The 72,089-nt window shown below is 46.7% G+C and overlaps 1 protein-coding gene across 1 annotated transcript; it reads left to right on the top strand.

The window, feature by feature from the left end:
• The first annotated feature begins 24,961 nt into the window (after positions 1 to 24,961).
• On the top strand, positions 24,962 to 50,624 carry LOC134984620 (zinc finger protein 260-like). The gene is made up of 2 exons (XM_063950165.1): positions 24,962 to 25,119; positions 47,981 to 50,624. The coding sequence occupies exons 1-2, from the start codon at positions 24,963 to 24,965 to the stop codon at positions 49,879 to 49,881; spliced, it is 2,058 nt and encodes a 685-aa protein (XP_063806235.1). The 5' UTR covers position 24,962; the 3' UTR covers positions 49,882 to 50,624.
• The last annotated feature ends 21,465 nt before the right edge of the window (positions 50,625 to 72,089 follow it).

The raw sequence follows: 72,089 nt of genomic DNA, 5'->3' as shown, positions 1-72,089 counted from the left end.
CAGAATCATCCCTAGGAACAGTAGACGTGTTGTTGGAATCAGCTGCGATTTTAGAATATTTAGAATCCACCCGTGCTGACGTAGCACTACCTGAGATAGTGCTACTCCGACCTCTAACTGTTCCCTGGACCTTGCCCTTATCAGGAGATCGTCCAAGTAAGGGATAATTAAGACGCCTTTTCTTCGAAGAAGAATCATCATTTCGGCCATTACCTTGGTAAAGACCCGTGGTGCCGTGGACAATCCAAACGGCAGCGTCTGAAACTGATAATGACAGTTTTGTACCACAAACCTGAGGTACCCTTGGTGAGAAGGGTAGATTGGAACATGGAGATAAGCATATTTGATGTCCAGAGACACCATATAGTCCCCTTCTTCCAGGTTCGCTATCACTGCTCTGAGTGACTCCATCTTGAATTTGAACCTTTTTATGTAAGTGTTCAAGGATTTCAGATTTAAAATCGGTCTCACCGAGCCGTCCGGCTTCGGTACCACAAACAGCGTGGAATAATACCCCTTTCCCTGTTGTAGGAGGGGTAACTTGATTATCACCTGCTGGGAATACAGCTTGTGAATAGCTTCCAATACCGCCTCCCTGTCGGAGGGAGACGTTGGTAGAGCAGACTTCAGGAACCGGCGAGGGGGAGATGTCTCGAATTCCAATTTGTACCCCTGTGATACTACCTGCAGGATCCAGGGGTCCACTTGCGAGTGAGCCCACTGCGCGTTGAAATTTTTGAGACGGGCCCCCACCGTGCCAGAGTCCGCTTGTAAGGCCCCAGCGTCATGCTGAAGACTTGGCAGAAGCGGGGGAGGGCTTCTGCTCCTGGGAAGAGGCTGCCTGCTGCAGTCTTTTTCCCCTTCCTCTGCCCCGGGGCAGAAATGAGTGGCCTTTTGCCCGCTTGCCCTTATGGGGACGAAAGGACTGAGTCTGAAAAGACGGTGTCTTTTTCTGCTGAGAGGTGACCTGGGGTAAAAAGTTGGATTTCCCAGCCGTTGCCGTGGCCACCAGGTCCGATAGACCGACCCCAAATAACTCCTCCCCTTTATACGGCAATACTTCCATATGCCGTTTGGAATCCGCATCACCTGACCACTGTCGTGTCCATAAACTTCTTCTGGCAGAAATGGACAGCGCACTTACTCTTGATGCCAGGGTGCAAATATCCCTCTGTGCATCTCGCATGTATAGTAATGCATCCTTTAAATGCTCTATAGTCAATAATATACTGTCCCTATCCAGGGCATCAATATTTTCAGTCAGGGAATCCGACCAAGCCAGTCCAGCGCTGCACATCCAGGCTGAGGCGATTGCTGGTCGCAGTATTACACCAGTATGTGTGTATATACCTTTCAGGATATTTACCAGCTTTCTATCAGCTGGTTCCTTGAGGGCGGCCGTATCAGGAGACGGTAAAGCCACTTGTTTTGATAAGCGTGTGAGCGCCTTATCTACCCTAGGGGGTGTTTCCCAACGCGCCCTAACCTCTGGCGGGAAAGGGTATAAAGCCAATAATTTATTAGAAATCAGCAGTTTTTTATCGGGGGAAACCCACGCTTTATCACACACCTCATTTAATTCATCTGATTCAGGAAAAACTATGGGTAGTTTTTTCACACCCCACATAATACCCTTTTTTGTGGTACTTGTAGTATCAGAAATGTTCATAGCCTCCTTCATTGCCGTGATCATGTAACGTGTGGCCCTACTGGACATTACGTTTGTCTCCTCACCGTCGACACTGGAGTCAGTATCCGTGTCTGGGTCTGTGTCGACCATCTGAGGTAACGGGCGCTTTAGAGCCCCTGACGGTGTTTGAGACGCCTGGACAGGCACTAACTGATTTGCCGGCTGTCTCATGTCGTCAACAGTTTTTTGCAAAGTGCTGACACTGTCACGTAATTCCTTCCATACGACCATCCAGTCAGGTGTCGACTCCCTAGGGGGTGACATCACTATTACAGGCAATTGCTCCGCCTCCACATAATTTTCCTCCTCATACATGTCGACACAATCGTACCGACACACAGCACACACACAGGGAATGCTCTGATAGAGGACAGGACCCCACGAGCCCTTTGGGGAGACAGAGGGAGAGTTTGCCAGCACACACCAGAGCGCTATATATATACAGGGATAACCTTATATAAGTGTTTCTCCCTTCTATAGCTGCTGTATTTGTATTATCTGCCAAATAGTGCCCCCCCCTCTCTTGTTTTATCCTGTTTCTGTAGTGCAGGACTGCAGAGGAGAGTCAGGGAGCCGTCCTTCCAGCGGAGCTGTGAGGGAAAATGGCGCTTGTGTGCTGATGAGATAGGCTCCGCCCCCTTCTCGGCGGCCTTTTCTTCCGCTTTTTTTAGGAAAACTGGCAGGGGTTAAATGCATCCATATAGCCCAGGAGCTATATGTGATGCATTTCTTTTGCCATATAAGGTTTAAAACATGTTTTATTGCGTCTCAGGGCGCTCCCCCCCAGCGCCCTGCACCCTCAGTGACCGGAGTGTGAAGTGTGCTGAGAGCAATGGCGCACAGCTGCGGTGCTGTGCGCTACCTTATTGAAGACAGGAACGTCTTCTGCCGCCAATTTTTCCGGACCTCTTCACTCTTCTGGCTCTGTAAGGGGGCCGGCGGCGCGGCTCCGGGACCCATCCAAGCTGGGCCTGTGATCGTCCCTTTGGAGCTAATGTCCAGTAGCCAAGAAGCCCAATCCACTCTGCACGCAGGTGAGTTTGCTTCTTCTCCCCATAGTCCCACGATGCAGTGAGCCTGTTGCCAGCAGTACTCACTGAAAATAAAAAAAAATATTTAAACTTTTACTCTAAGCAGCTCAGGAGAGCTACCTAGCATGCACCCTTCTCGTTCGGGCACAAAAATGTAACTGGGGCTTGGAGGAGGGTCATAGGGGGAGGAGCCAGTGCACACCAGCTAGTCATAAAGCTTTTACTTTTGTGCCCAGTCTCCTGCGGAGCCGCTATTCCCCATGGTCCTTACGGAGTTCCCAGCATCCACTAGGACGTCAGAGAAAAACTATTGCATGTGGGAGAGGTGATTGAACTCACCGTATAAGCACCGGTAGATGTGTCTCTGACTAAAATGCTGTTGGTCGCAACAACAAACTAACAAAACAACTAACAACAACAGTTAGCAACAACTAACGAAAATGTCAGTTGGTATGATATTCTATTTATATGGTACCAATATAATCTACTTCCTCTCAGTCTACATGCAGAGCCCAGTATCAAGTATCGTCTGAGTACAGCTCATTACACTCTGATTACAACCTCACAGTATATTATTTTGTGGATTTATTCACTGAATATATTTCTCCATTTGTATCTTTCTGTGCTGAGTACTTCACGTCTGTGATCAAGTCGACCTCTAGTGGAATTTCTCGGTCATTACTGTGTTATTTAAGTTGCATTACATCATGTTTACTTGAAATTTTGGCTCAGATACCCCTGTCACCCCGACTAAGAATGTGAGGGGAGAGCAGGAGTATAATATGGGCTGATGGCTCCTGATGTATGAGATACACCAGAGAGTGTGGGGAGGAGACTGGTCAGATCTCTGGGCTGGGAACACACAGTGACATGATGTGAGGGGGAGAGCAGGAGTATAAATGGGGCTGATGGCTGCTAATGTATGAGATACACCAGAGGTGTGGGGAGGAGACTGGTCAGATCTCTGGGCTGGGAACACACAGTGACATGATGTGAGTGGGAGAGCAGGAGTATAAATGGGGCTGATGGCTGCTAATGTATGAGATACACCAGAGAGTGTGGGGAGGAGACTGGTCAGATCTCTGGGCTGGTAACACCCAGTGACATGATGTGAGGAGGAGAGCAGGAGTATAATAGGGGCTGATGGCTCCTGATGTATGAGATACACCAGAGAGTGTGGGGAGGAGACTGGTCAGATCTCTGGGCTGGTAACACACAGTGACATGATGTGAGGGGGAGAGCAGGAGTATAATAGGGGCTGATGGCTCCTGATGTATGAGATACACCAGAGAGTGTGTGGAGGAGACTGGTCAGATCTCTGGGCTGGTAACACAGTGACATGATGTGAGGGGGAGAGCAGGAGTATAATAGGGGCTGATGGCTCCTCATGTATGAGATACACCAGAGAGTGTGGGGAGGAGACTGGTCATATCTCTGGGCTGGTAACACACAGTAACAGGATGTGAGGAGGAGAGCAGGAGTATAATAGGGGCTGATGGTTCCTGATGTATGAGATACACCAGAGAGTGTGGGGAGAAGACTGGTCAGATCTCTGGGCTGGTAACACACGGTGACATGATGTGAGGGGGAGAGCAGGAGTATAATAGGAGCTGATGTCTCCTGATGTATGAGATACACCAGAGAGTGTGGGGAGGAGACTGGTCAGATCTCTGGGCTGGTAACACACAGTGACATGATGTGAGGGGAGAGCAGGAGTATAATAGGGGCTGATGGCTCCTGACTCCCCTACTATGCAAATACAGTTCCCTAATTTCTACTGACAGAGGAGGGTGTAGGATAAGAGATTGCTGTAGGGACTGAGAAAGGAGAATATGTGAATCTTTTCTGTAATAATTGTTTACTACTCACCTGTGCTGATATCTGTAGGAATCTCCTCCTCCTTACACTGCTGATCACCCCTCACATACGTCTCTTCTTCTCCCTCTATATCTTCTGCCTTCATATCAGTCACATACGTCTCTTCTTCTCCCTCTATATCTTCTGCCTTCATATCAATCACATATGTCTCTTCTTCTCCCTCTATATCTTCTGCCTTTATATCAGTCACATACGTCTCTTCTTCTCCATCTATATCTTCTGCCTTTATATCAGTCACATACGTCTCTTCTTCTCCATCTATATCTTCTGCCTTTATATCAGTCACATACGTCTCTTCTTCTACCTCTATATCTTCTGCCTTTATATCACTCACATACGTCTCTTCTTCTCCCTCTGTATCTTTGACTTTAATATTATTTAATTGTGCTTCACCCTATGTAAACCATTAATAAAATATTGTAAAATTGTTGATTTCAGTAATAGATTAAACAATACAAATATAATGTCCCATTCCCAGCAGTCACCTCTCCAGTCATCACCCAGACACATCCCCTGGTGTTACTGTATAATGTCCCATTCCCAGCAGTCACCTCTCCAGTCATCACCCAGACACATCCCCTGGTGTTACTGTATAACGTCCCATTCCCGGCAGTTACCTCTCCAGTCATCACCCAGCCACATCCCCTGGTGTTACTGTATAATGTCCCATTCCCAGCAGTCACCTCTCCAGTCTTCACCCAGACATGTCCCCCCGGTGTTACTGTATAATGTCCAATTCCCAGCAGTTACCTCTCCAGTCATCACCCAGACACATCCCCCGGTGTACTGTATAATGCCCCATTCCCAGCAGTCACCTCTCCAGTCATCACCCAGACACATCCCCTGGTGTTACTGTATAATGCCCCATTCCCAGCAGTCACCTCTCCAGTCATCACCCAGACACGTCCCCCGGTGTTACTGTATAATGCCCCATTCCCAGCAGTCACTTCTCCAGTCATCAACCAGACATATTCCTTGGTGTTACTGTATAATGCCCCATTCCCAGCAGTCACCTCTCCAGTCATCACCCAGACACATCCCCTGGTGTTACTGTATAATGTCCCATTCTCAGCAGTCACCTCTCCAGTCATCACCCAGACACGTCCCCTGGTGTTACTGTACACTGTCCCAATCCCAGCAGTCACTTCTCCAGTCATCATCCAGATACATCCCCTGGTGTTACTGTATAATGTCCCATTCCAAGCAGTCACCTCTGCAGTCATCACCCAGACACATCCCCTGGTGTTACTGTATAATGCTCCATTACCGGCAGTCACCTCTCCAGTCATCACCCAGACACGTGCCACAGTGTTACTGTATAATGCCCCATTCCCAGCAGTCACTCTCCAGTCATCACCCACACACGTCCCCCGATGTTACTGTATATATCACATTCCCAGCAGTCACCTCTCCAGTCATCACCCAGACACGTCTCCCGGAATTACCGTATAATGCCCAATTCCCTGCATTCACCTCTTCAGTCATCACCCAGACACGTTCCCCCGGTGTTACTCTATAATTACCATTCCCAGCAGTCTCCTCTTCAGTTATCCCCCAAACACGTTCCCTGGTGTTACTGTATAATGTCCCATTCCCAGCAGTCACCTCTCCAGTCATCACCCAGACACGTCCCCTGGTGTTACTGTATAATGCCCCATTCCCAGCAGTCACCTCTCCAGTCATCACCCAGACACGCCCCCGATGTTACTGTATAATGCCCCATTCCAAGCAGTCACCTCTCCAGTCATCACCCACACACGTCCCCCGGTGTTACTGTATACATCCCAATCCCAGCAGTCACCTCTCCAGTCATCACCCAGACACATCCCCTGGTGTTACTGTATAATGTACCATTCCCAGCAGTCACCTCTCCAGTCATCATCCAGACACAGCCTCCGTTTTTTCTGTATATAGCCAGTTCCCAGCAGTCACCTCTTCAGTCATCACCCAGACACATTCCCCGGTGTTACTGTGCAATGCTCCATTCCCGGAAGTCATCTCTCCAGTCGTCACCCAGACACATCCCCCGGTGTTACTGTATAATGCCCCATTCCCAGCAGTCACCTATCCAGTCATCACCCAGACACATCCCCCGGTGTTACTGTATAATGCCCCATTCCCAGCAGTCACCTCTCCAGTCATCACCCAGACATGTGCCTCGGTGTTACTGTATAATGCCCCATTCCCAGCAGTCACTCTCCAGTCATCACCCACACACGTCCCCCGGTGTTACTGTATACTGTCCCAATCCCAGCAGTCACTTCTCCAGTCACCACCCAGATACATCCCCTGGTGTTACTGTATAATGCCCCATTCCCAGCAGTCACTTTCCAGTCATCACCCAGACACGTTTCCCTGGTGTTACTCTATATATCCCATTCCCAGCAGTCACCTCTCCAGTCATCACCCAGACACGTCCCCTGGTGTTACTGTATAATGCCCCATTCCCAGCAGTCACCTCTCCAGTCATCACCCTGACATGTCCCGTGGTGTTACTGTATAATGTCCCGTTCCCAGTAGTCACCTCTCCAGTCATCGTCCAGACACGTCCCCTGTTGCTACTGTATAATGTCCCATTCCCAGCATCACCTCTCCAGTTATCACCCAGACACATTCCCTGGTGTTACTGTATAATGTCCCATTCCCAGCAGTCACCTCTCCAGTCATCACCCAGACACATCCCCCGGTGTTACTGTATAATGTCCCATTCCCAGCAGTCACCTCTCCAGTCATCACCTAGACACATCCCCCGGTGTTACTGTATAATGCCCCATTCCCAGCAGTCACCTCTCCAGTCATCACCCAGACACGTCCCCTGGTGTTACTGTATAATGTCCCATTCACAGCAGTCACCTCGCCAGTCATCACCCAGACACATCCCCCGGTGTTACTGTATAATGCCCCATTCCCAGCAGTCACCTCTCCAGTCGTCACCCAGACACATCCCCCGGTGTTACTGTATAATGCCCCATTCCCAGCAGTCACCTATCCAGTCATCACCCAGACACACCCCCTGGTGTTACTGTATAATGTCCCATTCCCAGCAGTCACCTCTCCAGTCATCACCCAGACATGTGCCTCGGTGTTACTGTATAATGCCCCATTCCCAGCAGTCACTCTCCAGTCATCACCCACACACGTCCCCCGGTGTTACTGTATACTGTCCCAATCCCAGCAGTCACTTCTCCAGTCACCACCCAGATACATCCCCTGGTGTTACTGTATAATGCCCCATTCCCAGCAGTCACTTTCCAGTCATCACCCAGACACGTTTCCCTGGTGTTACTCTATATATCCCATTCCCAGCAGTCACCTCTCCAGTCATCACCCAGACACGTCCCCTGGTGTTACTGTATAATGCCCCATTCCCAGCAGTCACCTCTCCAGTCATCACCCTGACATGTCCCGTGGTGTTACTGTATAATGTCCCGTTCCCAGTAGTCACCTCTCCAGTCATCGTCCAGACACGTCCCCTGTTGCTACTGTATAATGTCCCATTCCCAGCATCACCTCTCCAGTTATCACCCAGACACATTCCCTGGTGTTACTGTATAATGTCCCATTCCCAGCAGTCACCTCTCCAGTCATCACCCAGACACATCCCCTGGTGTTACTGTATAATGTCCCATTCCCAGCAGTCACCTCTCCAGTTATCACCCAGACACATTCCCTGGTGTTACTGTATAATGCTCCATTCCCAGCAGTCACCTCTCCAGTCATCACCCAGACACATCCCCCGGTGTTACTGTATAATGTCCCATTCCCAGCAGTCACCTCTCCAGTCATCACCTAGACACATCCCCCGGTGTTACTGTATAATGCCCCATTCCCAGCAGTCACCTCTCCAGTCATCACCCAGACACGTCCCCTGGTGTTACTGTATAATGTCCCATTCACAGCAGTCACCTCGCCAGTCATCACCCAGACACATCCCCCGGTGTTACTGTATAATGCCCCATTCCCAGCAGTCACCTCTCCAGTCAGCAACTGAATGATCTTGTTGGCGAGTTCCAGGATCTTCTTGTCATGGTGTCTCTCATGTATCAGTGAGTGAGGTGGAGGCACCGTGATTGGACTCTGGGTTCTACTCAGTCCTCCTGATACACGGGGATGGCTGCTGGGTGTCACATACTCATTGGATGTCTTCTTCACTATTGTGTAATCCTGTGTAATGGTGGAGACATAATATATCAATATATACACTCCCAGATCCCCTCACCTCCCCAATCATATCCCTGTATTATTACTATAGATTTAAGTGATGTCACTGTGACACTCCCAGATCCCCTCACCTCCCCAGTCATGTCCCGGAATTATTACTATAGATATAAGTGATGTCACTGTGACGCACCCAGATCGCCTCACCTCCCCAGTCATGTCCCTGAATTATTACTATAGATATATGTGATGTCACTGTGACACTCCCAGATTCCCTCACATCCCCAGTCATGTCCCTGTATTATTACTATAGACAAAAGTGACATCTCTGTGACGCTCCCAAATCCCCTCACCTCCCCAGTCATGTCCCTGTATTATTGCTATAGATATATGTGACGTCAAAGTGATGCTCCCAGATCCCTTCACCTCCCCAGTCATAACCTTGTATTGTTTCTATAGATATAAGCAATGCCACTGTGACACTCCCAGATCCCTTCACTTCCCCAGTTATGTCCCTGTATTATTACTACAGATATAAGTGACATCACTGTTCCGCTCCCAGATCCCCATACCTCCCCAGTCACGTCCCTGTATTATTGCTATAGAAATAAGTGATCTCACTGTGACGCTCCCAGACCTCCTCACCTCTCCAGTCATGTCCCTGTGTTATTACTATAGATATGTGACATCACTGCGCCGCACCCAGATCCCCTTACCTTTCCAGTCATGTCCCTGTATTATTCCTATAGATATAAGTGACATCACTCTGACGCTCCCAGATCCTCTCACCTTCCCAGTCATGTCCCTGTATTATAACTATAGATATAAGTTACTTATCAGTAACGCTTCAAAATCCTCTTAACTCCCCAGTCATGTCCCTGTATTATTACTATAGATATAAGTGATGTCACTGTGATGCTCTAAGACCTCTCACCTCCCCAGTGACATCCCTGTGATGGTGTAGGGGCTTTCTTAGTATAGCAAATATATATTGATTCAAGCTTTTTCGCATTAACTAAGATATTTACTCCTGCTCACAAATATAGGTTCATGTTTCCTTAAAAGCTTCACAGATATTTCATAAGCTCAAAATTATATTCAAAGCATGAATTGGTCAATGTCACAACACCAGATGTATCCAAGGCCAGTCAAGCATATCGCCAAAAGTTCTGAACATCGAGGAGGATTTTGACCTGTCCTGACCTCCAGAGAGGATGTTCCGGGAAAACTGATAATCGCAAAGCAATAAATATATTCTAATTGCTAATTATAATCCTGTTTGACAATTGATGTGTTTCAGTTTTCAAGACATACATGGTGTATTCTGATTGGCTAAATGTATTGGCACACATGAATCCTTTGTTCTTTTACTATAAAATAAACCTTATATGGCCCCTAAGACAGATCAACTATGAACTGCTTAGGTTACACAATGATCCTGTGTCACCTTTTCATTCACTGATCTCCAACCGGTTGCTAAGGGAAACAGAATTCTGACTGATGACTGCAGAGAGTTTATAGACCAGACCTGAATAGGTTAACATACCCTATCATTTTGGGGGCTCGTCCGGGATATTCCAGCATCTCCCCCACTGGCAACAAATCCTCTGATCTTTCAGGAACCGCTGATAAAAAAAACGATAAGTGAGATTTATTGTGTAGATTTCTACCTGCTCACTTGAACTCAGCGTTTCTTGAAATCTGCGGAAGTCCAGTCGGGAAGGTCAGAGAATATCTTAAAGAACCCAGTGTCAGTCAGAAGAAATTTTTTAAGGTACCATACATGTATGTTATATTGTTGAATTGTGGGTAAATAATTTCAGATAATTAGCCACAAGTGCACAGGGGGAATTAATCAAATATGCAGAAAACTTTTAAATTGTGAAAGTACTAATACATGTTTATTAAGAAAATAGAGCCGTTTTATAAAGGTGGCGCATGGCCAAGATATGTTCTAATGCTGATAAACAGTTTGAATTGATAAATAACCAAAGAGGTATATGCAAATCTTGTACCTGTGTTGTTGTGTTAAGAAAATACAAAGGGTCTGTAGCACCGAGATTGGTGGCAATTACAAGCACTGAAGTCTCATTTGGTTATGTGGATGTTATGCACACCAGTGCCTGCAGGAATGTACTGGTGTCTGAACAGAGAGGGATGCAAAACAAATGAACTAACAGACAGACTGGGAAATATGACATCACGTACACAGAAAGTGATAGGGTAACAAAACCAACACAAAGTGAACAGATAAGCCCAGAGGCTAAGAAACTGGGTGTCTCCCTAGTATTACAAATGCTCAGATGGAAAAAGCAAGATGTTGTGTTTTAATACGTAGAGAACCCGAAATGCTGTTGCTAAGGGCAACAGCAAAACCCTAAAGGGTTACCAACGGGTGTGGCAGCAAACTCCTTGGTCAGAGATGGAATAGTAGACACAAGGAGAGTCTCCACAATCCTATTTCTCACTTGCAGGGCACAGGTTCAGCTTCCTGCCACTAAACTGACACATGGACGCCCTGCACAGTGAGAGAGGATTAAGCATGCAGGCCTGAAAGTACAGCCACAAACCTGCTGGGTTCACAGAATAGCAAAAGAACTTCAGCAAAGTGACTGACTCCAGTCTTACTGCTAGGTCTGGATTGGCAGAGTGTAGTACCAAATCTCCAGGCCTATTTGCAGTAAGCAATAACAAATACAAAGCTACACAGTACTGGCTAATTTTCAGGAACTGACTAACCAACAAAGATTCAGCAGCATCTGCTTAATCTGAGAAGAGGCCTTATAAAGCAGGTGCTGTCCACGCCCCACTCAGACCTCACAGACTGTGAGCACAAAAACCAGCACCGGATCCCCTGCCTGTAACCACTGCACAGCAAAAGACCCGCACTGGAGTATCAGCTGCGCTCAGGTTACTCCGCTAGCACTTGTCTCCCGGTTGCCATGACGACGTGGCAGCACAGGGCAGGAGACCCTAACAGTACCCCCCCTCTGACGAGGGGTCAAAGAACCCCTACCACCGGGTTTATCGGGGAACTGCGAGAAGAAAGAGCGTATCAGTCTGGGGGCATGAAGATCACAACTGCGCACCCACGACCGCTCCTCCGGGCCATACCCCTTCCAGTGCACCAAAAATGACAGCCGACCCCGAACCATCTTGGAGTCAAGAATCCTTTCAACAACAAACTCCCTCTGGCCACGTATCAGAAGAGGGGAAGGTCTTCCACTGGAAGAAGGATTACTAATCGCCCGTTTTAAAAGGGAACAATGAAATGTTTTATTGATACCCAGAGAACGGGGCAGATCTAACTGAAATGCCACTGGATTGATAACCCTGGTGATCTTATAAGGGCCGATGAACCGGGGGCCTAACTTATGAGATGGCTGTCTCAACTTCAAATTCTTGGTAGACAACCAGACGAAGTCTCCTAATTTGAAGCTGCAGGGTCTTTTCCGCTTATCAAAAACCCTTTTGGTCACTAATGACACAGACACAAGGGCTTTCTTCACTTTCCTCCAAATATCTCTAAGGACCGAAACGACAGAAGAACCACCAGGCGTGGAGTCCAGGGGGTCAAAAGAATTGGCCTTAGGATGATGCCCATACACACAAAGGAAAGGAGAGATCCCTGTAGCAGAGTGAGCCGCGTTGTTATAGGCAAACTCCGCCATGGACAGATGAGCAACCCAGTCAGTCTGACACTTGGAGACATAACACCTGAGGAACTGCTCCAAGGACTGGTTCACCCTTTCAGTCTGCCCATTAGACTGCGGATGATAGCCTGACGACAAGCTGACAGAAATCTGGAGATCGGAACAAAATGCCCTCCAGAATTTGGCCACAAACTGGGATCCGCGGTCAGAGACCACATCAAGTGGCAACCCGTGGAGACGCACAACATGCAGCATAAATAATTCAGACAGGCGTCTGGCCGATGGCAGCCCAACCAGTGGAACGAAGTGCGCCATCTTCGAAAACCTGTCAACGACAACCCAGATGGCTGTCATCCCTGAGGATTTGGGCAAGTCCACCACAAAATCCATTGAAATGTGGGTCCATGGCTTAGATGGAATAGAGAGTGGATGCAATGGGCCAACAGGAACCCCTCTAGGAGTCTTATTTCGGGCACAGATGTCACATGCCCGAACCCACTGATCCACATCCTTAGCCACCGAGGGCCACCACACCGCCCTAGATAGCAACTCCCGAGTTCTGGCAATACCCGGGTGACCTGCCGACTTCTTGGCATGGAATTCCAGGAACACTCGCTGTCTTAACCTAGGAGGCACAAACAAAAGACCTACCGGAAGGTCTGGAGGAGCCTGCTCCTGTGCTCTAAGGACTAATGACAAGAGGTCCTGGGTAATGCCCACTTTAATACATGAGGGGGACACAATGGGCAACGGCTCCTCGGTGGTCTCTTGGATTGGAGCAAAACTCTGCGAGAGCGCATCAGCCTTGATGTTTTTTGACCCAGGGCGATATGTTATCAAAAAATTAAAGCGAGCAAAAAACAAAGCCCATCGTGCCTGCCTGGCATTGAGACGCTTTGCTGACTCTAAATATGCCAAATTCTTATGGTCGGTGAGAATTGAGACCACAAACTTAGCCCCCTCAAGCCAGTGTCTCCACTCCTCGAGTGCATCCTTAATAGCCAACAATTCCCGGTTACCCACGTCATAATTCATCTCGGCAGGCGAAAATTTACGGGAAAAGTAAGCACAGGGATGAAGGCGATTATCAGACACTCCCATCTGAGAGAGCACTGCCCCAATATCCATCTCAGAGGCATCCACCTCCACCACAAAAGGACGCTCTGGATCTGGGTGTCGCAGCACTTTGGCCGAGACAAATGCCCTTTTGAGACGGGCAAAAGCCGATTTGGCCTCACGAGACCAGTGAGCAACATCCGCCCCTTTCTTACTGAGTGCCACCAAGGGTGCCACTATAGACGAAAATCCAGCGATAAATCGTCTATAAAAATTTGCAAAGCCCAGGAAACGCTGAAGCGCCTTCAAACTAGTGGGCTGCACCCAATCCAGGACTGCCTGTACCTTGGAACCCTCCATTTGGAAACCTTCTGGGGAGATAATATATCCTAGAAATGCGATTTGCTGAACTTCAAATTCGCACTTCTCCAGCTTCGCCCCAAGCCGGTGGTCTCTGAGTTTCTGGAGGACTAAGCGTACATGCTTCCGATGTTCCTCCAGGGAATGGGAGAAGATTAGGATGTCATCTAAGTATACGACCAAGAATCTATCCAAATATTCCCTGAGCACATCGTTCATGAAATCCTGGAAGACTGCCGGGGCATTACAGAGCCCAAAAGGCATCACCAAATATTCATAATGCCCTGAGTGAGTATTAAAGGCAGTCTTCCATTCATCCCCCTCTCTTATTCGGATTAGATTGTACGCACCGCGTAGGTCAATCTTAGAAAAAATGGTGGCAGTACGAAGCTGGTCAAACAAGACCGAAATGAGAGGCAGTGGGTATGAGTTTTTAATCGTGATACGGTTCAATTCCCTGTAGTCGATGCAGGGTCGCAATGAACCATCCTTTTTACCCACGAAGAAGAACCCCGACCCAACTGGAGACTGTGAAGGTCTGATAAATCCTTTAGCCAAGTTCTCCTGAATGTACTCTGCCATAGCCTGAGCCTCAGGACGTGACAGGGAGTACAACCTGCTCTTGGGAAGCTTAGCATTCGGCAACAAATTAATGGCACAGTCATAGGGGCGATGGGGAGGTAGTACCTCTGCAACTTTTTTGGAGAACACGTCCGCAAAATCTGCATAACACCCTGGCAATCCTGGCAAACTTAGCTGCGAGAGCCTGACTGGAAGGCTCAAGCAACTCCTGAAACAATCAGTACCCCAACTAAGAATCTCCCCAGAGACCCAGTCAAATTGAGGATTGTGGGCCCTTAACCAGGGTAACCCCAACACCATTGGGGCAAAAGTACAGACAGTCACATAAAAGGACAATTTTTCAGAGTGTGTGGCTCCAATAAACAAAGAAATCTGGCTAGTGCAAGAGGTAATTTTACCCTGGGATAATGGTTCCCCGTTTAACCCACAAATTTCAATTTCCGACGCCAAGGGTACTAAGGAAACAGAGTGTTTCAGGGCGAATTGGCGGTCCATAAAAACCCCGTCGGCCCCACTGTCCACAAAGGCCTCAGTCTTGACAGTTTGACCGAGGATCTTCAAGGTCACCGGAATGATAAAAGTCTTCTTGGGAAATTCTGACTTCTGGCCTGACAGGATATTTCCCATCACCCTCAGGCCCTGAAGTTTTCCGGCTTTTCTGGGCATGATATTACCACATGACCCTTATTCCCACAGTACAAACACAACCCCTGCTGTCTCCTCCGCGTCTTCTCACGCGAGGAGAGGCGGGTAGCCCCAATCTGCATAGGCTCCTCGGAAAATTCCTCAGAGTCTGAGGTTCCCTTGGGAAAGAAGGAAACCTCGGTCTCCCTTTCAAGCCTACGCTCTCTCAGCCGTCTATCAACCCGGATGGATAACTGCATGAGCTGATCCAAGCTATCAGGCAAGGGATATTGTACCAGTTGGTCTTTTATCTGGTTAGAAAGACCTCTTCGGTACTGGTGTCTCAGGGCTGGGTCATTCCACTGGGTATCATGGGCCAACCTCCGAAACTCCGTACAGTAAACCTCAACTGGCCTTCGCCCTTGCTTAAGGATCGAAATCTGAGCCTCGGCTGAGGCCGTCTTGTCAGGGTCATCATACAACATGCCCAGTGCCGTAAAAAAAGCATCAACACTTTTAAGCGACGGACAGTCAGGCTGCAACCCATATGCCCAGACCTGTGGGTCTCCTTGTAGCAAGGAAATCACTATGCCCACCCGCTGAATCTCTGACCCAGAAGACTGAGGCCTAAGCTGGAAATATAGCTTGCAGCTCTCCTTGAAACAAAAGAACTGCGAGCGATCTCCAGAAAAATGATCCGGAAGATTTACTTTCGGCTCCTTAACCCCTGAAGGTGCTGCTGCTGCAGGAGCTCCGCCAGCGGCCTGGGAGGTGTGCATTTTAATGGACAAATCACTAAATTGACGAGTCAGGACCTGCACCTGATCGACCACCTGTTGCAACGTATTTTGAGGGGTATGCTCCATATTCCCACAAAATTTCAACAGGAGTATTGGGCTGCTGAATATGTTATGCACACCAGTGCCTGCAGGAATGTACTGGTGTCTGAACAGAGAGGGATGCAAAACAAATGAACTAACAGACAGACTGGGAAATATGACATCACGTACACAGCAAGTGATAGGGTAACAAAACCAACACAAAGTGAACAGATAAGCCCAGAGGCTAAGAAACTGGGTGTCTCCCTAGTATTACAAATGCTCAGATGGAAAAAGCAAGATGTTGTGTTTTAATACGTAGAGAACCCGAAATGCTGTTGCTAAGGGCAACAGCAAAACCCTAAAGGGTTACCAACGGGTGTGGCAGCAAACTCCTTGGTCAGAGATGGAATAGTAGACACAAGGAGAGTCTCCACAATCCTATTTCTCACTTGCAGGGCACAGGTTCAGCTTCCTGCCACTAAACTGACACATGGACGCCCTGCACAGTGAGAGAGGATTAAGCATGCAGGTCTGAAAGTACAGCCACAAACCTGCTGGGTTCACAGAATAGCAAAAGAACTTCAGCAGGCTAAATGACTGACTCCAGTCTTACTGCTAGGTCTGGATTGGCAGAGTGTAGTACCAAATCCCCAGGCCTATTTGCAGTAAGCAATAACAAATACAAAGCTACACAGTACTGGCTAATTTTCAGGAACTGACTAACCAACAAAGATTCAGCAGCATCTGCTTAATCTGAGAAGAGGCCTTATAAAGCAGGTGCTGTCCACGCCCCACTCAGACCTCACAGACTGTGAGCACAAAAACCAGCACCGGATCCCCTGCCTGTAACCACTGCACAGCAAAAGACCCGAACTGGAGTATCAGCTGCGCTCAGGTTACTCCGCTAGCACTTGTCTCCCGGTTGCCATGACGACGTGGCAGCACAGGGCAGGAGACCCTAACAGTGGAAAATGATGATGAATTTTATTGTACAAAAGGTTGTCATTTTAAAAAGGGAATTGTTGGAACATTACATTGAGAATGATTGGTCTAACATCATAACCTATTGGCCCAGGAACCACATAATCCCAGGTCTAAGACCCATTTGCCCGTGCAGCCTCAAACAGCTGCCGTGCACACAGATAACATATATAGCATTTACTGTCATCCTTGTTTTTGTATCCTTGCACTGTTGTATGTACTCTGTCAATATGCTTTTGAAAAGGTGGGGGGGAGTCGGGTTGTCTGTTGAATAATGAAACCAGTGTAACTAGATTCTCCTGCACACATTGTACTGTATATATTGTATGTCCCTATGCAAGACAGTTAAGGGGTAGAATTGGGTCAGTAATAAAAAACAGCTACTGTCTGAAAGAGACACAAGGTGAACGTATTCCAAGAATAGTGGGGAGTTTACCAAGAACACAAGGTACAAGCAGGAGTCTATATAGGCAGGGGGATAGACCCTTGGAGTAACTTAACAATAATATTAGGGACGCATCTCAGTGATCCAGAAGAAATAATCTATTATGCAGGTCTCACTTGGGGAGCAGTACTAACAGATTTTCCACAAAAGCAGGGAGGAAGGGGCAACACTACAACCCCAGTCATTTGTACACAGACGGATTTAAGGAGCTTTTTAGGTACAAGGATAGAAGAGATTCTTCAGAGTCAGCGTCTCAAAAGGAGATTTTAATTCCCTCATAAGGAGTTGCTAAAATACCACATCAGGATGGGTTCAAACCCGTGGATATTGTTAGTAACAGGGAGGGTAAGAAAAGCTTTAAAAGGAGATTTTAATTCCCTCATAAGAAGTTACTAAAATACCACATCAGGATGGGTTCAAACCCGTGGATATTGTTAGTAACAGGGAGGGTAAGAAAAGCTTTAAAAGGAGATTTTAAGTCCCTCATAAGGAGTTACTAAAATACCACATCAGGATGGGTTCAAACCCGTGGATATTGTTAGTAACAGGGAGGGTAAGAAAAACTTTAAAAGGAGATTTTAAGTCCCTCATAAGGAGTTACTAAAATACCACATCAGGAGGGGTTCCGCGCACGTTCACCCAGGCATGGGAGCGCGGTCTGTAAAGATGTCAGGGCCCGACAAACCCGTGGATATTGTTAATAACAGGGAGGGCAGTAAAGCTCTGAAAGGAATAAGTAACATTTTCAAAAGAGCAGGCTTCCCGTCAGAAGGGACACTTGACCTAGAGAAATGGGAAAAATTTGCCTCCTGTAACAAGAGTTGGATTATTAAGCATAATAGTAGAGATCAAGCATCCATCTGGATCACTGTAGCAAAAGAATTAGGAGCAGAGAATAGAAGAAGAGATGAGGAAAATGATTTCCCCATTGTACCAGAGTACTCAATAGCACCACAACCAGCGTTAAACTCACTGCCTGTAATTTCAGCAACAGCACCTGCACACTATACCCCACCCCTATACCTAGACATGCATGCACACCAAGGTACCCATAGTATGAACAGAATGAAATCATCTGCAAGCTCACTAACAGTAAAATTGAAAAAAAGATGAGCCAGGAAAAGAGTGACGAATAATCAGCCCTATCTTAGAAGGATCTGTGGTTGAAAATCCGAATGATTTACCTGAGCTATGTGTACAGAGTATGCCCCAGTGTCCTGATACTTTATCACAAGAAACCCCAACAAGACCAACCAAAGAAACTGGGCAGCTAAAGTTCCCCTCATGTTTAAACGAGTGGTGGACACCTGGAATCAAGCTATGAGTCCAGTAAACAATTGTCCACAATCAGGAACTATAGGCGAAAGGGTGCAAATCAGGTGAAGAGGAGAAGCAAGGGGTCAAGACACAGCCTCTACAGCTTTTCATGCCCAGGTGCATAATGTACAGAATAAACTGACATATTTTCCAGAAAGATTGTGTCCGGTATGTCAGTTTTGCGTTCCAGAAGGATATGAACATTGCCCAAATTGTGGAAACTGGATTTCACCCCATGAACCGCCATGCCAAGATATCTATGCGACTAGAAATACTGAAAGACGGTCATCATTGCCTGTTTCTCTGTATCCAGCACAAGTACAGAGAATACGCAACCCAGATAATGCAGCCAGCACGAACGAACCATACATCGTACAGAGCCAACACCACAAACCATGGTATGGCAATGGCCTCGCAAATATAGTTGCAGAGTCCCCAGATCCTAGAAAAAACCCAATAGCAGTTTATGCCTATATGGAAAGAATTCAAACCATATGGACACCGGCATGGGTCGACTACCACCAGTTGTGTGAGGCTATACTAGGACCAGCAACTGCCCAAACAGTAAGCACCATGTTAAAAGCAGATGCAGTAGATGATTGCCCAGCCATAACGGACGTTCCGACAGAGAAACATAGAACAACGTTTGAAAGTGGAAAGATGTACATGACAAGACTTAAGAGATGGTGTCATGCACAGACACTCAGGGCACCAGCAACCCCAGATTTGAAACAGGAAAAGACTGAGTCCATCAGAACTTACTATGATAAAGTCACTATACGACACACAAGATGATAGAATATGAAGGTGTGCAACTCCTGTGTCGGCAACAGTGTACTCAGTCACCACTGGCAGTTCGATAAAAGTGACTTTACCCACAGGAGACCCAAGGGTTTCAAGAGCTGTTTTTATGCACAACCAGATTCCTCTATGTTTACTTACAGATCAAGCCATTGCAACGACTGGATTGGGAGGTTAAGCCCTACCCCTGCAAGAAAGCAAAGATGTAACCTGAAATACAAGCTGCTATACAAGACTATCTCTCACAGGAAAAGTAAGACAAAGAGGAACAACAACTCCCATCATAAACATCATTATGTTAAACACCAGCCTGGGTGGACTTGGACTAAGAAAATGACATGCCAGCAGCAGTGAGAAAGAATATGCAAGTGAAGAAAGGACAAAGTTCCAGAAGACAAATGAATGATGCTTCTTCTGCCAATATGAGGTACGGGCTTCTTCGGGTACTCCCCAGTGAACATAATGTCTCCAGAGGAAACAGCAGAAGGTATGATTACAGTCACCTTGCCCACTGGAGAAATATGTTTGTGCCTAATGAATGCTGGAGCCGGCACACGCAGAAGACAGCAGAGGGAGATACCACAAGAACTGGTGATATCAGAAATTCTTAAAGGGACAGGAGATGAGAGAAATGCCGTCACCAATACCAGCCCAGTTCTTGACCTCGGAGTACATGTCCAGTGACTTTGAAGAACAATGTACTAAAGCTTATCCAAGGAGAATACAGTACACACCAGCAGAGGTTTAACTTTCCAGCAACTTATCAAAGGAAAGAACAAAAAGCCATTTAGAAGTAAGTTAAAACAGAAGTTCAGTATTGGCTCATTCCCGCAGTACCAGTTGTAGAAGAAAGGAAGCAATACTACTGGACCAGGATAGCTTTGTGGAGGGGCTATATCACCAAGTGATTTATACACAAAACACACAGCTAAATACAGGATGTGAATGAACTGTTGATTGCCACCACCACTAAAAGAAGTACCAAGAAGGGGCAGTGTCCTTAGTGAAGTTTCTGGAAGAACAAGACTGCAGAGCCTCAGAAGGAGAAATTGCAGCTAGTCAAGCAAGAGTTAATCTTCCTAGGACACCCAAGGTACCCGACATCTAACAAAAGTGAGAAGGAAAAGATTCAGACTGCAAGCTAAGATGCCAACTAGTGTCAAGCAAGTCAGATGATCATTCCTGGGCCTAGTAGGACACTACAGAACACGGATACCTCTAGCACCAGTCTACATGCAAGCATTGTATGACAACACTGAAAGGGAGGAGGGTCCGCATCCTACATACAGCAACAGATGAATTAAGCTATTGAACAGTTGGAAACAGCAGTTGCCTCATCTCAAGCCCTAGAACTACCTATTAAAGAAAGAGGCCATACATAGAAGTCCTTATGCAAAATCATGGACTGAGGTGAAGACCAGTGGCCTACAACTCAAGCAAGCTTGACAGTGGTAATCAAAGAGCACCTACCGGCATCAGAGCAGTAATAGCAGCAACAGTCCTAGAAGAGTATAAGAGCACAGAGACAGTGATGAATCAGAAGTCCTAGAAGAGGACAAGAGCACAGGCATAGTGCTGAATCATGAACTTATCATCCAGGGTCCACATGCAGGTACAGATAAGCTTCAACAAGCAAGAACCAAACACCTGTCAGTGGCAAGGCTGACCATGTATGAAGTAGCACTGCCAAAGTGCGACAAGTAACCATCAGAAGATGTATTACCCTCAACGCAGCAACCCTTTTCCAACATTAATCAATAAAGGTGTTGAATCTCAAGATTCAAAAGGAGGGAAAAACAGATTATCAAGAAAAAAAGCAATTGTTTCCCCAGCACACTGAATGGATAACAGTAACCAGATATAAATCCCACATAATAATAGAATTCAGAGATCTTCGTTACACATATTTGCGCAAATGTGTGGTTAAGCCCCAAAGCCGCATCAAGGCCTCTCTGTATATTTGGGGTCCCTAGCGCTATATCTAGGTGCAGGGTGTGGCACCCCAAAACACCAGAATGAGCCAGAAAGCACAGCGTGACATACCAGTGTAAAAAACTATAGTGTTAATAAATTAGTATTTAGGAAGCCGAAGCTATAGAGGGGGTGATACAAACATGAAATGTAATTAAAATAGAGAAATAGTGTTAGAAAATTAATAAGTGAAAAGTGTTAATAGAATGTAAAGGTATGCCACACTAAAGCCATCCAGCTCAGCCAGTCCAGAGGCACCACACCTCACACCTCCATTACCCCATTCTGGGTCTAATATTAACCAGCAAGGAGTCACATGATAATGTCTCCTTACTAAAATATGTCTAAGCTAAGAGCTACTTACTTTGGAGCAACCCCATAATGCTCCATGTGGCATGTCAGGGCCTGCACCTCCTCCTAATGCAGAACCTCTCTGCCTCACACAACAGACATATAGATTGGTAAATGCTCAATTAGCTTAGTGATATCATTCAGGTGCTAGAAAGGAAGGGGTATTTCTGAGCAAGAAAAAAAGCAATTGTTTCCCCAGCACACTGAATGGATAACAGTAACCAGATATAAATCCCACATAATAATAGAATTCAGAGATCTTCGTTACACATATTTGCGCAAATGTGTGGTTAAGCCCCAAAGCCGCATCAAGGCCTCTCTGTATATTTGGGGTCCCTAGCGCTATATCTAGGTGCAGGGTGTGGCACCCCAAAACACCAGAATGAGCCAGAAAGCACAGCGTGACATACCAGTGTAAAAAACTATAGTGTTAATAAATTAGTATTTAGGAAGCTTTGAAAATTTATGTCGCCAGAACAGCTCAAGGACAACGGAGGCTCTGTTTGCCCTGTAGGATCCCAACAAGATTGGGGCTCCTGCTTCCAAGCAGACTATTGCACGCTGGATCTGTGATACGATTCAGCAGGCTCCTTCTATGGCTGGATTGGCGTTACCGAAATCGGTGAAGACCCATTCTACCAGAAAGGTGGGTGCATCCTGGGCGGCTGCCCGAGGGGTATCGGCATTACGACTTTGGTGAGCAGCTACTTGGTTGGGTTCAAACACCTTTGCAAAGTTTTACAAGTTTGATACCCTGGCTGATGAGGACCTCTTGTTGGGCCAATGGGAGAGTCATCAGCACTCTACCATCCGTTCTAGAGCTTTGGTATAAACCCCATAGTGCTTGAAGTGTCCCCAGCATCCTCTAGGACGTATGAGAAAATAGGATTTTAATACCTACCGGTAAATCGTTTTCTCTTAGTCTGTAGAGGATGCTGGGCGCCCATCCCAGTGCGTACTGTATCTGCAGTTATTGGGTATGGTTACACACATGGTGTGTTGCGTTTAAGTCATCCTGTTGCTGACGTTATTCATGCTGTGGCATGCGTTATGCTGTTATTGGTTGTGTTTACCCACAGGTTGTGTTATGCTTTATGTCAGTATATTGCTTCATATTCTTCATGCCGTCGGCTGGTGTTCTATTGAATGGAACGTTCTGCGGCATACTGGAGGTGTGAGCTGGTAAGATGCTCACCGTGGTTTAACAATAAATTCTTTCCTCGTAATGGCCGTCTTCCTGGGCACAGTTACTTAAACTGGAGTCTGGAGGAGGGGCATAGAGGGAGTGGCCAGTTCACACCCATTCAAAGTCTTAAAGTGCCCATGTCTCCTGCGGATCCCGTCTATACCCCATGGTTCTTGAAGCATCCCCAGCATCCTCTACGGACTAAGAGAAAAGGAATTACCGGTAGGTATTAAAATCTTATTATCTATAATAATAATACAGGGACATGACTGGGGAGGTGAGGAGATCTGGGAGTATTTACAGTGATATTGATGTCTCCCCCATTTAGCAGGACTACACCATAGTGAAGAAGACATCTGGTGAGCATGAGACCCCCAGCAACCATCCTCGTGTTGCAGGTGGACTAAGCAGGACCTAGAGCCCCATCACGGTGCCTCCACCTCACTCACTGACACACTGATACATAAGAGACACAATGACCAGAAGATCCTGGAACTCACCAACAAGATCATTCAGCTGCTGACTGGAGAGGTGACTGCTGGGAATGGGGCATTATACAGTAACACCGGGGAACGTGTCTGGGTGATGACTGGAGAGGTGGCTGTTGGGAATGGGACATTGTACAGTAACACCGGGGGACGTGTCTGGGTTATGACTGGAGAGCTAACTGCTGGGAATGGGGTGTTATACAGTAACGCCGGGGGATGTGTCTGGGTGATGACTGGAGAGGTGACTGCTGGGAATTGGACATTATACAGTAACACCATGGTACGTCTCTGGGTGATGACTGGAGAGGTGACTGCTGGGAATTGGACATTATACAGTAACACCAGGGGACGTGTCTGGTGATGACTGGAGAGTGACTGCTGGGAATTGGACATTATACAGTAACACCAGGGGATGTGTCTGGGTGATGACTGGAGAGGTGTCTTCTGGGAATGGGGCATTATACAGTAACACCAGGGGATGTGTCTGGGTGATGACTGGAGAGGTGACTGCTGGGAATGGGGCATTATACAGTAACACCAGGGAATGTGTCTGGGTGATGACTGGAGAGGTGACTGCTGGGAATGGGGCATTATACAGTAACACCGGGGGATGTGTCTGGGTGATGACTGGAGAGGTGACTGCTGGGAATGGGACATTATACAGTAACACCAGGGGATGTGTCTGGGTGATGACTGGAGAGGTGACTGCTGGGAATGGGGCATTATACAGTAACACAGGGGGATGTGTCTGGGTGATGACTGTATCACTGTGTGTGTCAGGTTCCTATAAGGTGTCAGGATGTCACTGTCTGTGTCTCCATGCAGGAGGAGGAGTATGTAGAGGAACACAGGGATCTGTACAAGGACGTGATGATGGAGAATCACCGGCCCCTCACATCACTGGGTAAGAGGAGACTGTCATGTATTATACTGGGGAGAGCAGGTATGGGGTCCCCTATATACACACATCATCTGATCATCACATATATACACTGTACTCAGTCACTGTGTGTCTCCTACAGATGGGCCCAGTAACAGAGATACCCCAGAGAGATGTCCCCATCCTCTGTATTCCCAGGATTGTACAGAGGAGAATCACAGGACCCCACAGGAGGATCAGGTAGGTGGGATTTAGGGTCTCCCCAATATACCAAAGTGACTGTCACTATATGATCTGTAGAGCAGCTGTGTGTCTTATACACTGATATTATACTGTTTCACCTCAGTTTCATTTGACTGTATGCAAATGTTATTATAGTTTTTTTTTGTTTTTTTTAGGTAGAACGTCTGTCTGATATTAAAACAGAAGATACAGAGGAAGAAGAAGAGACATATATGACTGATATAATGGCAGAAAATATAGAGGGAGAAGAAGAGACGTATGTGACTGATATAAAGGCAGAAGATATAGAGGGAGAAGAAGAGACGTATATGACTGATATAATGGCAGAAGATATAGAGGGAGAAGAAGAGACGTATGTGACTGATATAACGGCAGAAGATATAGAGGGAGAAGAAGAGGCGTATGTGGCTGATATAAAGGCAGAAGATATAGAGGGAGAAGAAGAGATGTATGTGACTGATATGAAGGCAGAAGATATAGAGGGAGAAGAAGAGACGTATGTGACTGATATAAAGGCAGAAGATATAGAGGGAGAAGAGGAGAAGTATGTGAGGGGTGATCAGCAGTGTAAGGAGGAGGAAATCCCTACAGATATCAGCACAGGTGAGTAATAAACACTTATTACAGAAAAGAGTCACATATTCTCCTTGATCAGTCCCTACAGCAATCTCTTATCTTACACCCTCCTCTGTCAGTACACACTAATGTGGAATATGTATTTCTGCTGCGGGGTACACTGGGCTCCACAGGGAATGACATTGGGGTGTAGAGTAGGCTCTTGATCCGAGGCACCAACAGGCTCAAATCTTTGACCTTCTTCCCAGAATGCATAGTGCCGCCTCCTCTATAACCCCACCTTTGTGCACAGAAGCTCAGTTTTGTAGTTGGTGCCATGCAGTAAGCAGGCATACAACAGGGGGGCTGCAGCCCTAGGAAAAAGCTTTTTAAAGAAATTCACGCCTCACAAGAAGATGCTGGCTCGCTACCCCCTCGCTGCGGAGCGAAGTAAAAATTGGGAATCACACCCGCCAGTGGATTCGCAGGTGGCGCAGCTGGTGGTATCCTCAGCTCTGCCCGTAACTATTGTCACGTCCCTGAGAGAGCCGACGGATAAGCGTGTGGAGGGTTGTTTAAATGCAATTTACACTCTAAGTGGTGCTGCACATAGGCCCATCATTGCAGCGACATGGGCTGCAGACGCTGTGGAAGCGTGGGCTCAGGAGCTGGAGGCGGAGTTGCCGTCCAATGCTTCTGATCATGCTAGACAATGCTTGTCGTATATTGTCACAGCGTGTCATTACATTAAGGAGGCAGCTTCGGATACAGGTATTCTGGAGGCCAAGGTTTCTACTACGTCCATACTGGCTCGCCGGATTCTATGGTTGCGGTCCTGGTCCGTGGATCTGTCTTCTAAGAAAACCCTGGAGGTACTCCCGTTTAAGGGAGACATTGTTTTCAGAGAAGACCTCCACAAGATAGTGGCTGACTTAGCTTCTGCTAAAACAACGTGTCTACCTAGTACTGCCCCTTCGGTGCCGAAGGCTAAGAGTACTCCCTTTCGCTCCTTTCAACCTTCAGGGAAAGCAAAGGGTCAGGCGTACTCGAAACAGGTTCGCACTTCCAAACCAAATAAGCCCAAACGGGCCTGTGCTACCCGTCAGCCTGCTTCCAAAACTGACAAGCCTGCTGCATGGGGGATCCCAGGGTGGGGGGCCGACTTCTAGGGTATACCTAGGAATGGTTGAAGACCACTTCCGATGCCTGGGTATGGTAAGTCGTCACTTGAGGTTACGCCGTATCCTTCAAAAATCACCCCCCTCAGATTTTGCCTGACAGACATCCATTTGTATCAGGTGAAGGCAAAAACTCTTAATTCGGTGGTACAGTCCCTCCTGGACACAGGAGTGGTAGTACAGGTGCCTCTGGCTCAGAGAGGCAAGGGGTACTATTCACCGCTGATCCTAGTCCCAAAACCGAATGGGTCATCCCGGCCCACTCTCAACCTCAAGTCCTTGAACAAATTTGTGAAGGTCTCCAAGTTTCGTATGGAAACTCTTCGCTCTATTGTTCTGGCATTGGAACCTGGGGATTATATGGTCTCCCTGGACATACAGGATGCTTACCTGCATATTTCCATTGCAATGTCGCATCAGCAATACCTGAGGTTTGCGGTTGGCAACCTCCATTACCAATTTCGGGCGTTACCCTTTGGTTTGACCATGGCTCCGGTCTTCACCAAGGTCATGGTGGTCATGACGGCTGTGCTCCGCCGTCAAGGGGTCAGGATCCTACCGTACCTGGACGACTTGTTGATCCTGGCAAATTTCCCAGAAACTCTCTTACGCCATCTGGATCTGACTATCCAGTTTCTGCAAGCCCACGGGTGGCTCATCAACTGGAAGAAATCTTCCCTGGTCCCTGCTTGGAGCATGGTGCACTTGTTGTCATTGTTCGACACTCACAACCAGCAGTTGTTCTTGTCTCAGGAGAAAGTCATGAAGCATCAGGACAGGATTCGATGCTTCCTATCTCGTCCGCAAGTGTCGATACATTCGGCAATGCAAGTGCTAGGTCTCATGGTGTCTGCTTTAAACATGGTGGAGTATGCTCAATTCCATTCCCGCCCTCTGCAGATGCTGATTCTTGCCAAGTGGGACGGCCTGCCTCACCGGATCAGGTCTCAAATAATCTCCTTGTCTCCGGAGGTCCGTCTGTCACTGAACTGGTGGCTTCAGGACCAACGATTGAGCAGGGGTCGTCCTTTCTGAATCTCCAACTGGTTCCTTCTGACGACGGATGCCAGTCTGAGAGGTTGGGGTCCAGTGTTGGAGCAACACTCCCTTCAGGGTCGGTGGACCAAGGAGGAGTCTCTCCTCCCGATAAACATTCTGGAATTGCGGGCGGTGTTCAACTCATTGAACTTGGCCCCAGCATTTAATACAGAACAGACCTGTTCAAGTACAGTCGGACAACGCCACCATGGTGGCGTACATCAGTCATCAGGGCGGCACTCAAAGCCGCATGGCATTGAGGGAAGTATCACGGATTCTTCAGTGAGCGGAATGTCATCTGCCAGCCATATCGGCAGTGCTCATTCCGGGTGTCCTAAACTGGGAAGCGGACTCTCTCATTCGTCAGGACGTACATGCCGGAGAGTGGAGCCTCCATCCAGAAGTGTTTCAATTCCTCGTGTACAAGTGGGGCCGTCCAGATGGGGACATGATGGCATCTCGACACAATCACAAGGTTCTGGTCTTCGGAGCAAGGACAAGGGATCCTCAAGCAGCGTTCGTGGACGCACTGGCAATTCCATGGAACTTTCGGCTGCTATTAGTGTTCCCTCCGGAAGTTCAAGCAAGAAGAAGAAATACTACTTCTGATCGCTCCAGCGTGGCCCAGATGGCACTGGTTCTCAGACCTTCAGGGTCTATTGATAGAGCGTCCCCTTCTACTTCCGCAGTGCCCAGATTTCCTCGCTCAGGGCCCGATTGGCTTTGCAAGCGTGGTTCTTGAAGCTTCCGTCTTCAAGGCCAAAGGATTTTCTGAGGCGGTCATTCAAACCATGTTGAAGGCCCGGAAACCGACCTCTGTTTGGATTTACCATAGGGTCTGGAATTCTTACTTTGCTTGGTGTGCATCTAACAATTATGATGCTTACAAGTTTAGTACGGCCAAAATTTTGGCCCCTCTACAACAGGGCCTGGACTTGGGCCTTCGTCTGGCCTCCATCAATGTTCATATTTCTGCCTTGTCGGTTTAGTTCCAGAAAAAAAGTGCGACCTTGCCTGATGTGCATACGTTCACTCAGGGTGTGTTGCGGATTCAACCTCCTTATGTCCTGCCTGTGGCTCTATGGGACCTGTCGGTGGTTCTGGAGGCGTTGCGTCTCTGTTTGAGCCTCTTGAATCTGCAGACCTTAAGTGGCTTTCCCTTAAGGTATTGTTTCTGCTGGCTATAGCCTCTGCTAGACGGGTGTCGGATTTGGGTGCCTTGTCTTGTAGGTTACCTTATCTGATTTTTCACTGTGATCGGGCGGTTCTTAGAACACGTCCCGGGTATTTATCGAATCAGGAGATCGTGGTTCCTGCCTTTGCTTCTCCTGACTTGTCTACCAAAGAGAGGTCTTTCGATGTGGTATGGGCTCTCCGTATCTATGTGAAGAGGACAGTTCCCGTCAGGAAGTTGGATTTTCTCTTTGTTCTGTTTGGTTTTCACAAACTTGGCTGGCCTGCTCACAAGCAGACCCTGGCCAGATGGATTAGAATGGTGATTGCACATGCTGATGTACAGGCTGGCCTTCCAGCTCCTGCTACCATAAAGGCCCATTCTACTCGGTCGGTTGGACCTTCTTGGGCGGCCCGCCGTGGTGCGATCCTTGAACAATTGTGCAAGGCGGCTACGTGGTCCTCAGTGAACACGTTCATAAGGTTCTATGCCTTCGATACTGCCGCTTCCCAGGATGCTTCCTTTAGACGCCGGGTTCTTGTGCCCGCTACAGTGCATCCCCTCCCATGAGGAACTGCTTTAGGACATCCCCAATGTCATTCCCTGTGGAGCCCAGTGTACCCCGCAGCAGAAAACGAGATTTATGGTAAGAACTTACCGTTGTTAAATCTCTTTCTGCGAGGTACACTGGGCTCCACAAGGCGCCCACCCTGACACACTTAGCTTCTTTGGGTTGGTATGGTATTAGCCACTGACACTTTCTCCTGTCATGAGAATGTGGTGTATGTGGCTACTAACTGTTGTCTCTTTTCCTGCTACTGCATTGGACTTGTTAACAAAAACTGAGCTCCTGTGTACGGAGGCGGGGTTATAGAGGAGGCGGCGCTATGCTTTCTGGGAAGAAGGTCAAAGTTTTGAGCCTGTTGGTGCCTCGGATCAAGATCCTATTGTACACCCCAATGTAATTCCCTGTGGAGCCCAGGGTACCTCGCAGAAAGAGATTTAACAACGGTAAGTTCTTACCATAAATCTAATTTTTCCCAGCGTGGAGTCAGGAGCCATCAGCCCCTATTATACTCCTGCTCTCCCCCTCACATCATGTCACTGTGTGTTACCAGCCCAGAGATCTGACCAGTCTCCTCCCCACACTCTCTGGTGTATCTAATACATCAGGAGGCATCAGCCCCTATTATACTCCTGCTCTCCCCCTCACATCATGTCACTGTGTGTTACCAGTCCAGAGATCTGACCAGTCTCCTCCCCACACTCTCTGGTGTATCTCATACATCAGGAGCCATCAGCCCCTATTATACTCCTGCTCTCCCCCTCACATCATGTCACTGTGTGTTACCAGCCCAGAGATCTGACCAGTCTCCTCCCCACACTCTCTGGTATATCTCATACATCAGGAGCCATCAGCCCCTATTATACTCCTGCTCTCCCCCTCACATCATGTCACTGTGTGTTACCAGCCCAGAGATCTGACCAGTCTCCTTCCCACACTGTCTGGTGTATCTCATACATCCGGAGCCATCAGCCCCTATTATACTCCTGCTCTCCCACTCACATCATGTCACTGTGTGTTACCAGCCCAGGGATCTGACCAGTCTCCTCCCCACACTCTCTGGTGTATTTCATACATCAGGACCCATCAGTCCCTATTATACTCCTGCTCTCCCCCTCACATCATGTCACTGTGTGTTACCAGCCCAGAGATCTGACCAGTCTCCTTCCCACACTGTCTGGTGTATCTCATACATCCGGAGCCATCAGCCCCTATTATACTCCTGCTCTACCCATCACATCATGTCACTCTGTGTCACCAGCAGCCATACTGTGTGCTAGCAGTACATCTGTCTATAGTATTACATGCCAGGTATTCAATGAGAGTGTCTCTATTAGCACATGCCGGTCTATATATAAACCACTCCTTTTTCTCTAATATCCATAAGGGATACTGGGGACTTTGTATGATGGGGTATAGATGGGGTCCAAAGGAGCCGGTGCACTTTAAAGTTCTTCCACTAGGTGTGCTGGCTTCTCCCCTCTATGCCCCCTCCTACATCCAGTTTAGTAAAATGTGCCCTCAGGAGAGGATGCCACTCTGGAGCACCAGAGGATTTTTCTTCAGTTTATTTTAAACGTTGTTATTGTCGGTATGCTGTTTGAGCAACAGTATAACAGTATACCTGCACAAAGGGAGTTGGGGGAGGCGGTTACCGGTCTCTTCAGGCATCAGAGCCGCTTCCCCGCTGCAGGACCACAGTCCTAAGAGGTTGTTGGTACCGCAGGGCATTGCGCATTAGCAAATGCAATCGCAGCACACCCCTAACAATGCCGGGAGGTAAGAAGAGTGGTGAGTACAAACCGGGGGACCCGCAAGGGGGCGATCGCAGGGGCGGCATACGGACGCTCTATGGAGGAATCCGCTATAGCCCCCCTGTGTACACTGGCAGCGGTGTTGGAAACAGGCATTTATGTTACGTTCTGCACCTGTTATGAGACATTTGCCAGTATAAATGAATGTAGAGCTCCTGCGCCATTACAGGGGTCGGAGCTTCCTTAGAACGGGACCAGCGGCGTTTTGGCGCCTTCCTCTGCTTACAGCTGCAGCAGCAAGTAGACACAGCTCCTCCAGACACTCAGGATACACAGGAAACTGGTACAGGGGTGTAAATAAGGGGGAGAGACGCTATTATACACACTATAGTGTCCTGAAAAGGAAAAGACTCCGGTGTTATACCGTGATACAGACAGCCTGCAGTCTCGCTGAGTCTGCTGGGACTGGGGGTGCTGTTCCTCTCTCTATGTCTCCTTCTCACATACAGTCTGGGCAGGCTTGCTATTCAATATACTTGTCTGTGTGTGAGTGTTTGTCTACTGTAAACATGGTAAAACACCAGTTATGCAGTGTATGTCACACCAGATTCTCTCCCTCTATGGATGGTTCCCTCTCATGTGAACAATGCAGCCAGTCCTCCCAAGTTAGTGAGGAGACTGGGGGGAGGGTCAGGAGCCATCCTAGCCCAGTGCCATAAAAACCATGATGGCAGACATGTCATCCCAGCTCATCAGCTAATCAAAAGACACAACAACTGCAGCAGGCTGTAGCAGACCTAGCTGCAAGGGCAGATAATAAACAGCCCCTTCTCCCTAGTTCAGGGCCACATAAGCGTAGGCTGCCTGATTTACTCTCAGAATCTGAGGACGAGGTGCAGGAGGAGGGGGAGGAATGGGATCCTATTACAGAGGACTCGCCTTCTGCCATACAGCAGTCGTTTTTCTTAGCACAGAAAAAGAAATTAGTGTCACTTTCCCTGATTCTAAGGAACTAGATGACATGTTTTAAGTTAACCTGGAAAAAACCTGATAAAAAATACCAGGTGACAAATCGGTTTCTGCACACTTTCCCATTTACTCCAGAAGGCAGGAAACACTGGGGAGAGCCCCCGGCAGTAGACGTATCAGTCTCTCGCCTATCAAAGAAAGTGCTATTACCAGTCCCTGGCTCCTCTGCATTAAAGGAAAATAGAGACTAAAATAAAATCTATTTCTCTTACGTCCTAGAGGATGCTGGGGACTCCGTAAGGACCATGGGGTATAGACGGGTCCACGGGGAGCCAAGGGAACTTTAAGAATTTTATAGTGTGGGCTGGCTCTTCCCTCTATGCCCCACCTACCAGACTCAGTTTAGAAAATGTGCCCGGAGGAGCTGGTCACAGATAGGAGAGCTCCTGAGGAGTTTTTCTGTTTATTATTTTGCAGGCAGGCTGGGTGTCACCAGCATGTCTGCTTCGTGGGACTTAGGTGGGAGAACGGCCCAACTTCCTGAAGAGTTAATGGTCCCGTTACTCCGCTGACAGGACACTGAGCTCCTGAGGGTCCTACTCGCAATCCCCACGGCGAGCGTACAGACCCGCAGCATGCTGACACCCCTAACAGAGCCAGAAGTAAGAAGAGTGGTGAGTATAATGCTGGCGTCCCAGCTAGTGGTTCACCAGCACAGATGGCGGCACATGGGTAGGAGCGCAGTGCTGCAAGGCTGCGGCTCCAGGCTTTCAGTATACACTGAGGTGTGATCACACTGAGGGGCGAGCTGATAGTCACAATACCCAGGACACTGGCAGATACAGCCTTACAGGGGTCTTACCCATCGTGTAAGCATAAAAAGTACCTCAGGCCAGTATAAAATGCGGGAAGACCGTGCGCCATTAAGGGGGCGGAGCCTTTACTATGAGCAGACCCAGCAGCTCACCAGCGCCATTTTCTCTCTGCAGCTCACACAGAAAGCGCTGCCCCTCCATATCAACTCCAGACTACCTCAGAGGTACCAGGAGGTTATAGAGGGGGGGCAGCAGTTATATCCTTACAAATACCCTACTAAGGGTATTTAGTCTGTGCCTGGGTGAGTTATTTGTTAGCTGAAGGGGCTCTGTGTGGCTGGTGTCCTCATTCCTCTGTGACTATCTAAAGGGCTCTGTGTGGAATTGTGCTTACTGCATATTCGCCTGTGTGTGTGTGTGTGTGTGTGTGTGTGTGTGTGTGTGTGTGCGTGTGTGTGTGTGTGTGTGTGTGTGTGTGTGTGTGTACCTCACATTACAATGCCCAAGGAGTGTGTTTTCTGTACAGCAGAATGTTTTTCCTCCGCAGGAGGATCACTACAGTGTACTCAGGACAGTGCACATTCTCAGGCTACTGGGTCTGAACCACCATGGTTGGACTCCATAAGGGGGATGATTACTAATATTTCTAACAAACTCTCCCATACTGAGAAGGAGACGCAGTATTTGAGAGAGTCTGTGGCTGACCTGATGAATATAGATTCAGCTCCCACACCAGCGCCTCAAACCTCTCCCATTTATCCACAGAAGTGTACACTGGCCCAGATATTGCAGGCTGACACTGATGACGATGCCTCATATACAGGGGACAGTGAGGTGGATCTGGGGGGGGGGGGTGCAGCTCTTGCTCAAGGGGTGCAGGCTCTGACAGAGGCCATTAGGGATGTATTGAAGATTTCAGAAAAAGTAACAGTAGAAGAGGCAGAATCTTATTTTAATGTAAAAAAGATCCTCAGTTACTTTCCCTGCGTCAAAAGAGTTACGTTCTCTTTTTGAAGAAACTTGGGTAAATCCAGAGAAAAAGTTTAAAATCCCTAAAAGATTTCTCAGCTCATTTCCTTTCCCTCAGGATGATAGGAAGAAATGGGAAAATCCACAGATAGTGGACGCCTCTGTATCTAGATTGTCACGTAAAATTATTTACCTGTCCCAGGCACAGCCTCCTTAAAGGATACGACTGACCGCGGAATTGAGACCACACTCAAATCTCTGTACACAGCTGCTGGGGTGGCCCAAAGACCCACTATTGCTTGTGCGTGGATATCTAGGGCCATTGCAAAATGGTCAGGTAACCTAATTGATGATTTAGATTCTCTGCATAGGAGTGAAATTGAATTACTCTTGCATCACATTCAGGACTGTGCAAACTTTATGGTGGAGGCCATGAAGGAAATTGGCCTGCTCAACGCACGTGTCAGTGTCAGCACGCAGAGGCTTATGGGTACGCCAATAGACTGCGGATGCGGATTCCAGGAGAAGCGTGGAGAGCCTGCCCTTCACAGGTGAGGCCTTGTTCGGGGATGGACTGGATACCTGGATATTCAAGGCGACTGCGGGTAAGTAGACATATCTTCCTTCCGCAGCAACCCCAGCTAGAAAATCATATTCTGCCCCTACGTTGCAGTCCTTTCGGGCAGCAACATTTTAAAAACCGATCCATAGGTTCCTCCACTGCCTTTAGAGGTGGTCGAGGAAAATCCAGAAAACCTGCAACTACAGGTTCTCAAGAACAGAGCTCAGGTTCTACTTCCTGAAAGCCTTCAGCATGACGGTGGACCACACTGCCTGAAGAACAGGCAGGTGGGAGAACGTTTAAAGGATTTCAGTCATATCTGGGGAACATCATGCTTAAATCCCTGGGTCAAAGATCTTATTGCCCATGGATACAGACTGGAGTTTCAAGAACTCCCACCTCACAGATTGTTCAAATCAGGCTTACCAGCTACTCAGGAAGCAAGTACAATCCTGCAACAGGCAATTCAAAAGTTGGTTCAGACACAGGTCATTGTCCCAGTTCCACCTCGGCTACAGAACAAGGGTTATTTCTCTTACGTCCTAGAGGATGCTGGGGACTCCGTAAGGACCATGGGGTATAGACGGGCTCCGCAGGAGATAGGGCACCTAAAAGAACTTTGACTATGGGTGTGCACTGGCTCCTCCCTCTATACCCCTCCTCCAGACCTCAGTTAGATTCTGTGCCCAGAGGAGAAAGGGTACAATGCAGAGAGCTCTCCTGAGTTTTCTGTTTTGAAGAATTTTGTTAGGTTTTTTATTTTCAGGGAGTCCTGTTGGCAACAGGCTCCCTGCATCGTGGGACTCAGGAGAGAGAAGCAGAGCTGGCTTGTCAAGTTGGGCACTATTTCTAAGGCTACTGGGCACCATTAGCTTCAGAGGGAGTCGGAACACAGGTCTCACCTGGGGTTCGTCCCGGAGCCGCGTCGCCGTCCTCCTCACAGATGCCGAATATAGAAGCCAGGTGAGTATGAGAAGGCAGAAGACATCAGGCGGCAGAAGACATCAGATCTTCATGAGGTAAGGCGCGCCATTGCTCCCAGTACACACACACAAGTAGGCACTGAAGGGTGCAGGGCGCAGGGGGGGCGTCTTGGGCAGCAAGTTTCCTCATTTTTTGGCAATATAAAGCAGGATTAGGCTGTGGGACAGTAAATCCTAAAATCCCCCGCCATTTTTTATATAGAATTACTGGGACCGAAGCCCGCCGTCGGGTGGGCGGGGCTTGATCCTCAGCACTAACCAGCGCCATTTTCTCCACAGAAACTGCATGAGATACGCTGGCTCCCTGATCTCTCCCCTGCTGAACTTCACAGGCTGGAAAAAAGAGGGGGGCACATTGGCAACGCAGTGAGTGGGAATTAAGGTTATACAGGTTGAGTCTCCCTTATCCAAAATGCTTGGGACCAGAGGTATTTTGGATATCGGATTCTTCCGTATTTTGGAATAATTGCATACCATAATGAGATATCATGGTGTTGGGACCTAAATCTAAGCACAGAATACATTTATGTTTCATATACACCTTATACACACAGCCTGAAGGTCATTTTAGCCAATATTTTTAATAACTTTGTGCATTAAACAAAGTTTGCGTACATTGAGCCATCAAAAAACAAAGGTTTCATTATCTCACTCCAAAAAGTCCGTATTTCTGAATATTCCATATTTCTGAATATTTGGATATGGGATACTCAACCTGTATATATAAAAAGCGCTATCTGGTATATATATTCCAGTGTTTGGGAGCTGGGTGTGTGCTGGCATTCTCTCTCTCTGTCTCTCCTAAGGGCCTGGTTAGGGTTTTGTCCCATTATAGGATAATCCCTGTGTGTGGGGGGTGTCGGTACGTGTGTGTCGACATGTCTGAGGCGGAAGGCTTCTCCAAGGAGGAGGTGGAGCAAATGAGTGGTGTCCCCCCGTTGGTTGTGCTGACTCAGGAATGGATGGACATGTGGCATATGTTGAATGCAAGTGTGGCATCTTTACATAAAAGGCTTGATAAGGCTGAATTAGGGGGGACATCGGGGTCAATCCTCGGATTGGACCGACTCACAGGACCCGTCGGGGTCTCAAAAGCGTCCCTTAACACAAGACACTACTACCGACACAGATTCTGATTCCAGTGTCGATTATGACGAAGTTAAATTGCACCCTAGGGTGACTAAAACCATTCAGTGTATGATTGTGGCCATAAGGGATGTGTTGCATATTGAGGATGAACCTTCGGTCCCCGACACAAGGGTACACATGTTTAAGGGAAAGAAACAGATTATTAACTTTCCCACATCTCATGAATGAAATGATTTCTTTGGGAAAGCTTGGGAGACTCCGGAAAAGAGACCGCAGATCCCCAAAAGAATTTATATGGCATACCCCTTCCCTAAACAGGACAGGGAGATTTGGGAATCACCCCCCACTGTGGACAAGGCCCTGACGCGCTTGTCCAAGAAAGTGGCGCTATCGTCTCCTGACACAGCGGCCCTTAAGGACCCTGCAGATCGCAGGCAAGAAACTACCTTAAAGTGTATTTATTCTCATACAGGTGCTGTGCCAAGACCGACAATTGCGTCGGCATGGGTGTGTAGCGCAATTGCAGCTTGGACAGATGAGCTGACAGATCACTTTGATAATATGGATAAGGATACTATATTCTTAACTCTAGCCCATATAAAAGACGCAGTCTTATTTATGAGGGATGCTCAAAGGGACATTGGATTGCTAGCTTCTAGGGCCAATACCATGTCTATCTCTGCGAGAAGATCCTTATGGACTCGCCAATGGACGGGTGATGCAGATTCCAAAAAACATATGGAAGTACTACCCTATAAGGGAAATGTATTGTTTGGGGATGGGCTGACGGACCTGGTTTCCACAGCTACAGCAGGTAAATCAAATTTTTTACCATATATTCCCCAACAGTAAAAGAAAGTACAACCCTATCAGATGCAGTCCTTTCAGTCGCACAAGTCCAGAAGAGGTCGGGGATCCTCTTTCCTTGCCAGAGGTAAGGGCAGAGGCAAAAGAGCACCTGTTTCGGCAGGTGCCCAGGAACAAAAGTCCTTCCCGGCTGCTCCAAAAGCCACAGCATGACGCTGGGGCTCTCCTGAGGGAGTCCTCACCGGTGGGGGCACGTCTTCGACTTTTCAGTCAGGCCTGGGTCAGATCAGACCTGAATCCCTGGGTGTTGGAAATAGTTTCCCAGGGTTACAAACTGGAATTCGAAGAGGTGCCCCCGCGCCGATTTTTCAAATCGGCCCTACCAGCTTCCACATCGGAAAGGGATGTAGTGTTAGCTGCAATTCAAACGCTGTGTATACAGCAAGTGATAATCAAGGTTCCCCTGCACCAGCAGGGAAGAGGTTACTACTCAACCCTATTTGTGGTCCCGAAACCGGACGGTTCAGTCAGACCTATTTTGAATCTGAAATCCCTAAACCTGTACATAAAAAGATTCAAATTCAAAATGGAATCACTCAGAGCGATAATAGCCAACATGGAGGAGGGGGAGTTTATGGTGTCTCTGGACATAAAGGATGCGTACCTTCATGTCCCCATATATGCCCCCCATCAGGAATACCTGAGATTCGCTGTACAGGATTGTCATTACCAATTTCAGACGTTGCCGTTTGGACTTTCCACGGCCCCGAGGATTTTCACCAAGATAATGGCGGAGATGATGGTGGTCCTGCGCAAGCATGGAGTCACAATTATCCCATACTTGGACGATCTCCTGATAAAAGCGAGATCAAGAGAGAAATTGCTGAGCAGTGTGGCGCTCTCTCTGAGAGTGCTCCAGCAGATTCTAAATCTACCGAAGTCACAGTTGATTCCGACAACTCGACTACCGTTCCTAAGTATGATACTGGATACGGAACAAATGAAAGTCTTCCTTCCAATAGAGAAAGCCCAGGACATCCAGAACATGGTCAGAGAGCTGCTAAAACCAAAAAGGGTGTCAGTTCACCAATGCACTCGAGTTCTGGGAAAAATGGTGGCGGCCTACGAGGCCATTCCCTTCGGAAGGTTCCATGCGAGGACTTTTCAATGGGACCTTCTGGACAAGTGGTCCGGGTCCCATCTGCACTTACATCGGAAAATAACTCTGTCCCCAGGAGCCAGAGTGTCTCTCCTGTGGTGGTTGCAAAGTGCTCACCTGCTGGAGGGTCGCAGGTTCGGAATTCAGGATTGGATCCTGGTTACCACGGACGCGAGCCTCCGGGGATGGGGAGCGGTCACACAAGGAAAAAAATTTCAGGGACTTTGGTGAGACCAGGAGTCCTGTCTACACATCAATGTGTTGGAACTCAGGGCCCTTCACAACGGCCATCGACAAGCGGAGAGTCTTCTTCAAAACCTACCGGTTCTGATTCAATCAGACAATGTCACAGCAGTGGCTCATGTGAACTGCTGTCGGCTGTCTTCATTCCGGGAGTGGACAACTGGGAAGCAGACTTCCTCAGCAGACACGATCTCCATCCAGGAGAGTGGGGACTTCATCAAGAAGTCTTTGCAGATATAACACGTCTTTGGGGAACTCCTCAAATAGACATGATGGCGTCACGCCTCAACAAAAAACTTCGGAGGTATTGTGCCAGGTCTCGGGACCGTCAGGCATTGGCTGTAGACGCTCTAATAACACCGTGGGTGTTCAAATCGGTCTACGTGTTTCCTCTTCCTCTCATCACAAAAGTGTTGAGGATCATAAGGCAAAGAAGAGTACAGACGATACTCGTTGTCCCGGACTGGCCTCGAATTTGACGGCGGTGTCGTACATAAACCAGCAGGGTGGAACGCAGAGCTGCAATGTTAGAGGTAACAAGAATTCTCCTCTGGGCAGAAAAACACGCTGTGTCATTGTCGGCAATCTTCATTCTGGGAGTAGATAACTGGAAAGCAGACTTCCTCAGCAGAAGTGACCTCCACCAAAGACGGTGGGGCCTCCACCCAGAGGTGTTCGGTGATGTGACAAGTCGGTGGGGAATTCCTCAGATCGACATGATGGCCTCTCATCTCAGCAAGAAGCTCAGGTGGTATTGTTCCAGGTCAAGAGACCCACAAGCAGTGTCGGTGGACGCGCTGGTGACTCAGTGGGTTTACCAGACAGTGTATGTGTTCCCTCCACTTCTGCTCTTCCCAAAAATTCTCAAAATAATCAAAAAGACAAGGATTCAGGAGTTGCTCCTAGAGGATCCGTGGCCTCTTTGCGAGGACCTTCTGCAACAGGGGCCGTTCATCTACCAAGACTTACCACAGCTACTTTTGACGGCATGGAAGTTGAGCGTGAGATTCTAGCCCGGAAAAAGGATCCCGGACAAGGTAATTCCAACCCAGGAAGGGAGTAATGTCTAAGCATTACCATCATATTTGGAAAAAATGTGTCTTGGTGTGAATCCAAGCAGTTTCCTGCGGTGGAGTTTCAACTGAGATGTTTACTTCTCTTCTGGAAGCAAGTGTGGATGTGGGCCTTCACCTGGGCTCTATAAAAGTCCAGATTTCGGCCTCGTCCATTTTCTTCCAGAAACAATTGGCTGCCCTCCCTGACGTTCAGACGTTCTTAAAAAGGGGTTCTGCACATCCAACCGCTCTTTGTGCCTCTTACAGCACCTTGGGATCTTAATGTGGTGTTGCAGTTCCTGCAATCAGATTGGTTTGAGCCTTTACAGGTGGTGTTGGCCTTCGTGTCAGCAAGTGGTGTGTCGAAATTGGGGGCGTTGTCTCATAAGAGCCCCTACTTAATATTCCATGAGGATAGAGCTAAACTCAGAACGCGTCAGCAATTTATTCCTAAGGTTGTGTCGGCTTTTCATATCAACCAACTTATTGTCAGTGGCTACTGACACCTCGGCTACTTCATGGGCCTTGGATGTTGTGAGGGCCTTGAAGGTGTATGTAAAGCGGACAGCTCATCACAGGAAATCGGATGCGCTATTTGTGCTTTATGATCCCAATAAGATTGGGTGTCTAAGCAGACAATTGCTCGCTGGATCAGGCTTACTATCCAGCATGCTTATTCCATGGCAGGATTGCCGGTTTTAAGATCTGTACAGGCCCACTCTACTCATTCAGTGGGTTCTTCCTGGGCGGCTGCCTGGGGTGTCTTGACTTTACAACTTTGCCGAGCGGCTACCTGGTCAGGTTCGAACACGTTTGCGAAGTTCTACAAGTTCGATACGTTGGCCTCTGAGGACCTTTAGTTTGGTCAGTGTGTTCTACAGGAACCTCAGCACTCTCTCACCCGGTTTGGGAGCTTTGGTACATCCCCATGGTACTAAATGGAACCCCAGTATCCTCTAGGATGCAAGAGAAAATAGGATTTTAATTACCTACCGGTAAATCCTTTTCTCGTAATCCGTAGAGAATGCTGGGCGCCCGCCCAGTGCTTTGTGTTTTCCTGCATATTTACTAGGTTAAGTATTGTTGGTTCAGCTGTTGCTGTTCCTGTTCAAGTTTGCTTAGCATGGCTTTCCTCTTGTTATGTGTGTGCTGGTTCCAATCTCACCACTGTCCTTGTATATCCTTCTCTCGAAGTATGTCTGTCTCCCCCGGCACAGTTTCTAGACTGAGTCTGGTAGGAGGGGCATAGAAGGAGGAGCCAGCCCACACTATTAAATTCTTTAAGTGCCCTTGGCTCCTAGTGGACCCGTCTTTACCCCATGGAATGAAATGGACCCCAGCATCCTCTACGGACTACGAGAAAAGGATTTACCGGTAGGTAATTAAAATCCTATTTTACACAGCAGCTGGTGTATCACAAAGACCTGTGAAAGCGGGTTGCTGGATGACACATGCCATTCACACATGGGCGGGTCAAATTCAAGAGGTCCTTGCAGGAGATATTTCCCTGGTAACTACAGTGACTCTCATAAAGCACAATCAGGACAGTGCACGCGTCCTGTGTGACTCTCTCAAGGAGATAGGTGCTATTAACGCTAGGACTACTGCCATGGCAGTGTCTACGCGCAGAGCTTTGTGGCTGCGTCAGTGGATAGCGGACGCAGATACCAAGCGCAGTGTGGAGTCTCTTCCTTTTTCAGGGGAGTGGCCATTCGGGGTTGATTTGGATACGTGAATTTCAAAGGTTACTGCGGGGAAATCCACGTTTCTCCCCTCTGGGGCTCTGCCGGCTAAGCGTTCCTACCCAGGCTGTCTACCCAGTCCTTTCGGACTGCCAGGTTCAGATCAAGAGCCAGATGCACCTGAAACGCGGCGAGAGGCACTAGAGGTAAGACAAAAAAAAAACCAGCTTCCGCAGGTTCTTGGGAACAAAGCACCAGTTCAGTTTCCACTAGGGCCTCAGCATGATGGTGACCCCCCATCCTGATGGGATCTCGAGGTGGGAGTTCGAATGCATTACTTCAACCGCATCTGGGAAAGCTCCTGCCAGGATGCCTGGATAAAGTGATCCCATTTCTCAGGACTACAAGCTGGAGTTAAACAGTTCTCCTCCCCAACGATTTTTCAAATCAAGCTTACCAGTTTAGGAAGATACATGAGTTACGCTGCAACAGGCCATGCTAAAGTAGGCCCAGTCCCAAGTCATTGTTCCAGTGCCACTACAACAGGGAAAGGGTTACTACTCCAACCTGTTTGTGGTACCAAAACCGGATGGTTCAGTAAAGCCCATTTTGAATCTAAAATCCTTGAACCCTTATCTAAAGGTTTTCAAGTTCAAGATGGAATCCTTGTGAGCAGTGATTGCGGATCTGGAAGAACAGGAGTTCATGGATATAGAGGACGCTTATCTCCATATCCCGATTTGGCCGCCTCACCAGTCTTACCTACGGTTTGCCCTGCTGAACGATCACTACCAGTTCCAGGCGCTACCCTTCGGCCTGTCCACAGCTCTGAGGGTCTTCACAAAGGTGATGGCAGAGATAATGTTCCAGCTCTGAGTCTAGGGGATCAGTATTGTCCCTTACCTAGACGAGCTCTTGATAAAGGCTAGATCCAGGGAGCTTCTGTTGCTCAATATAGGCCGCACTATTCAGCTTCTGTCACATCATAGGTGGATCCCACCTGGAGCCTACTCAGCAGCTCCTATTACTGGGAATGTTTCTCAATGCAGTGGCTCAGAAAGTATTCCTCCTAGAGGACAAGGCAAGGACGCTCCAGGATGTGGTCCGAGCGGTTCTACGACTGAATCGGATCTCCATCCATCTTTGCATAAGATTGTTGGTAAAGATCTAAGCCTCATACGAGGCGATCCAGTATGGAAGGTTCCATGCCAGAACATTTTAATTGGATCTCCTGAGCTAATGGTCCGGTTCACATCTTCAGATACCCCGGATCATACATTACCGTTCAAAAGTTTGGGGTCACTTAGAAATGTCCTTTTTTTTATTTTTTTTAAGGAAAAGCACTGTTTTTTTCAATGAAGATAACATTAAATTAATCAGAAATATACTCTATACATTGTTGATGTGGTAAATGACTGTACTAGCTGCAAACGTCTGGTTTTTAATGGAATATCTACAGAGTTGTATAGAGGCCCATTTCCAGCAACCATCACTCCAGTGTTCTAATGGAGGTTAGGGTTAGGTTGTGGGTAAGGGGGGTTAAGTTTAGGCACTGCTGGGGGGAGGTTAGGGTTAGGCTGTGGGTAAGGGGGGTTAGGTTTAGGCACTGCTGGGGAGAGGTCCGGTTAGGCTGTGGGTAAGGGTGGTTAGGTTTAGGCACTGTTGGGTGGAGGTTAGGGTTAGGCTGTGGGTAAGGGTGGCTAGGTTTAGGCACTGTTGGGTGGAGGTTAGGGTTAGGCTGTGGGTAAGGGGGGCTTAGGTTTAGGCACTGCTGGGGGGAGGTTAGGTTTAGGCTGTGGGTAAGGGGGGTTAGGTTTAGGCACTGCTGGGGGGAGGTTAGGGTTAGTCTGTGGGTAAGGGGGGGCTAGGTTTAAGCATTGCTGGGGGGAAGTTAGGGTTAGGCTGTGGGTAAGGGGGGGTTAGGTTTAGGCAATGCTGGGGGGGATATGTTTAGGCTGTGAGTAAGGGGGGGTAGGTTTAGTCACTGCTGGGGGGAGGTTAGGTTTAGGCTGTGGATAAGGAGGGTTAGGTTTAGGCACTGCTGGGGGGAGGTTAGGTTTAGGCTGTGAGTAAGGGGGGTTAGGTTTAGGCTGTGGGTAAGGGGGGGTAGGTTTAGTCACTGCTGGGGGGAGGTTAGGTTTAGGCTGTGGATAAGGAGGGTTAGGTTTAGGCACTGCTGGGGGGAGGTTAGGTTTAGGCTGTGAGTAAGGGGGGTTAGGGTTAGGCTGTGGGTAAGGGGGGGTTAGGTTTAGGCAATGCTGGGGGAGGATATGTTTAGGCTGTGAGTAAGGGGGGTAGGTTTAGTCACTGCTGGGGGGAGGTTAGGTTTAGGCTGTGGATAAGGAGGGTTAGGTTTAGGCACTGCTGGGGTAGGTTAGGTTTAGGCTGTGGGTAAGGAGGGTTATGTTTATGCACTGCTGGGGGGAGGTTAGGTTTAGGCTGTGGGTAAGGGGGTAGGTTTAGGCACTGCTGGGGGGAGGTTAGGGTTAGGCTGTGGGTAAGGGGGTTAGGTTTAGGCACTGCTGGGGGGAGGTTAGGGTTAGGCTGTGGGTAAGGGGGGTTAGGTTTAGGCACTGCTGGGGGGAGGTTAGGTTTAGGCTGTGGGTAAGGGGGGTTAGGTTTAGGCACTGCTGGGGGAAGGTTAGGGTTAGGCTGTGGGTAAGGGGGTTAGGTTTAGGCACTGCTGGGGGGAGGTTAGGGTTAGACTGTGGGTAAGGGGGGTTAGGTTTAGGCACTGCTGGGGGGAGGTTAGGGTTAGGCTGTGGGTAAGGGGGGTTAGGTTTAGGCACTGCTGGGGGGAGGTTAGGGTTAGGCTGTGGGTAAGGGGGTTAGGTTTAGGCACTGCTGGGGGGAGGTTAGGGTTAGGCTGTGGGTAAGGGGGTTAGGTTTAGGCACTGCTGGGGGGAGGTTAGGGTTAGGCTTAGGCTGTGGGTAAGGGGGTTAGGTTTAGGCACTGCTGGGGGGAGGTTAGGGTTAGGCTGTGGGTAAGGGGGTTAGGTTTAGGCACTGCTGGGGGGAGGTTAGGGTTAGGCTTAGGCTGTGGGTAAGGGGGTTAGGTTTAGGCACTGCTGTGTGGAGGTTAGGGTTAGGCTGTGTGTGGGAGGGTTAGACGTAGGCAGTGCTGCGATTTAGGATGCCGGTGTGGTTTCTCATTTCTAGCCTTATATGATGTAGCCCGGGCTCAGATCACTTGTATAAATACTTTTGACGGAAGCAGACGTTTTAGGCAGCTTGACAGGATTATCCCAGAAGTAACGGGTGTACCACAGGTAGCAGCAGTGCCTGCACAATTGATTCATGTTATAGTCTCATAGATCCTTAGCTTATTTGTGAATGGCGCTGGGAATATCAGGGAAACTTACTGTAGTGGATGCCTGAAACAACCACTGAGGTCGGGCTACAAGCCCATGACACTCCCAGAAGACACACAAGGCATGCAAGGAAAGCCACCACCCAAGCTCAGCCACCCGCTCCTAGGCTACTTACCCTACACCACAGCACTTACGCTGTCTCCGGCGTTCACCTCACACCTTCAGCACAGCGTAGAGCAGCCGTGGAGCCGTCTTGACTTTCTGCCCGGCCCCTGTGTGAATCCGCGGCTGCATGTGACTAGGAGGAGGAGGCACCGCCAGAGGACTGGTAGTGGTAAGGCTCCACCTCCTCTTTTACAGGCAGGAAGCACAGTCAATTGAGAGCCAGGAATTGGCTGCAGCGGAGCGCGTCCTCGGGGACCCACACGTTTTTGAAAAGTGAGTCCCCGTCCTCAGATCTGGGTAAAATACACACTATAACACGTATTTGCGTACACTGTGTGTGTGTGTGTGTGTGTGTGTGTGTGTATATGTGTGTGTATATATATATATATATATATATTAAGCAACAATGTGGGTCATTCCGAGTTCGCAAGCAGCTTTCGTTCGTTGCGCAGCGATCAGGCAAAAAAAACGGCACTTCTGCGCATGCGCAATGCGCACGCACGGCGTTCTTTTACAACGATTGATGTAGTTTCACACAAGGTATAGCGACACTTTTCAGTCGCACTGCTGGCCGCAGAGTGATTGACAGGAAGAGGGCATTACTGGGTGTCAACTGACCATTTTCAGGGAGTGTTCAAAAAAAACGCAGGCGTGCCAGGAAAAATGCAGGTGTAGCTGGCCGAACGCAGGGCGTGTTTGTGACATCAAAACAAAAACTGAACAGTCTGAAGTGATCGCAAGCTAGGAGTAGTGTCTGAAGCTACCCTGAAGCTGCACAAAAAAATATTGTAGCCGCGCTGCGATCCTTTCGATCGCACTTCTGCTAAGTTAACATAAACTCCCAGAGAGTGGCGGCTTAGCGTTTGCACGGCTGCTAAAAACAGCTAGCGAATGAACAACTCGAAATGAGGGCCAATGTGTATAGTGTATTTGAATTGTATTTAAGGTGGAATGCACTTGGTTGTGTGTCCCAGGAGGGGGGAATCCATTACTGTGTAGGCCAGGCATGTCCAAACTGCTGCCCTCCAGCTGTTGAGAAACTATACATCCCAGCATGCCCTGACACAGCTTTAGCATTCTCTGACAGCAAAACTGTCAGGGCTTGCTGGGATATGTAGTTTCACAACAGCTGGAGGGCCGCAATTTGGACATGCCTGGTGTAGGCTGGTGGATTCCCCCAGTACTTTCCCCCAAAAATGGAATGCCTTCCTCTCTAGCCTCCCACATGGAGGTATCATAGGGAGAGAGAGGAGCAGCTCAGCTTTAAAACAAGCCGAGTGGTTTTCTGGAGCTCCATAGGTATCACCTTTGATGGGCAGGAAAGCATGACCGGGGATTTAGGCTGACCATTTCTGGAGCCCAATTTTAGGCTGGAGATGGTGAGCTGGGTACCCGGGCAGATTCCTGGAAGTAGTTTAGATGGGAAAACTTCCCCCAGCCTAGACTGAGCGCCACCAGGGCGGATACCAATCCTCCAGGATGGGACGGTCAAAGGAGAGTGACTACTCCCTACCGTCCATAGAGAACAATGTTAGCTGTGCATGTCGCCAAGGCATGCACATCACATGGATAAACATTGATTGGTTGAGAACAGCACGGTGGACTTACCCCCTGTGGTATGTGTATTGGCGTAAGATAAAAAGAGGAGGGCTGTGAGCCTCCAGAGGTATTATACCATTTTCACTCTTAAAAATAAGAGAAACCGCGCTGTTACTGGGATTTTTTGTGTCTGAGCAGCCCTGAGCAAAAAAAAGGATACTGACAATGTGTTTAAGAACAAGGCGCTTGTAACAGTGTATAAAGTGTATTGCAGCGGTCATCTTGAGGCAGATGTTTATTCACCCAGTCTTAAAAAAAGACTGTTCCCTATTGCTAGTGGCAACACCAATACAGCAAGATGTTTACAGCAGAGTGAAAATGGTAATGTGTTTAAGAACAAGGCGCTTGTAACAGTGTATAAAGTGTATTGCAACAAATAATTGTTGCAATACTGCAGTGCAATACCTGTAATAATAAAAAGGATTAGTAAATGTTTACAGCCCCTTTTGTATTTTTTATTGGTCCTGCCGGATATCTGTATTACCGGCTCGTAGCTCCGTTAATGTCTCTGTGCAGGATGGCAAGAAAAACCTATCTGTCCCTATACTACCCACCTTGTACTTGGCGGAGGTGGAACGGGATCTTCACTCCTGGCTGTTATTTCTCCGCAAACAGCTGTTTGTTTTAGCCGCGTCTCCTGTGTGCCGAGCTGTGCGGCTGCAGACGCTCGGGATCCCGGCTTGTAGGGACGGACGGAGGATATCTTCTTATGTGCGCTCTGTGTGGCTGAGAGTGCACAGACCGTGTGAATGCTTCAAACACGTTTCGGGCTGCACGCCCTTTATCGAGGATATCACTGGTTTAGCCTATCTTGTTATTTATAAAAAACTTTATTGAACAATTGTTAAAAAATGGGGGAATCCCCCCCCCCCCCCCCCCGGAAGTGAGGTAAAAAAAAAAGTGCGGTTTGCAAATGGCCCAGTTAAGTGTTATTTATCTGCTGGAGTGATAATAGATTGGGTCTTAGTCCCAGCGGCAGCTGAGAGCTATCAGGTAGGGTAGATAAGAAGCCACTTAGTGAGGAGAGCTCCAGAAAGCACCTCTGGATGGACTCAGGCCCCTCTTATTTATTATTTTATATGCTAGCAGGGGTGACAGGTGTGGTACATCCCTGCAAAGGCAGATCCAATCTCTTTCTCATCAGACTCTGCTGTCTTCCCTGCACTCTCACTCAGATGTTCACTGCTGCCAGTAGCACACGTATGAGAAGCAGAAGTATGGCGGCAGCTGTATAGATCCTGATATGTAATTCTCTATATCATACTTACCGTACACACATCATCCTTATTACTATTGAGAATATAGAGGTAAGACACTGATGATGGGGGTGTAACAGTGGATTATAACCTAGCAGATGATGATGATTACAGGATATCATATGGTGTATTGCATGTAAAGTACCTTGTTCCACACCTACTCTGCTGTAGCAATATATCTTATATAAGGGTGAGTAACACATGTACAGGCTTACCAGCGTATGAGCACACACATAAAGGAATGCTACCTTACCAATGCTTCCAGGAGTAACGTTAGGAGACATTTCTCTGATCCATCAGCTCATATGACTGATGTTATTGTTCATCTAGAATCTCCAATTCATACGATATGTTCCCCATCCATTGTTTTACATTGGTGCTGACATAGGACTTAGCGAGTGACTACATCTCCATTTATACTTCATGGTTAGTTACCAGTACAAGAGAGAGAGAGATATATCTAAGTCTTATTATAATATTACATTTGTTATTGTGTGTTCTCATTTTTGTATTTCTATAATGTATTTTATTTCCAGCAGGTGGACACACAAGCAGGAATATCTCAGAAGGACATCTAATGTTATCCCCGGATTGTGACATAAAAGATGACAGTAGACAGGATTCTCCAGGAGATAACCCCATTACCCCAATTATACATCCAGCTCTATCAGCTGATCCCTCTGATCCTGGGAAATGTTCTCCTGATCACTCTGATATAGGTGCATCTGTTACAGCTCTGACAGTAGATACAGTGTTTCCATGTTCTATAGATGCCAAATGTATTACACAGAACACAAAGCTTATCACCCATCAGGCAGCTAAGGCAGGTGAGAGGCCATTTCCATGTTCTGAGTGTGGAAAATGTTTTACATACAAGTCAGCTCTTGTTACACATCAGGGAAGACACACAGGTGAGAGGCCATTTTCATGCTCTGCGTGCGGGAAATGTTTTACCCGGAACTCACAACTTGTTACACATCAGCGAAGTCACACAGGTGAGAATCCATTTCCATGTTCTGAGTGCGGGAACTGTTTTACATACAAATCACTTCTAATACATAAGAGATTGCATACAAGTGAGAAACCATATTCCTGTTCTGAGTGTGGGAAATGTTTTACATACAAATCAAGTCTTGATGCACATAAGAGTAGTCACACAGGTGAGAGGCCATTTCCATGTTCTGAGTGTGGGAAACATTTTGCACATAAATCACAACTTGCTAGACATCAGAGAAGTCACACAGGTGAGAGGCCATTTCCATGTTCTGAGTGTGGGAAATGTTTTATCTGGAAATCACAACTTGTTACACATCAGCTAAGTCACACAGGTGAGAAGCCATTTCCATGTTCTGAGTGTGGGAAATGTTTTGCCCGGAAATCACAACTTGTTAGACATCAGCTAAGTCACACAGGTGAGAAGCCATTTCCATGTTCTGAGTGTGGGAAATGTTTTGCAGACAAAATAGAGCTTGTTAGACATCAGAGAAGTCACACAGGTGAGAAGCCATTTTCTTGCTCTGAGTGTGAGAAATGTTTTTCACGGAAATCACAACTTGTTAGACATCAGCTAAGTCACACAGGTGAGAGGCCATTTCCATGTTCTGAGTGTGGGAAATGTTTTGCCCGGAAATCAGATCTTGTTAAACATCAGAGAAGTCACACAGGTGAGAAGCCATTTTCTTGCTCTGAGTGTGGGAAATGTTTTACACAGAAATCATATCTTGTTATACATCACAGAAGTCACACAGGTGAGAAGCCATTTCCATGTTCGGAGTGTGGGAAATGTTTTGCAGACAAACCAGATCTTGTTAGACATCAGAGAAGTCACACAGGTGAGAAGCCATTTCCATGTTCTGAGTGTGGGAAATGTTTTGCCCGGAAATCACAACTTGTTAGACATCAGCTAAGTCACACAGGTGAGAAGCCATTTCCATGTTCTGAGTGTGGGAAATGTTTTGCAGACAAAATAGAGCTTGTTAGACATCAGAGAAGTCACACAGGTGAGAAGCCATTTTCTTGCTCTGAGTGTGAGAAATGTTTTTCACGGAAATCACAACTTGTTAGACATCAGCTAAGTCACACAGGTGAGAAGCCATTTCCATGTTCTGAGTGTGGGAAATGTTTTGCCCGGAAATCAGATCTTGTTAAACATCAGAGAAGTCACACAGGTGAGAAGCCATATTCCTGTTCTGAGTGTGGGAAATGTTTTACACAGATATCAGATCTTGTTAAACATCAGAGAAGTCACACAGGTGAGAAGCCATTTTCTTGCTCTGAGTGTGGGAAATGTTTTACACAGAAATCATGTCTTGTTATACATCACAGAAGTCACACAGGTGAGAAGCCATTTCCATGTTCTGAGTGTGGGAAATGTTTTACACAGAAATCATATCTTGTTACACACCAGAGAAGTCACACAGGTGAGAAGCAATTTTAATCTTCTGGAGTATACTTATCATTGCCATGCGTTGTTCTTCAAGGTTCTTATTCTTATCTTATGTCCTGTGCTTTTTGCAATATACATGCTACCACTGGGTGAAATAATCAGATGTCATGCCCTCATCTACCACTGCTATGCAGATGATCTGTCTTTTGCTCTGGGTACTGAGAACCCAGTACCAATCCTAAATGTCTCGCTGAGCTCCAGGTGTGGGTGATGCCAGTTGGCTGTGACTCAATCCTGGTGAAACAGGTCCTTATGCTAGTTCGCCAACAAAGGACAGGGCTACAGCTCTGCTTTGTTACCAACCAGACTTACACTTGGGGGTTCAGGTTTACAAAATGCTGGTCATGTGCAGAATCTTAGTGTCCTGGATGGTGGAGGTATCAGCCACAATCAGATCCTCATCTGAGGAACATAGCCAGACTCCAGCACTTTATTCCCTCAGAAGATCTACCTACAGTCATACATGCACTTGTATCATCACACATAGACTACTGACATTTGTGGATTTAAATAAGTACATCAGGAAATTATCCATCAAGAAATTCTTTTTGAATAAAGAACATAATGGAGAAGTGGAAGAGGCATCGGATGAGGGGACTCATTTTAGACCTAAATCCATATTTAACCCCACCCACATGAGGGGAAGCTTTTTGGACACTTTCCTCAATCTCTGCATCAATGATGTACAAAATTTGAGTCATAAGGACATCAAACAAAATTGGACCAGAAAAGAGAGAGAGGCCCTTAAAAATTTGAAGGAAAACACCGAGCTAGTTATCAAACCAGCCGATAAGGGGGGCAGCATAGTTATCATGTCTAAATTGTGGTACGAACAGGAGGTTCTTAGACAGTTGGACGAGAGAACAACATACCAAAAACTACGTACAGACCCCACAAATGGCGTCCTTTCCAATTTGAAGGTTTTGTTGGACAAATATAGGGACTTGGAAGTCCTAAATGAAAAGGAATACAAATTCCTTTTCAATAATGAACCCACAACTCCTGTGTTATATATTCTTCCAAAGATCCACAAGAACCCCACCCATCCCCCGGGCAGACCCATTGTGTCAGGTATTTGGTCTGTGACGGCTAATTTATCCGAATTTCTTGATTATTATTTACAGCCTTTGGTTCTAACAAACCCCTCCCATTTAAAAGACACAAGAGATGTTCTCAACTTTATTAACACTCTCATATGGGAAGAAGGTTGGATTTTAGTTACCGCTGACGTTCGATCCTTGTACACAATAATTGACTATCATAAAGGAGAGACAGCGGTAAAAATGTTTCTGGAAAATAGCTCACTGGATAGTAAACTTCAGGATTTTATTTTGGAAGGAGTTCATTTCATATTGTCCAATAACTTTTTTCTGTTTAATGACACCTTTTATCTTCAAAAAGTGGGGACTGCCATGGGCACCAGGTTCGCTCCAAGTTACGCAAACATCTTCATGGGCCATTGGGAGAATGAGGTAATTTGGAGCCATAACCCTTTTGGAGCGAACCTGGTGTCCTGGCGAAGATACATTGATGATGTCTTTTTTATTTGGAAAGGGGGCCGTGATACCCTGGGTGATTTTTATTCTTATCTGAATCACAATGAGCTGAATATTGAATTTTCTTTTGAAGATAGTACCTCCTCTATAAATTTTCTAGATGTGACCATATTCGTAGAGAATAACAGTCTCCACACAAAATGTTATACGAAACCAACTGATTCTAGCACTTTCTTGAGAGCCGAGAGTTGCCACCACCCCAACTGGCTTGGAGCAATCCCTGGGGGACAACTACGAAGGATCAAACGAAACTGTTCCATGAATGATCACTACAAGGAACAAGCATCACTGATGAAAGACAAGTTCCTAGCCTCAGGGTACTGCAAAACTTCATTGGACAAAACTTTGAATACAATCGACACAGTAAAGAGGGAGGAACTATTAATCAATAAGAATATCAATTCCGTTAAGGATAACAGTTATGATTTGGCATTTATAACAACGTTTAACAGCCAGTATAAGTCTCTTAAGAGGATTCTCAATAAACATTGGAATATCTTAAGAAATGATCCAATTATAGGAAAATCACTACCCAAAAACCCAAATGCATCTACAGAAGGGCACCAAACATAGGTTCAAAAATTGTAAGAAGTATGTGCCCCCCTATAACAGCAAATGCCAGAGTAAAAACAAAAGGTTTCTTTAGGTGCGGAACTTGCATAGGGTGCAGAGGAATAAAGGGTGATAGTAAAAAACTTACAGAGGTAGAGATTAACGGGAAGATCATCAAGATCAATTAATTCATCACGTGTAACGTAAAAAACGTTGTTTACGGTATTGAATGCTCCTGTGGATTGGTGTATATAGGCCGGACATCTAGAGCCCTGAAAATCCGTATAGGGGAACATATTCGTAACATAAAGAACGGGTTACAGACACATGCATTGTCGGAACATTTTAGACAAAAACATGGAAGTAATATATTGGATATCAAAAGATTTTTTGGTCTCAAACAGATATCGGGACACTGGAGACAAAGAGATCTGGCCAGTCAGTTAGCAAAATCCGAAATGCGTACCATTTTTGAGTTAGGGACTCTTAAACCTGGGGGACTCAATAATGATTTTGAGATTAAATGGTTTTTATGATCACATTGAGTCTTATATGCCACCTGTAATCACTCCATGTTTTCCGATATTTGCATGCAGGAAGATCACTGCACTTTGATTGGGGGGTGTGCGGCTGTTTTATTCATGGGGATTGCATTCGTCACCTATACGTGTTTTTATTGGCATTTATATTGATCTTTTATTTTTTTATTTATTAACTGCAGGATATCGTCTTAACACTTCTGGACTATCTATTTTAAACTGATCAGCATTGTCCCCGAGACCATCCCATAATGATCAAAGGACTTTTAGTGACTTCATGTATAGAGATCATGGGAGGGTCCGGGGTACAATTAGGTTTAGGGGGTTGTAGTGATGGAATGTAATAGTCATATGTCAATGCAGATAATACATGCCCTCTGGTTGGCTATGGATATTAGAATGGCTGAGAATGAAAATACACCACTAGAAGCGGATTGACGCTCCCTGTCATTATGAGTACATAAATGTAAAAACCATAACAGAGCGGGATGCTGGGCGACTGGTCCTCTGGACCATAGTTACATATTCCGGGTACATGAAATAAGGACTTGAGTGCTGCACATTGTTGAATACACAGAACAATGAACGGACACGCATTTCAGGTTTCTATGGAGACAGACACTGCCGGAAGTGACGCAACGCCTCCTCGATCGTTACTATGGACACATATCTTTAATCAACTTGAGGGGACAAATGTGTATATTTTGATAGAATTATGTATTTTTGAAATGCCGATCATACAATATTGTCTGCTAGATGTGACAACTGATTATAAGAAACATACTTAGTAGACACACGCATTTTTTTAACGGACCGGAAGTGACGTTACGTCTCTATGGGAATATGCATTAACTCAGAGCAATGCACTATGGGATTTGTAGTAGATTACCATATGATTATCAGCTGGAGTTATAGGACGGGGATTGGACAGAACTGTGTTTAAATATCTAGGGGCCCTTCTCCACACACACAGCCCGGATTCTCCTTGAAAAAGACCTCAGCTTGAGAGGTGGAAACGCGTTGGAGCGGGGACATCGATATCTGGCAGCCGACGTGACCGTGACGAGGTGAAGTCCAGGTCAGCTGATTCAGCGGTGATACAACATCCGTGGGAACCCGGGACCCACCACACACATGCTGATACTGAACTGATTTGTCAGTTCTTGGCTTCTGGTAATTCATTCAATCACAGTCATTGAGGCTTTCATTTAATTTGTGTAGTTGTGTGTGGAGTTTTGATACGTCATCTGTTTTAATTGTTATTAACCTAAAATATTAAAAATTGTACTTCACTATATGCAATTTTGCTTTCCTTTTGGGTGGATACAAATCCTCATGGTTTATATACACTGAAGAACATTCGCATGGATCTGTAATCTCCCAGTAGCGCCAGATAAGTTTATCCTATTTTGTATTTGTGTTCTGATGTTTGGTGAAGGCTTTGGGGAATCCTTCAATTAGGATAGTATAGTCTGGCTGCACACTGTGTTTTAAGCGCACCCTGTTGTGATCACACTTCTGACCATTTATACTACTGCAATGTCCTCTACCTGGGTCTCCCAGCAAAAGAATTACACTGCTTGTAGCTTGTACAGAATGCAGCAAACAGGCTATTACCTAACCAGCCCGTTCCTGCCACATAACACCCATTCTCTGCTCCCTCCACCGGCTGCCTGTAAGATGGTGACTCTGGGCCTGATTCAGGTTGGACTACAGTGTGTGATCCAAACGGAATTATTGAGAAAAAGTTGCGGACGCATGCGCAGCGCCCGTCCTGCGTATGCACCTGCATTCTCTACAGGGGGCTGTAGGAAATGTGATTGCTTCTTGTTAATCAGGCAGAGGCAGTCACGGGGTGGGGGGTAAAGCTCCGTTTCCAGTGAGAAGATGGAGCGTTGCAAGTGATGTGTTGCGAGAAAGGGAGGTGGACAAACGGCATGTTCACTGTGGCTGCATGACATCACACGCAGCCATCGCAATCTAGAAGAACGCTGTGGGGATCCTGCGGGTGCAGCTAAGCTGGCAGGATGCTTCACTAGTTTCTAAGATGAAGCAGAAATTGTGGAGGGATCGCAATTTCTGCTTCATCAAGGGGGAGGCGCCGGTCTGCATACTGGGCTACCTCGCCCTGCGATGGGCAGCCCCCAGCACGCTAGAAAAAGGATTGCTAATTAGCAGCATCTGCTATCCTTACTGACTTACTGTAGGCACCTATTACATAATCTTACTGACTCTCCCAGCCCTACATGACCAGGGTCCATGTACCAGAAGCAGCTTCTGCCTCCTTACTGACTTACTGTAGGTCCCTATTACATAATCTTACTGACTCTCCCAGCCCTACATGACCAGGGTCCATGTACCAGAAGCAGCTTCTGCCTCCTTACTGACTTACTGTAGGCCCCTATTACATAATCTTACTGACTCTCCCAGCCCTACATGACCGGGGTCCATGTACCAGAAGCAGCTTCTGCCTCCTTACTGACTTACTGTAGGCCCCTATTACATAATCTTACTGACTCTCCCAGCCCTACATGACCAGGGTCCATGTACCAGAAGCAGCTTCTGCCTCCTTACTGACTTACTGTAGGCTTCTATTACACAATCTTACTGACTCTCCCAGCACTACATGACCAGGGTCCATGTACCAGAAGCAGCTTCTGCCTCCTTACTGACTTACTGTAGGCCCCTATTACACAATCTTACTGACTCTCCCAGCCCTACATGACCAGGGTCCATGTACCAGAAGCAGCTTCTGCCTCCTTACTGACTTACTGTAGGCCCCTATTACATAATCTTACTGACTCTCCCAGCCCTACATGACCAGGGTCCATGTACCAGAAGCAGCTTCTGCCTCCTTACTGACTTACTGTAGGCCCCTATTACATAATCTTACTGACTCTCCCAGCCCTACATGACCAGGGTCCATGTACCAGAAGCAGCTTCTGCCTCCTTACTGACTTACTGTAGGCCCCTATTACATAATCTTACTGACTCCCCCAGCCCTACATGACCAGGGTCCATGTACCAGAAGCAGCTTCTGCCTCCTTACTGACTTACTGTAGGCCCCTATTACATAATTTTACTGACTCTCCCAGCCCTACATGACCTGGGTCCATGTACCAGAAGCAGCTTCTGCCTCCTTACTGAGTTACTGTAGTTCCCTATTACATAATCTTACTGACTCTCCCAGCCCTACAGGACCAGGGTCCATGTACCAGAAGCAGCTTCTGCCTCCTTACTGACTTACTGTAGGCCCCTATTACATAATCTTACTGACTCTCCCAGCCCTACATGACCAGGGTCCATGTACCAGAAGCAGCTTCTGCCTCCTTACTGACTTACTGTGGGCCCCTATTACAGAATCTTACTGACTCTCCCAGCCCTACATGACCAGGGTCCATGTACCAGAAGCAGCTTCTGCCTCCTTACTGACTTACTGTAGGCCCCTATTACACAATCTTACTGACTCTCCCAGCCCTACATGACCAGGGTCCATGTACCAGAAGCAGCTTCTGCCTCCTTACTGACTTACTATAGGCCCCTATTACATAATGTTACTGACTCTCCCAGCCCTACATGACCAGGGTCCATGTACCAGAAGCAGCTTCTGCCTCCTTACTGACTTACTGTAGGCCCCTATTACATAATGTTACTGACTCTCCCAGCCCTACATGACCAGGGTCCATGTACCAGAAGTAGCTTCTGCCTCCTTACTGACTTACTGTAGGCCCCTATTAAATAATCTTACTGACTCTCCCAGTCCTACATGACCAGGGTCCATGTACCAGAAGCAGCTTCTGCCTCCTTACTGACTTACTGTAGGCCCCTATTACAGAATCTTACTGACTCCCCCAGCCCTACATGACCAGGGTCCATGTACCAGAAGCAGCTTCTGCCTCCTTACTGACTTACTGTAGGCCCCTATTACATAATCTTACTGACTCTCCCAGCCCAAAATGACCAGGGTCCATGTACCAGAAGCAGCTCTGCCTCCTTACTGACTTACTGTAGGCACCTATTACATAATCTTACTGACTCTCCCAGCCCTACATGACCAGGGTCCATGTACCAGAAGCAACATCTACCTCCTTACTGACTTACTGTAGGCCCCTATTACACAATCTTACTGACTCTCCCAGCCCTACATGACCAGGGTACATGTACCAGAAGCAGCTTCTGCCTCCTTACTGACTTACTGTAGGCCCCTATTACATAATCTTACTGACTCTCCCAGCCCTACATGACCAGGGTCCATGTACCAGAAGAAGCTTCTGCCTCCTTACTGACTCACTGTAGTTCCCTATTACACAATCTTACTGACTCTCCCAGCCCTACATGACCAGGGTCCATGTACCAGAAGCAGCTTCTGCTTCCTTACTGACTTACTGTAGGCCCCTATTACACACTCTTACTGACTCTCCCAGCCCTACATGACCAGGGTCCATGTACCAGAAGCAGATTCTGCCTCCTTACTGACTTACTGTAGGCCCCTATTACATAATCTTACTGACTCTCCCAGCTCTACATGACCAGGGTCCATGTACCAGAAGCAGCTTCTGCCTCCTTACTGACTTACTGTAGGCCCCTATTACACAATCTTACTGACTCTCCCAGCCCTACATGACCAGGGTCCATGTACCAGAAGCAGCTTCTGCCTCCTTACTGACTTACTGTAGGCCCCTATTACATAATCTTACTGACTCTCCCAGCCCTACATGACCAGGGTCCATGTACCAGAAGCAGTTTCTTCCTCCTTACTGACTTAATGTAGGCCCCTATTACACAATCTTACTGACTCTCCCAGCCCTACATGACCAGGGTCCATGTACCAGAAGCAGCTTCTGCCTCCTTACTGACTTACTGTAGGCCCCTATTACACAATCTTACTGACTCTCCCAGCCCTACATGACCAGGGTCCATGTACCAGAAGCAGCTTCTGCCTCCTTACTGACTTACTGTAGGCCCCTATTACACAATCTTACTGACTCTCCCAGCCCTACATGACCAGGGTCCATGTACCAGAAGCAGCTTCTGCCTCCTTACTGACTTACTGTAGGCCCCTATTACACAATCTTACTGACTCTCCCAGCCCTACATGACCAGGGTCCATGTACCAGATGCAGCTTCTGCTTCCTTACTGCCCTGGTTACTTCCATCTGTTGATGAAGGACTGTTAGTACCATAAATCCCCAACTAGTGCTTGGATGTCAGGGAGACAGGTGGGTGGTAGTGGGGAGAGTCAGGGCGGTGGCAGTAGTGGGGGAGAGATAGTGGGTGGCAGTAGTGGAATGAGACAGGGTGGTGGCAGTAGTGCGAAAAGAGAGGGCGGGTGGCAGTAGTGGAAGGAGATGGTGGGTGGCAGCAGGGGGGGACAGGTATGTGGCAGTTGTGGAAGGAGACAGGATGGGTGGGAGGAGACAGGGTGCGTGACAGTAGTGGGGGGAGACAGGCCGATTTGCAGTAGTGGAAGGAGACAGGGTGGGTATCATCAGTGGGGGGGAGACAAGGCAGGTGACAGTAGTGGGGGAGACAGGGTGGGTGGCAACAATGGAGGGAGATAGGGCAGGTGGCAGTAGTGGAGGGAGACAGGGTGGGTGGCAGTAGTGGCGGGGAGATGGTGGATGTCAGTAGGGGGGGCAGGGTGGGTGGCAGTAATGGGGGAGATGGTGGTGGGTGGCAGTTGTGTGGGGAGACAGGTCATTGGCCGTAGTGGGGGGAGACAGGGTAGGTGGCAGTAGGGGGGGGGAGACAGGGATGATGGTCACAGTGCAGTACCAGGGGCTGCTGGAGGCAGTAAAGAGATGAATGGGTCCTGCACAGAATCAGTTGATAATTAGACTCAATGATTATTATGCTTCCTTATTTCTAATTAATCCCTTGTATGTGTTACTGTTATTTGCTGTGTCAGCCTTTATGTGTGTTCTGTGTAATAATCCTGAAAGTAGTGCTGCTACCGATCTCATATCATTTGTAGTAACTTGGAAAAGATGAGATAAGAGGTGCACTCTGGAAGCTTATAGGGGGTTAATCAGAAAAATGCAAATGTGACATCACACAGCCTACCGGAAAATGGTCCCGGCCCGCCTGCGTTCGCCTATCAGGGATGCTGCTACAATGTGTGTCCACGCGGCCGCTGCGCATGTGCATTTTGCCACCACCAGCAAACTGCTGAGTAAAGTATTTTTTACGTTTAAAATATAGATAGACAAAAATATGTGTATTAAAGATATGAAATAAAGTAGTTTAAAATCAAAAGATTTCCGGTGTGATTTTGGCTATGTCCAATATTGACAAATTTGAATAGTGGGATGATATTACGGGAGGGAAGGGGGGGTCTCTTTCTGTGTAAAGAAATAGTTTTATTTGTTGGTTTTAAATAAATTGTCTGTTCAAATGTTGTTTTTTTATTTGTAGGTGAATTAGGGTTGTTGTATTTGGAAAAATAAACTTACCTGACCCATGCCTGGAAATATCCATGTATGAAGGTATGGGAGATACCTGCTGCAGTCCCTACTACTTACATTTGGGAGGTCCGGTTGTTTTGGGGGAATTAGCAGCAGATATTAAATGATACATTGGCTCCATCCATAATGTCTCGCTGACCCTCTGATTTTTACAAAAATATGTTACACAAAATGACATTTGTATTAACAACCATTAATTAAACAAGAAAAACACTTTTTTCAAAAAACTTTATATATATATAAAAAAATAGAAGAAAATCGCCAATTCTGGTCTGGACTCATTGACTCTATCATGAGAACAAGTGTCTTTTTAGCAAGGACTATGCCAACAGTAACCAGTAGAGGAATCAGGCGTATCCCACAGAATATCAGTGCTGCCACCATACATTGGGGGGAGAAGATAAAGTGCAGATTTCTGAACAGTGCTTTTAGAAGGAACATAAGAAGTGCATAGATCACAATGATCAGAAGTCCAGGACAATGAGGTCAAGAAACCATCACTGTGGTACTAATGACATATTTACATATTCATCACAGATAACAAAATACATACTAACACGTTCAACAAACCAGTGGACGTTCCGTAGCTTCATGCTAACCTCCAGCTGCCACCACCCAAACTGGTTGAACAGTATCCCAGTAGGCCAATTCAAAAGACTCAGGAGGAACTGCTCCCGAGTCAGCGATTATGAGACACAAGGACAAGAACTACGTTTAAAATTTAGAGAGAAACAGTACGATACAGAAAAGGTACAGACAGCATATACTATGGTTAAGGGAAATGATAGGCCTCCCCTCCTACAATACAAAAAGAGACCAGAACATAAAACAAAGAAGAGATCCCTTTCATAACAATACACAAAACAAGCAAATCAGATTCTAAAGATCATAAACATTGGCCGATACTTCAAGATGACACACTAGCAGATATCATACCTCCAAAACTAAAAGTAGTGTTCCTGAAAGCACCAGACATTAAGAAGAAGCTGGTACACAGCCACATACCACCAAAAAACAACACAAACTACTATAGACGGAACACATAAAAAGGGGACTTCTACCACTATGGGAACTGCATGGGCTGCAAGACAACAAAAGCTAGAAGCACCACACCTACCCAAACAGTAATGTCTGTTTCACATTCCACAACATGTAACACACAGGACAACTTACCATGCCACAGCAAGGGCATAATATATATGTTAGAATGTCCCTGCCCGCAACAATAAATAGGAAGGACTTTACGACCACTCAAAATGAGAATAAATGAACACATACGGAATATAAAAAAAAGGTTCAGAAGAACATCCACTCTCCTTACATTACAAAGAACATCATGAATCAGATCCCACACTACTCAAGGTCACAGGGCTGAAGAAGGGTAAGAAAACCTGGAGAGGGGGAGACTACATACACACCATCAACAGGGAGGAACTGCGTATGATAATCCACATGGTGACCCTAACACCCAAAGGCCTCAACCAGGACAATGAAGTACGATCCATAATTTGTATATGAAGATAATCTATTTACATCCTGGGTTAAAACACTCTCTCTAAGCCCACTAGTATCCCAGTAACTATATATATAACACCCAGGTAACACCTTTCTGATAGGAATAATACATTTATACAGAATACAGGCACACGATGAGACTATTTTATTCAATTCACACTTATTGGAGGAACATAATATAGTCTTCTGTTACGTAGTCACATGCAATGTTCAAAACAGACTGCAAGAACAATGGGACTTTATGTATAAAATGTGACATCTAGTAGCAAACAGTTTAAGTAATTTACTTGTATCAAGAAATGTTACTTTTATCAAGAAATCTACAACATCAGACACCGAGGGGCGATAGCGCAGGGAGGATGATAAACCAACCTTATCCCAAGTGTTATCTCACGCACCTCAACAAGAGATTTGTCATTTGTGAATGAGGAAGCATCAAGAACCAGATGCTTGTAGATCTTCATCCTCCTTCATCAGTCACATTTCCACCACGATGTAATTGCCAAACGATTGCTCCAAGTCCGGGGGCCTATTAAGAACCTCCTCGGCGAGAGTAAAAAACTGTTGTGAGCTGGGCAGAAGTGGGTTTCCGGATGACCTCTGCTGTGTCGGGGGTCGTGGCTGTGGGGTTGGGTCGTCCACTTCAGTTACCTCACTCATTGAAGGCTTCACTTCCAGCTCCGGTGTAATATCCAGCAATATAAAGCAAAAATTAACTCCATGTAAAAATGTGTGGGTACAATACAATACAAATGTGTGTGTACTTAACAGATCCAGACTCCAATGCCTCCTCTTCCACAAGAGTGGGAGAATCCGGATCCAGATTACACTGTGACCGTATCCTTGTCTCTTGCTCCAAAGTGGTTTTCATGAGGACATAATATCACAGTGTTGGCTTGTAACCCTCATCCATCCCGTCTCCTGAACATTGTGAATACATGTACTTCTTGTAATCTTACAAAAACACTGTTAGATGTTCCTGACTCTACTGTATCTGATCATCTGGTCATATGCCCGATTCCTCTGTGTCCTCTTGGCATAGTCCACGCTTATTACACACCACAGGCACTCGTTCTCGTGATACAATTCAATTAATCCAGGCCCGAATTTGCGATATTTCTCTGCTGATATATTTGTGGGAAAAATATTACACACAAGTTAACTACAAAGTACAAGTGTAATGTACACACCTGTGTCATACAACCTGTATAGTAACGCACTGTTAGGATCTCCTGCTCTGTGCTGCCACATCGCCATGGCAACCGGGAGGCAAGTGTTAGCGAAGTAACCTGAGCGCAGCTGATACTCCGGTCCGGGTTTTTACTGTGTAGTGGTTACAGGCTCTGTGCACGGCAGGGAATCCGCGCTGGTTTTGTGCTCACAGTCTGTGAGGTCTGAGTGGGGCGTGGACAGCACCTGCTATATAAACCATCTTCTCAGGCTAGGCAGGTTCTCCTGAATCTTTGTTTGTTAGTCAGTTCCAGAGAGTTCGCTAGTGCTGTGTTACTTTGTATTTACTTGTTGCTTACTACAAATAGGCCTTGGGATTCGGTACTTCATTCTGCCAATCCGGACCTAGCAGTAAGACTGGAGTCAGTTGTTTAACCTGCTGGGGTTCTTTTGCTATTCTGTGAACACAGCAGATTTGCGGCTGTACTCTCAGACCTGCCTGCTTAATCCTCTCTCACTGTGCAGGGCGTCCAGGTGTCAGTTTAGTGGCAATAAGCTGAACCTGTGCCCTGCAAGTGGGGGTTAGGATTGTGGATACTCTCATTGTGTCTATACTTCTATCTCTGACCAAGGAGTTTACTGCCACACCCATTGGTAACCCTTTAGGGTTACTTCTGTTGCTCTTAGCAACATCATTTCGGGTGCTCCACATGTTAAATCACTACATCTCGCCTCATTGTCTGCTCTATTCCATCTGAGCATTCCTGACACTAGGGAGACACCCAATTCCTGAGCCTTCGGGCTTCTTTGTTCACTTTGTGTTTATTAGTTATTCCATCACCTTCTGTGTATGTTATGTTATACTCCCAAGTCTGTCTGTGAGTTCGTTTGCTTTGCATCCCTCTCTGTTCATACACCGGTATACTCCTGTCAGCACTGGTGTGCTTAACACGCACAAACAGCAACTTGAATTATGAGCTTCCAGCTGAAAAATAGAAACTTATCTCCAGCACCGTTACACATTATTACACATCATAATGCCCAATATACATTATTACACACTGTTATGCCCATTACACATTATTACACACTGTTATGCCCATTACACATTATTACACACATAATGCCCATTACACATTATTACACACTGTTATGTCCATTACACATTATTACACACTGTTATGCCCATTACACATTATTACACACCGTAATGACCATTACACATTATTACACACCGTAATGCACATTACACATTATTACACACCGTAATGACATTACACATTATTACACACTGTAATGCCCATTACACAGTATTACACACTGTAATGACCATTACACATTATTACACACCATAATGCACATTACACATTATTACACACCGTAATGACATTACACATTATTACACACTGTAATGCCCATTACACATTATTACACACTGTAATGACCATTACACATTATTACACACTGTAATGCCAATTACACATTATTACACACTGTAATGCCCATTACACATTATTACACACTGTAATGACCATTACACATTATTACACACTGTAATGCCAATTACACATTATTACACACCGTAATGCCCATTACACATTATTACACATCATAATGCCCAATATACATTATTACACACCGTTATGCACATTACACATTATTACACACTGTTATGTCCATTACACATTATTACACACATAATGCCCATTACACATTATTACACACTGTTATGCCCATTACACATTATTACACACCGTAATGCCCATTACACATTATTACACACTGTTATGCCCATTACACATTATTACACATCATAATGCCCAATATACATTAGTACACACCGTTATGCACATTACACATTATTACACACTGTTATGTCCATTACACATTATTACACACATAATGCCCATTACACATTATTACACACTGTTATGCCCATTACACATTATTACACACTGTTATGCCCATTACACATTATTACACACATAATGCCCATTACACATTATTACACACTGTTATGCCCATTACACATTATTACACACCATAATGCACATTACACATTATTACACACCATAATGACATTACACATTATTACACACCGTAATGCCAATTACACATTATTACACACTGTTATGCCCATTACACATTATTACACACCGTAATGACCATTACACATTATTACACACCATAATGCACATTACACATTATTACACACCGTAATGACATTACACATTATTACACACTGTAATGCCCATTACACATTATTACACACTGTAATGACCATTACACATTATTACACACCGTAATGCCAATTACACATTATCACACACCGTAATGACCATTACACATTATTACACACCATAATGCACATTACACATTATTACACACCGTAATGCCATTACACATTATTACACACTGTTATGCCCATTACACATTATTACACATAATGCCCAATATACATTATTACACACCGTTATGCACATTATGTTATGATTCCTGTACTCCAACCGGAGAAGATCTTATGGCAGGGATCTGAGTACAGGAACAATATGCTGGTTGTGGGAGCAGGAGAGCCTAGTAACCCCTGGCGCCCTAACTCCGTTGTCTCGCCCGTGTTATCAGAAATCCCCTGCGAGACTATGGTTGCTTGAGCCCATGGCAGCCGCGTTCGAAGGGCGGATTATGTCTGCCCAACCCCGATGCCCCCGCAGGTCTTAATGGGAGACAAGGGGAAGTCCGAGACAGGGTGATAACAAGGGGCCCTCTGACTAAGCAACCAAGCCAGGGGTTACAAGCTAACTTAACTAAATCAAAAGGTATGTGCGGACTAGCCGCCAGGGAAAAGGACAACCAAAGATCCACTGATCCGACACTCCTATCCGGCACCGCTGGACACCAGAGTGGATCTTGTGGAAGCGGAATCCTCCGCAAGGCTCCAGAACACAATATAAACAAAATAATAAACTGTAGCGGACAAGCCGCAACACACGGCTGCGCCGCGACTCACGAACACCACCAGATGTTAAAGGTGCTCGGTCAGACTCCAGGAACAGATGGTAACTTCCGAGTACAGGATCTCTGAGGACAGGAACAACCGAATAGACCGGGACTGGGAACTCTCTGTAGCAGACTCAGGCAAACAGGAAGCTATCACCGGCGTCTGTGAGAAGCCCAGGAAGTGTTCTTAACAGAGAGTCCTCCAATCAGCTGTTTGGAGGCTGATTGGATTAAATGCCATGCAGCTGCCAAGCTGCCTGGCCAGGGAAACAGATGAGTGATTAATTACAACATGCCGTGCAGCTGCATGCTACACAGCCAGGAAACCAATGAGGTGATTAACTTAGACCCAGCAACGGGGAACGCGGTCCGACAGTGGCGTCCCTGTTGCTAGGCGCCGGGCCGCACTGACGAGCGGACCCTCGGCGCCTAACAGTACCCCCCCCTTGAGGAGGGGTCAAGGAACCCCTAAGGCTGGGTTTCTGAGGAAATTCTCGAAAAAATTCCTTTTTGAGCCTTGGGGCATGGAGATCCTCATCCAGGACCCAAGACCTTTCCTCTGGCCCATAACCTCTCCAATGTACCAAAAAATAAAGCCGACCCCGGGACAACTTGGAATCGAGAACCTTCTCCACCAAGAACTCCTGCTGACCCTGTACATTAACTGGTGATCTCCCCTGAGATATTTTACGAGGAAATCTGCTGGACGAAACATATGGTTTAAGCAATGAGCAATGAAAGGTATTTCCGATCCGTAAAGTTTTTGGTAAACGTAACCGGAAAGCAACTGGATTGACTTTTTTGATAATGAGAAATGGTCCAATAAATCTAGGACCCAATCTGGCTGAGGTTTGTCGAAGTTTAATGTTGCGAGTCGACAACCACACCCTGTCTCCTACTTTAAAAGTGCACGGCCGCCGGAGCCTGTCAGAAAAATTTTTTTCCCGGAAAGCTGCTTTTCTGAGAGCCAGGTGCACTTTTTTCCAAATAAGTTTAAGATGAGAGGTCAGGGTCAGAGAGGAGACAGAGGAATGTTGAAAAAATGAATTAGCTCTGGGGTGAAAACCAAAAACTGCAAAAAATGGAGACACATTGGTGGAGGAATGACAGGCATTATTATAAGCAAACTCCGCCAATGGAAGAAACTCAGACCAGTCATTTTGGAGTTTGGCCGAGTACAAACGCAAATATTGTTTTAGAGATTGGTTAACTCGCTCAGTCTGTCCATTGGATTGTGGATGATAGCCGGAGGTTAATGATAATTTCATCTTTAACGAAGCACAAAAAGACTTCCAAAATTGTGCAATGAATTGTGGACCCCTGTCAGAAACAATGTCAGTGGGTAAGCCATGGAGTCTGAAAACATGGCGGAGGAACAAGACTGCCAATCCCTGGGCAGATGGCAATCGGGGAAGAGCAATGAAATGGGCCATCTTGCTAAACCGGTCCACTACCACCCATATGACTCGGCATCCGGCTGACAGAGGGAGGTCCACCACAAAATCCATGGAGATATGCGACCATGGCCTAAGAGGAACATTCAAGGGCATAAGTTGACCTATAGGCAAAGAACGGGGAACTTTATGCTGTGCACAGACCGGACATGAAAAAACAAACTCTTTAATGTCTTTGGAAAGACCAGGCCACCATACTGAGCGGGAGACTAATTCCAAAGTCTTAGCGATTCCCAGATGCCCGGCAACTTTGCTATCATGAAACTCCGTCAAAACAGTTGCTCTCAAAAACTCAGGGACAAAAAGACGACCAGCAGGAGTATTTCCAGGAGCTTGATGTTGAAGCAGCTTTAACTGGGAAAATACATCCTGTGTGAGGCCTGCCTGAATGACTGAAGACGGAAGTATGGGAGTAGCAGGACTGTTGTCTTGAACCGGAAGAAAACTGCGTGACAGGGCATCTGCCTTGGTATTCTTGGAACCTGGCCTGAAGGTGATAATGAATTTGAAACGAGTAAAAAATAAAGCCCAACGAGCCTGCCGGGCATTCAGTCGTTTAGCTGATTCTATGTATTGAAGATTTTTGTGATCAGTCAAAACTGAAATGGTATGGGTCGCTCCTTCAAGCCAATGCCTCCACTCCTCGAAAGCCCATTTAATAGCCAGCAATTCCCGGTTACCAACATCGTAGTTGGATTCTGCAGATGAGAATTTTCTGGACATGAAGGCACAAGGATGTAATTCAAGGGAATCAGGATCCTTCTGAGAAAGGATAGCCCCTACTCCAACCTCCGAGGCATCAACCTCAACAATGAAAGGCAATTCTGGGTTGGGATGTCTGAGGACAGGGGCTGAGACAAAGGCTTGTTTCAAGGCCTGAAAAGATAACTCAGCTTCACGTGACCAATTGGTAGGATCTGCTCCCTTCTTAGTTAGTGCCACAATGGGAGCAACTAGGTCAGAGAAAGAGTGAATAAATCTTCTATAGTAGTTCGCAAACCCTAAAAAGCGCTGAATTGCTTTTAAGTTGGTGGGTTGCGCCCAACTAAGGATGGCTTGGAGCTTCTTTGGTTCCATACAGAATCCCTGAGGGGAAATAATGTACCCTAAAAAGGATACCTCCGTGACATGAAATTCACACTTCTCCAGCTTGGCATATAAGTGATTTTCACGTAATTTCTTTAGCACCTGACGCACCTGGGTAACATGTTGTTCTACAGAGTCAGAATATATCAAAATATCGTCTAAATAGACCACAACGAATCTTCCCAGAAACTCACGGAGCACATCATTAATGAGATCCTGGAAAACTGCCGGAGCGTTAGATAGGCCGAATGGCATGACCAGATACTCATAATGGCCTGACTGAGTACTGAATGCCGTTTTCCACTCATCCCCTGACCTGATTCTGATGAGGTTATATGCTCCTCTCAGGTCAATCTTAGAAAAAATCACAGCCGAACGCAGCTGATCAAAGAGGACAGAGATCAGCGGCAGAGGGTAAGTATTCTTTACTGAGATCTTATTCAAAGCTCTAAAGTCAATGCAGGGTCTGAGTGAACCATCCTTCTTCTCTACGAAGAAGAAACCTGCACTTAAAGGGGATTTAGATTGCCTGATAAATCCTTTCTCAAGGCTTTCTTTCACATACTCATTCATGGCCACAGTTTCAGGACCAGACAATGCATATAACCTTCCTTTAGGCAACGTGGCACCAGGAATTAACTCAATGGTACAATCATAAGGCCTATGGGGAGGCAAAATATCCGCATTGCCCTTGGAAAACACATCAACAAAATCCTGGTATTCCCCAGGAATATGTGCGGAAGCGGCGGCAGCTACTCGGATAGGAAGCGTAATACATTCTTTATCACAGATGGTACCCCATTGTAGGATCTCCCCAGACTGCCAATCTATGATGGGATTATGAAAGGCCAGCCAAGGGTGACCCAGAACCACAGGAACTGCTGGACAATGGGTAAGGAAAAACTCAATCTTTTCAGAATGCAGAGCTCCCACCGAGAGCAAAACAGGAGGTGTACATAGAGAAATAACCCCATTGGACAAGGGACTCCCATCTAAACCATGCATGGTGACACATCTACCCAAGGTTAGCTGAGGAATACCTAAGGCCTTGGCCCATGTTAAATCCATAAAGTTTCCTGCAGCTCCACTGTCCACAAAAGCAGAGACCGAGGAACAGAGGCTGCCATAGGAAACTTTAGCTGGAACCAACAGTGAATTATTTGAGGAGATGAGCTGTAGACCAAAGTGAACCCCCTCACAACTCACTTGGTCAGGAAGTTTCCCGACTTATTTGGACAACTACGGGCAAAATGTCCCTTACCTCCGCAGTATAAACACAGACCAGAATTTTGCCTCCTGGTTCTTTCTTCCGGAGACAATTTGGAGAGACCAATCTGCATAGGCTCCTCTATGTCAACAGGAATGGAAGGAACCCAGGGAGAGGACCCGACAGATGCCCCTTTTTCAGCCCTCCGCTCTCTGAGCCGACGATCTATTTTAATAGAGAGCTCCATGAGGTTATCGAGGGTCTCAGGAGCGGGATACTGGAGGAGACTGTCTTTTATAGATTCAGATAAGCCGAGGCGAAACTGACTGCGCAGGGCTGGGTCATTCCAGCCACAGTCGTTCGACCAACGGCGAAACTCCGTACAATAATTCTCTGCGGGATTCCTACCCTGTCTAAGAGCACGCAAGTGACTTTCTGCGGACGCCTCTCTATCAGGGTCGTCATATAATAGCCCTAAAGATTTTAAAAAGGCGTCTACAGACGATAAGGCCGGATCGTCTGTCTTTAAACCAAAAGCCCAGGTCTGAGGATCCCCCTGAAGCAGAGAAATAATAATCCCAACCCGTTGAGCCTCTGTACCTGAGGTAACTGGTCTTAAACGAAAATACAGTTTGCAAGATTCTTTAAAATTAAAAAACTGTTTTCTATCCCCAGAAAAACGGTCAGGCAGATGCATTTTTGGATCCGGGATGACCCTCGGGGAAGTCCGTAACAGATCTTCCTGTGACCTCACCCGGAGGGACAGATCCTGAACCATCTGAGTAAGTTCCTGAATCTGACTAACAAGAAGCTGGCCATGATTTGGCCCAACACCGGCGGGATTCATAAGGCCGACAAATTCACCCAACTAAAAAATGAAAAAATTTACTGTAAGTTAAATCTTTTCTTTTGTTTTGGCCGGTGATAATGTTATGATTCCTGTACTCCAACCGGAGAAGATCTTATGGCAGGGATCTGAGTACAGGAACAATATGCTGGTTGTGGGAGCAGGAGAGCCTAGTAACCCCTGGCGCCCTAACTCCGTTGTCTCGCCCGTGTTATCAGAAATCCCCTGCGAGACTATGGTTGCTTGAGCCCATGGCAGCCGCGTTCGAAGGGCGGATTATGTCTGCCCAACCCCGATGCCCCCGCAGGTCTTAATGGGAGACAAGGGGAAGTCCGAGACAGGGTGATAACAAGGGGCCCTCTGACTAAGCAACCAAGCCAGGGGTTACAAGCTAACTTAACTAAATCAAAAGGTATGTGCGGACTAGCCGCCAGGGAAAAGGACAACCAAAGATCCACTGATCCGACACTCCTATCCGGCACCGCTGGACACCAGAGTGGATCTTGTGGAAGCGGAATCCTCCGCAAGGCTCCAGAACACAATATAAACAAAATAATAAACTGTAGCGGACAAGCCGCAACACACGGCTGCGCCGCGACTCACGAACACCACCAGATGTTAAAGGTGCTCGGTCAGACTCCAGGAACAGATGGTAACTTCCGAGTACAGGATCTCTGAGGACAGGAACAACCGAATAGACCGGGACTGGGAACTCTCTGTAGCAGACTCAGGCAAACAGGAAGCTATCACCGGCGTCTGTGAGAAGCCCAGGAAGTGTTCTTAACAGAGAGTCCTCCAATCAGCTGTTTGGAGGCTGATTGGATTAAATGCCATGCAGCTGCCAAGCTGCCTGGCCAGGGAAACAGATGAGTGATTAATTACAACATGCCGTGCAGCTGCATGCTACACAGCCAGGAAACCAATGAGGTGATTAACTTAGACCCAGCAACGGGGAACGCGGTCCGACAGTGGCGTCCCTGTTGCTAGGCGCCGGGCCGCACTGACGAGCGGACCCTCGGCGCCTAACACATTACACATTATTACACACTGTTATGTCCATTACACATTATTACACACATAATGCCCATTACACATTATTACACACTGTTATGCCCATTACACATTATTACACACCGTAATGCCCATTACACATTATTACACACTGTTATGCCCATTAAACATTATTACACACTGTTATGCCCATTACACATTATTACACACATAATGCCCATTACACATTATTACACACTGTTATGCCCATTACACATTATTACACACATAATGCCCATTACACATTATTACACACTGTTATGCCCATTACACATTATTACACACCGTAATGACCAATACACATTATTACACACCATAATGCACATTACACATTATTACACACCGTAATGACATTACACATTATTACACACCGTAATGCCAATTACACATTATTACACACTGTTATGCCCATTACACATTATTACACACCGTAATGACCATTACACATTATTACACACCATAATGCACATTATACATTATTACACACCGTAATGACATTACACATTATTACACACTGTAATGCCCATTACACATTATTACACACTGTAATGACCATTACACATTATTACAAACCGTAATGCTCATTACACATTATTACACACCGTAATGACATTACACATTATTACACACTGTAATGCCCATTACACATTATTACACACTGTAATGACCATTACACATTATTACACACTGTTATGCCCATTACACATTATTACACATCATAATGCCCAATATACATTATTACACACCGTTATGCACATTACACATTATTACACACTGTTATGTCCATTACACATTATTACACACATAATGCCCATTACACATTATTACACACTGTTATGCCCATTACACATTATTACACACCGTAATGCCCATTACACATTATTACACACTGTTATGCCCATTACACATTATTACACATCATAATGCCCATTACACATTATTACACACTGTTATGCCCATTACACATTATTACACACTGTAATGCCCATTACACATTATTACACACTGTAATGCCCATTACACATTATTACACAGCATGATGCCCATTACACATTATTGCACACCGTAATGCCCATTACACATTATTACACAGCGTAATGTTTATTACACATTATTATTAGATATGAGCGGGTTTGGATCCCTGAGAACTGAACCCCCCGAACTTCATGCTCTGAGCCTGGATCCAAGTCTGGCTCGGGACTTCCAGCCAAACTCGGAAACCATAGTGAGGCAAAACATCATCATCCAGCTGTCAGATTCTAGCGGGATTTGGATTCCATATAAACATCCACATGTCTGCCATTTTCACTCCAGACTTGGAGAGTGAGGGAGACAGACCTCTGTCTCTCTCTGTGGTTGGTGGCATCGGGTGGGGTTAGTGTGTGCTCTGTAGGGGTGCTGCTGCTATGTACCTGTGTTATGGTGTACCTGTGCTATGTTAGGAGTGCTGTCCTGGCTGTCACTGGTGTTTCATGTGCTGCAGCTGTACATGGGTGTTGCTGTCCTGGCTGTCACTGTGTTGTACAGGGTGTAAGGGCACTGTCCTCCTGTATGCTGTAAAATATAGGGGCGCTGCTGGCCCAGTATGTTATAAAAATTCAGGGGTGCAGTTGTTAAAAATTAAAAGCACACTGCTGAATGCTGTAAAATATAGGGGTGTTGCTGTTCAAATAACAATACACTGGCTCTCTATACTGTAAGTATACAGGGGTGCTATAAAAATAAAGGGGCACTGTTCTGTGTGCTGTAATAATAAAGGGGT

Source organism: Pseudophryne corroboree, assembly GCF_028390025.1.
Source record: "Pseudophryne corroboree isolate aPseCor3 chromosome 3 unlocalized genomic scaffold, aPseCor3.hap2 SUPER_3_unloc_7, whole genome shotgun sequence".
In the NCBI taxonomy this organism is placed as follows: Eukaryota; Metazoa; Chordata; class Amphibia; order Anura; family Myobatrachidae; genus Pseudophryne; species Pseudophryne corroboree.
The sequence above is the reverse complement of the archived record's forward strand: the minus strand, read 5'-3'. Positions and strand labels throughout refer to the sequence as shown.

What these genes read in the sequence shown, in the direction of transcription:
- LOC134984620 (XM_063950165.1), top strand. Translation starts at nt 24,963, where the DNA reads ATGTATGTGACTGATATGAAGGCAGAAGATATAGAGGGAGAAGAAGAG. An exon ending in CCCTACAGATATCAGCACAG is followed by an intron (nt 25,120 to 47,980) that starts GTGAGTAATAAA and finishes TTTTATTTCCAG; the next exon opens with CAGGTGGACACACAAGCAGG.